This window comes from Moschus berezovskii, chromosome 4 (assembly GCF_049115385.1).
Source record: "Moschus berezovskii isolate FMDL1 chromosome 4, NW_MosBer_1.0, whole genome shotgun sequence".
Lineage (NCBI taxonomy): Eukaryota > Metazoa > Chordata > Mammalia > Artiodactyla > Moschidae > Moschus > Moschus berezovskii.
The window spans coordinates 111,381,082-111,433,486 of record NC_142463.1 but is presented as its reverse complement, the minus strand read 5'-3'; the positions used below and the strand labels follow the sequence as shown (position 1 = coordinate 111,433,486).

General features: G+C 47.0%; 1 protein-coding gene across 3 annotated transcripts; it reads left to right on the top strand.

Annotated features, from left to right (window-relative positions):
* The first annotated feature begins 36,883 nt into the window (after positions 1-36,883).
* Positions 36,884-52,051, top strand: LOC129540950 (ETS translocation variant 3). Of its 3 annotated transcripts, none has more exons than XM_055402518.2 (5): positions 36,884-37,021; positions 38,950-39,008; positions 39,605-39,842; positions 41,056-41,171; positions 47,423-52,051. In XM_055402518.2, exons 2-5 carry the CDS (start codon positions 38,963-38,965, stop codon positions 48,550-48,552), a joined length of 1,530 nt encoding a protein of 509 aa, XP_055258493.2. In that variant the 5' UTR covers positions 36,884-37,021; positions 38,950-38,962; the 3' UTR covers positions 48,553-52,051. The 3 variants fall into 3 exon arrangements, with proteins under 3 accessions (XP_055258493.2, XP_055258494.2, XP_088692022.1); XM_055402519.2 differs by having other exon boundaries at positions 36,926-37,021; positions 38,953-39,008; XM_088835896.1 differs by lacking the exon at positions 36,884-37,021 and having other exon boundaries at positions 37,069-39,008.
* Positions 52,052-52,405: the final 354 nt, after the last annotated feature.

Genomic DNA, 52,405 nt, shown 5'->3' with positions numbered 1-52,405 from the left:
CCCCATAGACGGCAGCCCACCAGGCTCCGCCATCCCTGGGATTCTCCAGGCAAGAACACTGGAGTGGGTTGCCATTTCCTTCTCCAATGCATGAAAGTGAAAAGTGAAAGTGAAGTTGCTCAGTCATGTCCAACTCACAGTGACCCCATGGACTGCAGCCCACCAGGCTCCTCCATCCATGGGATTTTCCAGGCAAGAGTACTGGAGTGGGGTGCCATTGCCTTCTCCATCTGGTGAGTGAGGGGCCCCCAAAGGTGGGCAATGGGAGGTCCTCTGCTCAAGTCACTGAGACGGGCCCCTGTGCCCATGACCATGAGGTGGGAGCCCAGCCCTGGGCTGAATTCTAAAGGATTAAGGATGGGAGAAGTCTGACCCCTGAATACCCGGGGCACCGTTTCACCTCTTCCTGCTGCATCTACATGACAGACATTTCCCCCAGTATCCAGCCCATCAGGGGCACTCGGGAGCTAAACCACCATCAATGTCCCCCACCACCTGTCTAGTTACTTTCCAGTGCAAAAACACTTTCACCTGTGATAGGCAGATAAGTACTGTTGTGATTACCTTCCCATTTTTCAAATGAGGAAACTGGGGCTCCAGAGAGGTTAACTGGTGAACCCCAAGGTGTGGAAAGTCCATCCATGGCACAGCCTGACCTAAGACCAGGTCGCTGCCCTTTCAGACCGCTGGTCCTTGCAGATCCAGGTCCCTCTCGGTACAGTGACTCTGACACTCCAGACGGGAGATTTCAGACCTTGAGAAGCCACATGACAGGGAGGGAGGCCAGGCCTGTCCCAGGCGAGCCTCTCACCTCCCTCACATCATGTGGCCTCTGCTTCCATGTCAGCATCCTCTGAGTCCCCAGGGCGGCCCTTGTCCAACCACACCCACTTCCCTGTGCATTCAGTGAGTCAAAACAGATCTGCACCCTCAGCCCAGCCTGGACCTGCAAGGGCTGGTGGCCTGAGAAGCCTCAGCTGGTTGGTCTCCTAGCAGAGCCCAGAGACCCTCACTTGTCTGTGAGCTGCAGGCTGAAGGACCTTCCCTCCTTCCTGGGGCAGTGAACCGTCCTCATAGAGAATCTCATGGTCCTGCTTTCATGGGGTCTTGTCCCATCTTAGTCTTAACATCCATCCCATCAGTCGCACAAAGTACATTACCTTTTAACCTGGAGAATCACTCCTGGTGCAGAGGTTGCTCCCACCCCAAGCTTGTGTCCAGCCCCCATGCATGGATCATGTCCAGCCTCAGTTTGTGGTGACTCTCTCCCCAGGCCATTGGTCAGGCCTCTTTCTTCTGGGCTTCCTTTATCACAAGATTTCCCTCCTGATTCTTGGCTGGACAGGTTCTCAGCATCTCTCTTCCATTCAGCGGGAGGAGAACAGACCACAACAGTCAGCACAAGCTCCTACCCACCCCAGGGGCTCGGGACATACCAACCATCCCACAAGGAACAGGGGTGGGGCTCTGAAGATCCCCACTCACAGCCCCTGAGATCATGCTGACAGATCTTTTAGACTCTCCCATTGGGGGCACAAAGGGTAGAGAAAGCCCCAGCAAAAGCAGGTAAATGGGGAAAACCTCATTTTAGGGGTCACTCCCCATCCCTTATGGGCCTAAGAAAGAACCCCATCAGCCTGTAGCCTGCACACCTGCTCTCCCTCCCTGGAGTAAGACCCTTCCCTCCTACCCGGTGCCCACTGACACTTCCAGATGCAGCTCAGATGGCACCCTGGGAGCCTTCCCCAACCTGCCCCAGATGGAATTAGGATCTCTCTGCGCTGGGCTCCCACAGCACTTCAGCAAGTTGTCAGTCATTTGTGATGTGACCAGGTCACTGGCTCTTGCCCTCCCCCTTCTGATGCAGACCCCCAGCCCCGGGCATAGGGTGGGCAAGGAGACCCCACTCTTTGGCTGGGGCAAGTCAAGGCTGGCACCTGAGAGTGGGTCCTGTTGGCTCACCCTTATCCCATCCCTCCTGTGAGCACGCTGGGGTGTCACACATATTCTTAAATAAGACAAGCAGCTTTCAGCTAAGCAGCACATGGCAGCCGTGATGGGTTTCCACTCAGCAAATGTTTACTGAGCACACTTGTAAGGAGCACGTTGCCAGGGCCCTCCTTTCCTGTCCAGTCTGAGTCCCGAGGTGAGCATCACGCATGCTCGTCCCTCCACAGTTCACCCTACAGCCCCCAGTCCCCTGCAGGCGCCCCACCTCTTTAGGACCCAGGCAATGTCCATCACGGGTTGGGCCCAAAGACACAGTCCGCGTCCATCATCTTGCTTCCAGTGGAGACACAGCTTATGCATGTTTTATACTCAGTTATTTGCTCTCAGCAACAATAAAGAAGAGAGAAGAAAAGAGCAATTTCAATTGTGCAGCAATTCCACTCTAGCAGAATCTACTCTCTTCACAAACTGAAGGCCTGGAATGAGCCTGAGATGGAAGCTGCAAACCCATGGGTTCCCTGGGCTCCTTGGTCCATCTCTCTGCTCCCACCCGCCTTTCTTGAGGGTAGGGCTGTGCCGGGAACTGTTTAACAGCTGGCTTTTCAGGAGGAGAAGCCCCTGGTCTCTAGCAGTTGCCAATCCCTGCGGTGCGGGTGCTTCCCTGGTGGCTCAGATGGTAAAGAATCTGCCTGCATGCAGGAGACCCAGGTTCAATCCCAGGGTGGGCAAGACCCCTGGAGAAGGGAATGGCAACCCACCCCAGTATTCCTGCCCGGAAAATCCCATGGACAGAGGAGCCTGGCGGGCTACAGTCCATGGGGTCACAAAGAGTCAGACACGACGGCGTGACTAACACTTTGGGCTTCCTGAGTGCCCTGCGACTCAGCACGCACGCACATGGTGTGGACATCCCCTCTGTGGCTCATTTCAAACCACTAGCATGCTGACACTGAGCGCGGACTTGGGAAAAAGACGAGGAAAACCAGCTCTCTCTCCCAAGCCAGCTCCAGGTGTTTTTAACACATCACTGTCTGAGGAGAATCTAACATTTCAGTTTACAGACACATTTTCATGTAGCGTTGCCCAGAAACACAGACAACTGTTTATCAGGAGGAAAAGGCTGCCTCTCCCAAGACAGAAAGACAACTTCCCAAGAGTGGTACATGGATCTGCACCGCAGCAGCATCCTAGGGGTCCACAGAAGTGGTCTTCGTTGTATTTTGTGTGTGCTCAGTAGCCTCCGACTCTGTGGCCCCATGGACTGTAACCCGCCAAGCTCCTCTGTCCATGAGATTCTCCAGGCAGGAATACTGGAGTGGGTTGCCATTTCTTACTCCAGGGGATCTTCTAAACCCAGGGATCCAACCCACATCTCTTGCGTCTCCTGCGTGGGCAGGCAGGAGTCTTTACCACTAGAGCCACCTGTGAAGCCCAACTTTAAAACCTAATTCTCCCTTTCAATAACCAAAGTGAAGGCTTGTCACCCTTCACCACTCTCCTTCTTCACTAGGCACCCCTGGCGAAGGCTCAGTGGGTCCCCCACCTACCTGCACACCAGGCTGTGTATCCTGAGAGCGCAGAACGACTTTCTCTTTGGAAGCCTCCCCTTTCCCCACCGCTCATCCTCGCCCCTCTTTCCAAACCACTCCTCGCCCGCACCGCCCACCCCACTCCGGTGCTGGGAGGCAGGACTTGGCAGACAAACACACAGACTCAGACTGATTGCATTCCTGCTGGGTAATCATGGGCAGATCCTCTACATCCTCCTCCCCTGGCTTGCTGGGAGAACTAAGTAAATATGGTGCAAGAAGCAGTCAGTACAGGGCAGCCCCAACAGGCTTCCAGCCTCCCATCCTCCCAGGGAGGCAGCCTGAGCCACAGTCGGACAATGTCGCCACCCAGTGGCTGATCTCAGAATTGCCCAAAGGGCCCGCAGCTGTTCTATATTTGAGGGAACCCGCTTTAAAGAACGGAGGAGGCAATGGCAAGCCACTCCAGTACTCTTGCCTAGAAAATCCCATGGATGGAGGAGCCTGGTAGGCTGCAGTCCGTGGGGTCGCTAAGGGTCGGACACGCCTGAGCGACTTCACTTTCACTTTTCACCTTCACACATTGGAGAAGGAAATGGCAACCCACTCCAGTGTTCTTGCCTGGAGAATCCCAGGGACGGGGGAGCCTGGTGGGCTTCCGTCTATGGGGTCACACAGAGTCGGACACGACTGAAGTGACTTAGCAGCAGCAGCAACAGCTTTAAAGAAGGGAAGGGCTGGTGAGTGTCTGGTGGGAATCAAGAGCCAGTTTCTGAGAGGCTGCCTGGTATCATGGAATGACCCGGGGCACTGGCATCAGGTGCAGGTAACAGTTATGCCGGATACTAGCTGTCTGACCTTCAGCAGTTATTTAACTTCCTGAGCCTCAGTATCCTCATCTTTAAAATGGGTATAATGAAAAATAAAACAAAATGGGTATAATGATTTCTGTGCCATTAAATAAACACTCAATAAGTGTCTGTTGCCATTCTCCTTTTGAGCCCTCTTCCCAGCCCTGTTTCCCAGAACCTAATAAATATCACCTTCCTGCCTCTACAGGTCCCATGAGTAGTTCCTCTTTGGCCTCATCTTCTCAACTCTGTTTTCAGGGTTCCCTTTACTCCAAGAGGAAGGATCTCAGAGTCCCCAGTCAACCCCAGTACTTCATGTCCCAAAGCTCTAAATCTTCACAATATTTCAATAAAAGGGATCTTTTTGGTGACACACTCATGCAACAAAATTATGTCAAAGATGTTATATAAAGTAAAATATCACGTTATTTATTTGCAAAAGAAGACTCTCCAGTCTGGGGACAGGTATCAAGCCACAGACTCTAGACAGCCCCTTGCCATTAACAAGTTCTCTCCCCAACAAGGGGGCTTGCTGGGCACAGACCCTGGATGATCAGAGTGGGACTGCTTCTCCCACACTCAGGAACTTTCTGAAACTTCCTGACCCAACCAGAAGCACATTGCTAGCAGGCAGATTGCTCTGACCCTGAATTCCAAGGACACACAGTGACCCGCATTGTCAGTGCTGGCCGGTGTCCTTGAGGTTATAAATCCTCCCTGATGGGCCAGTGCCACATCTTATTTACTTATTAGGTCTGAATCCCATCTTGTTTTGAGTGCTCTGGACAAATATCTGAACTTATCTGAGCCTGCGAGCTGTCACAGCACTGGGGATGTGTTCCTACTTCAGGACTCTGGGTTTAATAAGTGGGGCCCTGTGCATGGCCCAGTGAGGCCACAAATCCTTCATAAAAACACCTGTTTTCCAGAACCCATTCTCGAGGAGATGCTGCTTTTATAAATGGTTGGCTCTAATACTAGACAAGGTTTCCAGGAGCGCCCCCTCGTGGCACCACATTTTCCTAATTTTCTTTTTAAAAGACAGGAGAGAAAACTGAAGATAGATTCTCACTAATTCCTTCACCAACTCATTTCTGGATTTTAAGTTTCAGTTACTGAAGCTTGTTTGCAATAAAAGAAAAACGTAAATGTGTATCAATAGTGTACTTGTCCAGATGAAAATAAAAAAAATTTTTAGTTATTTTAAAAATAGTGAATTTCCCTGGTGGCATAGTGGATAAGAATCCACCTGCCAACGAAAGGGACACAGATTTGATTCCTGGTCCAGGAAGATTCCACATGCCACCGAGCAACTAAGGCCGTGAGTCACAACCTCTGAGCCCATGCTCTAGAGCCCACAGCCACAACTACTGAGCCTGCGTGCCACAATTACTGACGCCTTCTTGCCTAGAACTTATGCTCCACAACAAGAGAAGCCACCTCAATGGGAAGCCTATGCATGGCAACAAAGAATAGCCCATGCTCACCATAACTAGAGAAAACCCACACAAAAGCAGCGAAGACCTAGCACAGCCAAAAAATTTAAAAATAAAAACTTTTTTTAAAAAAAAGCAGTGAATCTGTCCACACAAATGCTGTAGTCTTCACTCACCAGAAGGAAACACCAGTAAACCTGAGCAAATGGATAAACTTGTAAGTTTTATTATGCAGCCAGAGGACAGGAACAAACAGATCACAAAACAGGAAATGCAACTGTTTCACACAACCAGTGGAAAAAATATGGGGCCTATTGGACAGCTCGGGATCCCACTACAAATTACCATAAACTGAGTGCCTTTAACAACAGACATTTGTTTTCTCACTTAAGTTCAAGATAAAGATGCCATCAGGGTTGTTTTGGGATAAGACTTCTCTTCCTACTTTGTAGATGGAGTAATCAAGTAACTGTTTGCCCTTAGGGTTTTCTTTAAGCCCAAAAGAAAGTATCAACACCCATTTATGATAAAATCTGTGGAGACAGTAAGATGATCATCGTTTGCCAGGGGTTAGTGGGGACTGAGGTCTGAGGAGGTGGAGCACAGAGGATTTTTAGGACAGTGGACTTATTTAGTATGACATACAAGACATCGCACACTTGTCTAAACCCATAGACGGACAACACGAGGAGAACCCAATGTAAACTATGGAATTTACATAGTTTGAATTGATTATAGTTTAAATCTGATTAAACTATGTGATTATGTTGATTATGATGTGATTATGATGTGTCCGTGCAGGTTCATTCGTTGTAACAAATGTCCAGTCTGGTGGGGGACGTTGAAATGGGGGAGACTGTGCACCGAGGAGCACAGAGGGTGGATGGGAGATCACCATACCGTCCACTTAGTTTTGCCGTGAACCCAAACTACTCTTGAAAAAATAACGATAAAGTATTGTGTTTACCAAAACGTGACAGAGCACTATAAAAGACTCTAACAACATAAAAGTGTGCGTTGCAGAAAGCGAATCAGCCAACCCTGATCAATTCCTCATCTGTGAGTGAGTAGTACAGTTAACCTGGGGATGGTATAGATTGTTCCTGTACACGCCTCTATATACACGTATGTATCTATTTATATGTTTTTGCAAAAAATGAGACCATAGAATGCATAATTTTGACATTTTTTCCGTTGACAAGCATATCTTGGACATCTTCACTTGGCGATACATCCGGGTTTATTCACTTGTCCTAACAGTGACATTCTTTCCTTCTTTAAACAATTCCCTATTGGTGGCCATTTAGATTGTTTCTTATTACTGAAAAGTGCTGCACTGAATTTATCTGTGTATTTATCACTGTGAGCTTTGTTTTTCTAAAGGGTAAATTGATGGAGCAAAAGCTATACACATTATATATTTTAATAAATATTGTCACCTTTTTCTCAATTTTGAATCAAATTAAACCTCAACAGCATGTGAGTGTCAGTTCCCCTAAACCCTCATCAACCTTCAGTGTGGTTAAACTTTTTTAACTTTACCAATCTCTGCAAAAATAGCTCATGGTTTTAATGTTCATGCCTTAAATTTTCATGCAAGTTTTAAAATTCGAGTATTCATTAAATGGCCAGTTGTATTTATTCTTTTGACTCTCCATAATCTCCCCACACTTTTCTATCTATTGTTAGTCTGAAAAAGTGAAAGTGAAGTCGCTCAGTCGAGTCCAACTCTTTGCGAGCCCATGGACTGTAGCCTGCCAGGCTCCTCCGTCCATGGGATTTTCCAGGCAAGAATACCAGAGTGGGCTGCCATTTCCTTCTCCAGGAGAGCTTCCCAACCCAGGGATTGAACCCAGGTCTCCCGTGTTGTAGGCAGACACTTTACCATCTGAGCCACCAGGGAATTCCTATTTCCTATTTATTTGTAGGAGTTTCTGTGGAAATGAGTTATCTATCTACTTTATATACAGGGAATATATTTATCCAACGTGTCCTTTTTCTTTGTTTATTCCCTCTCCCGTCCGGCCATCACGGACTTGAATGGCTAGAAGCCATCTGTGATTTAGGGCAGGGATAAGGTTTTGAGGAAAGACATTGATCAAGTAGAAGAGTGTCACAATCTTAAGCACCCCCAGCTCCTCAGACACTAGGGGAGCCTCAGTGTCTGTGAGGCTCAGCTGTATGGAAAACACTGGGAAAGAAACCCAGAGTGGGATGAAATGCAACACTCTGCAGTAAGTAGGGTGAGGAAGTCTATGGGGGTGAGTCAGTGGGACTGGTGGCCAGTAGGAAGAGGGACATGCCATGGCTTCAAGAAGTGTTTCCATTGAGGTAACCGGGCCGGGAATACACAGTGCTGACCACACAAGCTGCTGGAAGCCTCCGATTACTGTGCCGCTCAGGCCTTAGCAAGTTCTCCCTAAATGCAGACCACCCACCAACGGCAGTCCCAGACCTTCCAAACTGCAGCCTTAAGGGCTGTGGATGGTCTGCATAGAAAGAAGTTCTAGCAGAAAGAAGCCAGAACTGGGAGCTTGTCCCAGTGGCTGGTACAGATTCACTGAGAGTCATGAAGGAAACCATGGTCCCAAGACCACACAATCAAAAGTAACTGTGGCAAGTCCTCCTGGGATCGCAAGGTCATCATAAAGGACCAGACCACACCACGGTGGCAAGAGTCCTATTTGGCATTTTTTACTTCAAAGAAAAAATGAAAAGTAGGCCTATTGTACCTGTTCTCCAGGGAACACCTTCTTCAGTTCAACTCCTGCAATGACAGATCCACCTTTACATTCTGAAGATCTCCCGGAGGCGGGCGGGGGCGTGGGCAGTTCCAACTGTGGCTCTGGTCTTTTTAATTTCTGGAAGGCAGTTCTTCCACGGGATCTTTAGGGAATTTGAAAAGTTGCTGCCAAGGGAGTTTCAATGATGCTAATCAATTTCCTGGCTATCTCCTTCAGGCCACTGTCTGGTGGCATCATGCCTAAGAAAGGAGCCTCAGCTTTAATGACTTGGAAAATATCAGTAGCCTGTGGGAATTGGTGGTTAATGTGAAATCTGTGTGACACTAGAGGCCTCCATCAAGCCGACCACAGAGCACCCTAAATCCAAACCAGTCGGCTGTGTGTGACAGGTTAGATGCACTCCATGGCCGTGTGTACAGTATATAATCATGCCTTCCAGGAGATTTCTTTCAAATGTAACTTCCCAAAGATACAGAGAGGATGCTGGCCAGTACCCACAGCTATGCACACCTGCAATATTTCAACCATTCCAGAAGAACAAATCAAGAAACCTCGAAATGAAAACAGTCTATGAAGGCCATTTTCAGGAGCCACTTTAAAGATCCTGACAACAGTTTCATGAGATCTGTACTGTTAACATCATCATTGGGATCATGAGAAATCAGAGGTGCAGAGGGTTTTGGTGACCCACCCAGGGACTCACAGCGGGAGAGAGAAAAGCCAGACTTTCAACCCCAGCAGGCAGGTGCCCAGCTGTGAGTGATGAAGATAAGCACCAGCTCGGAAGTGCCCTACAGGTTCCAAAGCACTGCCCATTGTTCATCTCAGTCTGTCTCCAAACTGACCTGAGCGTCAGGGAGCCCCGCTCTACGGAAGAAAAAACCAGCTCAGAGAGGTGAAGAAGTGAGGATGGAAAAGGTGCCTGATACATACTTGTGGCAGCTGCATTTGCTGTTGACATCTGGTCTTCTCTCCGTCCTTCAAAGCAGTCTTACATCCACGAATCGAAATATTCTCTCCAGAGCAGGGCATTTCTCCCTGGATGAACCCCAGTCTCAGAAAAGCCCCTGTCCGGGAAAGCTGCCTTCACCTCTCAGATCCGTCTCAAGGGGTAGGGCAGAAGTTTCCCCACTTTGATGTTGTTTCACCTCAGAAATTTCTCATGTGTATCAAGAGCTCAGATCTGAAACACAGGCTCTTCAATGGTCCCCCATTCCCAATGGCTACCTGCCCCACTCTTAGCCCAAAATAATCCTCACCCAGCCCAATCTGAGGTGTCCACCTCCAGGTTCCCCTACCCTAACCCCTAGCCCAGGCTTCTTCCACATCCAGACCTCGCCCCTGATTTCTCACCCAGATCATGGATCTCTCACTCAAAATGAGCTCATTTTGCCCAGGACTTAGTTTTTTACACTTGTGCTGCTGCCCCAGCCATCAACTCACCACGTCTCCCACTCTCTCTGTTCTAAGCCCCCGTGCTCGATCTGAGAGTGAAAGGGAAAGACTCCAGGTTTCCACCGCACTACCTGCAACCAACAGGGAACCAAAGCCCGACTCACAGCATCCTTACGCCCCGCCTACTGGCCGCGCCTGGGCACTAGTGCCACCTGGCGGCTCAAGATCAAACTGCCGCTTGTGATTTCCTGAAGGGAGGCCTTCCAACATGTCAACATTGTGTTATACAAAAAACACTGTTGTTGTTCAGTCGCTTCGTTGTGGCTGACTCTTTGCAACCCACGGTCTGCAGCACACTCGGTTTCCCTGCCCTTCACTATCTCCTGGAGTTTGCTCAAACTCATGTCCGTTAAGTCAGTGATGCCATCCAACCATCTCATCTTCTGTTGTCCCCTTCTCCTCCTGCCCTCAACCTTAGCATCAGGGTCCTTTCCAATGAGTCTGCTGTTCTCATCAGGTGGCCAAAGTATTGTAGCTTCAACTTCAGCATCAGTCCTTCCAATGAATATTCAGGATTGATTTCCTTTGAAAGTGAAAATGAAAGTACTCGGTTGTGTCTGACTCTGCGACCTCATGGACTCTAGCCCACCAGGCTCCTCTGTTCATGGAATTCTCCAAGCAAGAACACTGGAGTGGGTTGCCATTTCCTTCTCCAGGGATCTTCCCTGGAGATTGAACCCAGGTCTCCCACATTGCAGGCAGACTCTTTACCGCCTGAGCCACCAGGGAAGCCACTGATTTCCTTTAGGATTGACTGGTTTGATCTTCTTGACGTCCAAAGGACTCTCAAGAGTCTTCTCCAGCACCACAGTTTGAAAGCATCAATTCTTTGGGGTTCAGCTTTCTTTATGGTCCAACTTTCACATCCATACATGGAAAAACCGTCTAGCTTTGACTAGACGGACCTTTGTGGGCAGCACCCTGAACACAAAGACAGAAAGTCATCGTCCCAGAGGAGTCCACAGTCTAGCAGGGAGATGGAAGCAGAAGTCATTTTAGCGCAGGTTGTGTGTGCTGCAATATATTTTCCTTCATCTAGGAGAGGAAAGCAGAACATGTGAAAACTAAAATAAAGCAGGAAGCCCTCTTGGAGGTGTGCAGGATGACCTGCAGGGGGCAGGTGAAGCGCATGCCACCACCCGGAGAGGGAGGGGAAGAAATGCAGGAATGGGAAGAAATGTAGCTCCCAGGTCTGTGGCCAGAGTCTCTGTGCCTGAAAGAGGTCAAGGCAGGTGTAACCTGGAGAAGACTGGAAGGGACTGGTCCAACGTGCTGTGGAATGCAGGTTCCTGAGTCTGCATGGGAGTGTGCTGGGGATTAGAAATGGCCAAAGCAGTGGCCTTAAGATTAATTTTAAAAGAAAAAAATAATGAGCTTCTCAAGCATAAACATTTACCAGGAGCATGACAGCATAAGGGGAAAGACAAAGGGGAATAAGTGAGCCTGCTGTCCGTCCAGGGTTTCCCCGATCAAACGGAGCCCTGAGAACAGGACAGTCTTTTCCACTTGTGACCTCAGGTTTCCCACAGCCCTTCAGGGAGTGGGCGCTGAATAAATGTTTGCTGGCTATGAGGATGACTCAGCTTCCACGCGAAACAAACAAGAGAATTCCTGTAACAGGTATCACTGAAGATAAAGGCCTTGGCCTCTGAGCTAATCTTGCCCCAGAAGGAATTCCTGACTCCAGTCAGCGCTCAGAGGCGCCTGCCTGCTTTGAACTCTGCTCCTCGGCCTGCCAACCACCCAGTTCACAGAGGTTCTTACAGCCAAGGCTCCCTCCTCCCGCCACCCCTGACCTAATCCCGTGAGCGCCCGCTTTACGCCTGCCCCAGCAAGGCCGAGACCCAGGACCTGTGCGGCCTCAGGACAGGGCGCAGTGCCTGCCAGCTAAGAGTCTGGTTTTCTCCCACGCCAGAGCACAGGACCTCATCCACGGACTCAGTCAGCATTGGTGGATTGTCACCCAGGCCTCTCAGTCAGGAACCGAACTGAACATTCTAAAGCTCATTCCGGTTTTCCTAGACACCACACCAAGTGATATCGGGGCTCCTCTTCCTCCTCCTGGGAGAGTTTCCACCCACACTCAATGTTCCATGAGACCATTAGCTCTATCTCTGGGGCAGAGGGCTTACAAATGTCCCATGTCTCCCAAGTCGCTGGTGCTGGGCTGCCTGCACTCCCAGAAACCTCTTATAAATTACTGGCACCTCACCCAGGCTCTCATGGCCTGTGCCCTCACTGTTGAGGCTGCTGTCTTCCCTTGCCCTGTAAAGAGAGAGCAGAGTCCTTCCTCTGGAGCACAGCCCCACTCCATCTGAGCAGCAAGTCACTGAGGCCCCACCACTCCTTCCCACGGGATGATGAGAGAGCCAACGTCACTGCCTCTTCTCTTCTGCCAACTTCTCTTGGTAAATATGCCTGACAAGACCCACCCCTTAACCCAGATGAATTTTCAGGAATTCTTCCTGAGATCTAGTATATATTGCTGGTAATCACAAAAGACTCACCTTGCAAAATGGCACAAGACACTGAGCAGTGGGCACATAAAAGTGATTTTTAAAGGACAGAGAATGAAAGAAAGAGGGGATTAAAGCACCAAGGCTCCTTCCACAGACACCCGCCCTGCCCACCACTGCGCTTCTCTGTCGGGCAGCTTCCCTGCCTCCCCTCCTCCCCAGCCTCCCACCCCTGCACACTCCTCTGGATGTCACTTTCCAGATTTCATTCTTTTGCCTTAAGTTCTTTGAGAAACTGTCCAAGAGTCTGACTAGTAGTCATCCTCCTCTGAAATATAAATTAAACCTTTCCCTATCCTTGTGTGAAGATCTGCCTTCTGAAATGTCTGGGCAACCCTGGGCAGTGAAGGGTCTTATTCTAGAATGAAGGGTGGGAGACGGAAAGATGAGCTCTGCCTGCCTTATTCCAGAAGAAAATCCTAAGAACACTCACAGGAGTGAGGAGCCATTTAAACAGAATAAAATACTGAGAATACTCTGTCCCCGATGACCAGGCGGATAGAATCTGGATTCCAGGTGGTGGGAGAAGGACAGGAAGTAGATCAGCCTTGCGACTGGAAGTGTGGAGAATCCTTAGAAATGGAGCAGGGCCCATGCCACAGAGGGAGGGTAAGAATGAAACTGTATTAAGTGCCTACTGTGTGCAGGGCACCATGCCAGGATCTTACATACGTTCTCCCTCATAATCCCTATGATTCGGTGATTCTGCTCCTAAATACCTGCATGCATCTGGCTCCAGGGAACACGAGAAAAAACTCCTGGACCCTAGGGAATATCATACTCAGTGAAGTAAGTCAGACAGAGAAAGACGAATATTATGTAATACCGCGTCTATGTGGAATCTAAAATACTGTACCAATGAATCCACATGCAAGACAGAATCAGACTTGCAGACATAGAAAGCACACTTATGGTCACCAAAGGGGAAAGGGATGCAAACAACTACACATAAAATAGATAGGCAACAAGGATTTACTGTGCAGCACAGAGAACTATGTTCAGTATCTTGTAATAACCTACATTGGAATATAATCTGGAAAAAAAAACAGAATCCTTTGCTGTACATCTGAAGCAACACAGTATTGTCAATCAAGTAGACTTCATTTAAACAAAAAAAAGGAACAAAAACTAGGAAAAGAGTAAATAGGAAAAAAGGGGGGGCTCCTGTGAGGCTGGGTGGAAGAAGTCAGAGAGGACACAAAGTAGGTGCCTTCTCTGGTGTGAGCTCCCCCAAACAGCAAAGTAACCACCATGCTTGCGGACACCCACTGAGGAGGCCAAACTCCGGAGAAAAGCAAGGAAATCCTTATCTCTGGAGATGGGGACTTTGTGATTTTTAAGGGACACACAGAGATTCCTGGAGTACAAGGGTGTTCCATCTTGTTACCCTAGGGGCTTACATTGAGTACTTCTTTATAATAATTCACTATGTTGTATGTTCATTATTGTATACTTTCTGTGTACTATTTTCTACAATCAAGAAAGGTCTTTAACAAAAGAATATTGTAGATAACTGTTGGGCATTAAATGTTTCCAATATTTGGGGAGGGCTGTTTGGATCCATCACAGATGTGGGTAATGAGGCAGATGGGGTGAATATTTCACAGTTCTTGATGCACAGACCCTATGTGATCTCACTGCTTAATCTGCATTTCTAGGACTACTAGTAAGTTACAGCATGTTTTTAAACGTTTCTTGTTGCTGTTCAGTCGCTCAGTTGTGTCCAGCTCTTTGCGACCCCATAGACTGCAGCACACTAGGCTTCCCTGTCCTTCCATCTCCCGGAGCTTGCTCAAACTCGTGTCCATTGAGTCAGTGATGCCATCCAACCATTTCATCCTCTGTCGTCCCCTTCTCCTCCTGCCTTCAGTCTTTCCCAGGGTCAGGGTCTCTTCTAATGAGTTGGCTCTTTGCATCAGGTGGCCAAAGTACTGAAGTTTCAGTTTCAACAGCAGTCCCTCTAACAAATATTCAGGGTGATTTCCTTTAGGATTGACTGGTTTGATCTCCTTGTGGTCCAAGAAGAGTCTTCTTCTCAAGAGTCTTCTCCAACACCACAGTGCGAAAGCATCAAATGTTTTTTTGCTGGCTGTATTTTTTATTTTGTGAATTATCTGTGCATATCTTCGCATACTGCCCTTTGGGGAAATCCAGTCACATTTGGGATACTCAATCTTCAGCATTTTGAGAGCAGAAATGTCCATGGAGAGGAAGATACCTAAAGGGGTGGGGGAAGGGTGGGGAACGGGGATAACCAGAGAGAACAGCTGGTGTCCCTTCCCCAGGCTGCAGGCGCAGAGCTGTGAGAATCCTTTCTGTTTGACTCCACCCATCCTGTGTCCACTGAAGCAGCTCAAGGGACAGGCCCTGGGGATGCAGAGTGAGCCAACTTCATACCCCGGGAGGAGTAAGCCCAGAGGGGCTCAGGCAACATAAAACAAAACAACTGAGACATAGGGCTGAATAGAACACACACAGTGAAGGAGGGAAGACAATACACACAGGCAGGGTGGGGAAGTGAGCAATTGAACTGGTCCAGGAAGGGGTTTGGACAGGGGCAGTGGGAGAAACTAAATGAGCTGTGAGCAAATAGAAAACTGTATGGAATGGATGAAATATCAGGCATGTTTGAAACTAGTCTGGAGAGACTACAAAGGCCCTAAATGCCATGCTCAGAGTTAAGCTTTATCTTGTCAGTCGGTATCTCCAAAGTATGTGATGTCAGAATACCAATTTAGCAGGAGAACAGTTAAGGCTCTTGCTTGATAAGACAGAAGAAATGTCAATCCCATGGTCACACATGTTATGAAATACCAGACTGAAGAATTTAAAGTTCCCACTGGAGTAGGAACCACAAATACCTCAGAAGGGGTCAGTCTCTCCATTTCCCAAATTTCTCTGATCTCTGCCTTTCTTGAGGAGCATTTCTCAGAACTGCTGTTCCAAGGAGCACACTGAGAATTTCTGATGTAGGTAAACTGAGCGACGGTGAGTGCAGGAGCCAAGCAGTGTTGCACTCTCTCCACAGGCCCCTGCCTTCTTCTCACCCTATCCATCACCTATAAAAGCTCATCAACAACGTAATCCTTTTGATGAAACTCTATTTCAGTTTACTCACTAAATAGCTCTTAGGGCAAAGCTTTGTCTCAGTCTGCTTAGGCTGCCATAACAAAATGCCAGAGGGAATTCCCTGACAGTCCAGCGGTTAGGATTCGTACTCACCCTGCTAAGGGTCCAGGTTCAACCTCTGGTCAGGGAACTAAAATCCCACAAGCCACTCATGGGGGAGGGGGAGAATGCCAGAGACTGGGTGGCTTAAATAACGAAATTCTCATAGATCTGGAGGCTAGAATGTCCGAGATCAGTGTGCCAGCTGATTCACTTCCTGGTGAGAGCTCTCTTCTTGGCTTTTGATGGCCATCTTTGTGCTCTGTCCTCACACGGCCAAGTCAGAGACAACTCTTTGGTTCCTCCTCTTTTGAGGACACTAATCCCATCATGAAAACCCCACCCTTATGACCTCATCTAACTCGATTACCTCCCAAATGACCCATCTCCAAATACCATCAAATTAGGGTTGAGGCTCTAACATATGAATTTGGGGGACACAGTTCAATCCAAACCTATCTGGCCTCAGCCCCCCTCAATGGTATATTCAACAAGCAGTTAAGGAGCTCATACTGCGTGCCAGTCACTGCTCTAGATACTCAGGATACATCCACGAATGAGTCCAACAAACCCTCTACCCTCATCATTCCAATAGAAGGAGAAGGACACTACACAGTAGTCATGAACAGGAGGTCAGAACAGGCTTCATCAAAGAGAAGACCTCTGAGAAAAGACTGGGAGAAGGTGACGGAGTGGACATCTTAAGGAACAGTTTTCCTGGCAGAGGTGACAACTCTTGTAATGGCCCTTGGGGGGACTGTGCCTGGTGTGCTCCAGGAACAGGAGGCCAGTGTGGCTGAGGCAAGAGCGGTAAGAGAGTCTGAGATCAGAGCAGAAACAGGAGCCAGATCAGGTCCATCTAGACCTGGAGTCTCGACATGCCCATGCCAGAAGGGGCCTGGAAGGTTTGCATGATGATCCACCGCTTGCTGGTCAGACGAGAAAATGAGATGGACAGGGTTGACGGGCACTGGAATAGACCCTGCTTCCTGTGCAGTTTCTCAAACCCAGCTCTTGCTAGTGAGGACCCTGCCTTGGTCCTGTGCAGGCCTGTGCCCTCCACTCTGTCCAAACGTCCAGGAAAGACCACTCAGGTGGCCACAGCGGAGGGTCAGACTGGGTGGCTGCCCTTGCAGCACTGCCCACCAGGGGGCGCCGGCCCCGCGCGCGGCCTCTCCCTTAGTCCCTGGAAACTCCCGGCTCCCGGCTCCTCAGGACCGCCCCCACCTGGCTCTGACCCAGCTCCGGCCCACGCGGTGGTTCCTTCCCACCCAGGCTCTCCCGCTTTGTCTCAGCTAACCCCCGGATCACTCCTTCCCTCTCTTCGCCTTCCCCTGCCTGAAGAAGAGCTCAGAAAAGGGGACCCCCGCCCGGGCTTTGCGCCGCGGAGGGCGGGAGGTGCGGAGGGGCGGCTGGGGCGGGGTGGGGTGGGCACGGTCACCCGTGTCGCCTCCCCTGCTCCCCCGGGGCCGGCTCTTGCTCTTTCCCTGTTGTGTTTGCTGCTGAGGGGTCCCCGGGGGCTCATTTGGAGCCAGGGAACGGGGCAACCTGGGAGTTAGGGCTGAAGAGACATTCAGAGAGCAGAGCGGGGCCTCTGCCCGCCGGAGCCCCTGGGAAAGGAGGCTGCCTCTCCCCCTAACCTCACTCGCGGGGTTTATCCCCTTCCATCAGCCACAGCCCCGGGAGGGGAGGCACCAGAGAAAGGCTTCCAGGCACCTCCTTTCCTGCCTCTGGTTCCTGGAAGTGTCAGGCCCAGGACAAGCAGGGGGTGGACTCTGCCCGCACACCGCTCTGCTCCGGGCCACCCAGGAGCCCACAGGGCTGGGGCGGCGGTGCTGCTGCCCCTTATCAAGGCTCTGTGCCCAGGCCACACCCGCCTGCACACACAACCAGCCCGGAGAGGAGAGACGGCCAGAGAGGCCCCTCGCCACTGCCCCACAGGCTGAGGGGACTGAATCCAGGTTGGGGTGATGCGGGTCTCCCCCCACCGCCATCCAGTGCCTCCGACCGGTCCCCACCCTGACCTGGGGTTGCTCTCTGGGCCTCTGAGGCCTGAACCCCGAACCTGAAGAGTAGAGATCAGCGGGAGTCCCCAGGCGCCTCCCCTGAACTTTGGTCTGGCTGAATAGCTGGCCTGAGGCCAGGAGCAAGGTTCCCCTCTCCAAGGGCAGACTTCCTGCTGGCCAGAGGCCGGGGAAATCCCAGAAGCCGAGACTCTCCTGCCCCAGAGGGGCTCCCAGCGGCCAGGCCAGGGCAGGGAGCTGCTGGGCCCTCCCACAGCAGAGGGAGTGCCAGGCAGGGGGAGAGCTGAGGGCACTCACGGAGGGTGGGGGGCAGTGCTGGGGCTGGGGCCTGCCAAGTACGGAGGACGGGCAAGAGAAGAGCTGGGGAGACCGAGGAGCAGGGCCAGAAAACCAAGAGGGAGGGAGAGGGGACCTCCTTCACCCTTCACTTCTGGGTATCAGGCTGTATCACTGTCTTCCCGCTCAGGGGAGAGGGTGAGGGCTGGGGGCACAGTGGAGGGGGGCAGCCAGGAGACATGGAGAGGTGGGTGCCTGGTTTTCCTGTCAGGCTGAGGAGGAGGGGATCTGATCGTGATGGGCTGAGGTGCGGAGGAGACAGCTGGCAAGGCCCCCTGTCCCCCACTGGTGGTCCTGTGGGAAGATGGGGAAGGGAGGAAGGAGGTTGTAAGAGTGAGGGGTTTCCACATGGCAGAAAGCAAAGCCCCCACAGAAGAGAACGCAGCACGAAGAGGGTGGTACTGGGCATTACAGTGGTTATTCTCGTCCTGTTTCCCTAGAGATCTCATTCAGGCACCCTCACAACAGCTGTGGTATGTTCCTCCTCCAGCTCCCCCGCTGGGACCAGGCCAGAATCTTCCCTGCAGTGAGCACCCCACCCCACATTCTGTCTCCCTACTTTGCAACTAACTGCCCCTCCTGACCAAACCTGAGCCCCCTCCTCCTCCTTCAGGAAGCTCTCCTAGACTGACCTCCCCCATCCCTGCATTCCAGGGCTCCTCATCCCCACCACAATGGCCAGAAACCCTTTTCTGGGCTCTGATAGGTGGCTTCATAAGTGTTCTAAACACTGTGGTTTCCTGGGTGTGCCTCAGGTCTCCCATTAGTAACAAGTCTAGGGCAGGGACCTTGACATCAGGTCACAAGCCAGTCCATGTGGATAGGGGGGTGGGGGAGCCACCAGTGGATTTTCATAGCTCCAAATCCTAATTAAAGTGTCTCTCTCTCCATCACAACCTGCCCAAACCTGACGTTATATCTTCCCTTTCACCTACTTTCTTCTCAAACCCAAACCAGCAGCTTCTCCCAACTTCCAGTTCTCGGCCAACTGGTCTACCCTTCTCCTACTCACTGAGGCTGGAAACCTGGTGTTATATCCTGACTCCGTCCTCCAACAGCCCAGATACAGGCTCACATCCAGTTCTGCCTTTTTTCCAGGACTCCAACCCAGGTCACTTCACCCCATCTCAAGTCAGCAAGCATTCTTGATCGCCTGCCAGGGCCTGACTGATGTCAGGTGCTGGTCCACAAAGGATGAGTCAGGCAGCAGCCTTGCCCTCACGGGCGTCACCGTGGGTTAATCTCACTGCACTCAGTTCTGTACTGGAAGCCCTGAGAGCTTTGGCGTCGGAGAGCTGCGTTTCCACTGGGGACATGAGGAAGGCAGCCTGGACTGCTTCTGTGCTTCCTTCATGGAGAGGACGAAGTTCTGCTCACCAGTGACTGGCTGGGGGACGTTGAACTGGACAAGTTGCTTCACCTCTGAGCCTTTGTTTCCACAGCAACAATATGGGGATGGTAAACCCTTGCTGGATTTGGGCGGACTAGCTGTAATGATAGCTAACATTTATTAGTGCTTGTTAGGTACCAAGCCCACTCCTAAGTGTTCTGTAGGTAACAGGTCATCTTATCCTTACAGCCCCCTGTAAGACAGAGAACACAGTCATCCCTATTTTCAGATGAAGGAGCTAAGGCTCAGGGATGTTAAGTATATTGCCCAAGTGACCCCAACTAAAAAGGACTGATACCAGAATTTGATGCAAGACACTGTTTCATACTTTGGTCATACTCACCTGTGCAAGTTTATCTTCAAAATAATTGTAATAACTATTTTGTTAATAATAATTAATTGTACTATAACTTTTTCTGAGAGCTCTACTCTGTGCCAGGCTCTATGATGATGACTTGCATTTAATCCTTAGAACAACCCTGAATGGCAGATATTATCATTATTGTGAGACAATCAAGGCTCAGAAAAGTTAAGTAATGTCCCAGTCTTACAGCCAGTTCCCTGGATAGTCAGGCTTTAACCCAGATCTGTCCAACACCAGGGTTTTCTCTTCTGCCCAGCACCCTCCCGTGGCTCAGCCTGTCTGCTCACCTCCCAAGCTCACAGTCACCACACTTGTTCACCATGTTTGTTAATGCCCACTCCCCACCAACTCTCCACATCACCTCTGATTCACCCCCTCCACTTTTCAGATTCCCACCTGCCATCACAGGCTCAGCGTCTCCGTAAGCCATCCACACTGAGTCATTGAAGCCCACCCTGGCTTCTCCCAGCATGTTTGTGACATATATTTTGACACTTGACCATATTTAATTGGGGCTTCCCAGGTGGTGCTAATGGTAAAGAATCTGCCTGCCAGTGCTGGAGACATAAGAGACACAGGTTCAATCCCTGGGTTGGGAAGATCCCCTGGAGGAGGGTATGGCAACCCACTTCAATACTCTTGTCTGGAGAATTCAGTGGACAGAGGAGCCTGGTGGGTGACAGTCCATAGGGCTGCGAAGAGTCAGACACAAATGAAGCAACTTAGCACACATGCACACATTTAATTGAGAGTGTAATTATATATTATTTGGCATTGTCTTATAATTATCTAATATTTAGAAATCATACATCCCCAACCACTGCAAAACTTCCTTGAGGGCAAGAAACTTAACTTTCCCTTCACTTATTCTGTCTCCTCCCCTCATCACTTCAGCAGACTGCTAGACACACAGCAAGTGCTCCTTAAATAAATCGAGATGTGAAAGGCATTGAAGAGGTAGGAATTCCTAGATTATTAATCATCTTTGTATCTTACTGTATGGATGCGTATCTATACGATACGTAACCCTGGGGAGACAAGCATAAACCTCAGCTGAAGGCAGATTCTTCCTCAGGTTCTGGGAGCTGGGATCCTTGGAGGACAGATCGGCCAAGGCACAGCTTTACTCTTCCCTCCCCACTGGCAGTGCCAGTTCCTTGTCCTTTCACCCCTCCCTCTTCTCCCTGGATGAGGGCACTAAGAGATTTACCTGAGGGTAGGAGAGGAGTCGTGGAGGAGCAGGGAGGGCATACAGGGTCCTTGTCAGCTCTTAAGCCTGATGTGCAACTCTCTTGTGTCTCCGCAGTGACCCACATAATCACCGGGTTTCGTGAGTAGGTGACCCGCACAGTGGCACAGCGTCCAACCCTCAGAAGGTCCCCGCAGATGAAGGTGAAAACACAGCCTCGGCGCCTTCCTGGCTCTGTCGCTTACGGGAGAGAAGGCATTTAGGAGGAAATTTGTCAGCCTCTCTCAACAGGCTCTTAGCTCTACTTGTAGTTTCACCGTTTCCTCGTGTATGAAGTGCAAATTCCCCTTAGTGTTTCCAGCGGGGATCACAGGAGATGCACACAATGCAGTGCCTGGCACATTGTAAGCCCTCAACACCTGGCAGCCATTGTGGGTGCTAATGTGATGACTGCTGAGGCAGGAGATACCGATGGGAGTTGGGAATGTAGATGGAGCTGGAAAAGCTGGAGGTTTGGCCTTGGGACCAGACGACTCATACCCATGGTCCAGAGATCAGGGACAGAGCTCCCATGGGTCCAGGCCTCCCGCCATTATTAATTACCCTTTCTCTCCTTCCACTTTTGTAATCATACCTCTCCTGCCTCCTCAGCAAGGGCCGTGCTCTATCTCTAGCAGTTTTCTTATCACGTCTTGAACATAAGCATTGCTTGTGTCTGCTTCCGAAACTTTGCACAAAACATTTGCTGCTAGATAGTCTCCCGCGCTCCGCCTTCCCACATGCGTGCCTATCACCTCCTCCAGGAGCCCTTCTTCACTAGGCCTCTCTACTCCTCTCCTTGATTCCAGGGGTACCCTTACCTTGCAATTGCTCAGACCTCACTTAGTCGTGCCTCCCCCACTCACTGAAGGAAGCAGGTGCCATATCTTCATCTTGAATATAAATGCCTGAGGACAGACACCTGGCCCCTTTGAAATTCTCTCCGCCTGATTAGAATGCCTTTCTGAGCTCTGAGCTCTGTGTAAGCCCACTTTTCTGTGCTCCATTTTCAAAGATAGTGTAACACAGCTGCTGCTTCTCACCTTCTCAGAGGGATTGACCATAACTCAGAAAAGAAGGCTGACTGGGAACCAGGGTTCCAGAAAACCACAAGATAATCATGATTTAAATGTGCTTCTGTCCTCAGCAGCAAGGATGAAGGAACATCATGGTGCAGTAGAAAACTCCATCTGGAAAAGAGCCCAAGAGAGTCAGATCTACTCCTGACATGTTGGGTGATCTGAGCAAAGGACTTCTCCATGACTTACTTTTCCTGATTTGGGGCTCTGAATGTTGAGGCTGGTGCCTATCCATCCCAGACTGTGCATATGATTGGCCCTTTCAAGATTCCTTGGGCTTGGTTAAGCTTTTATTTGTTTTAAGCAGGAAAACAGAGCTGGCCCTAAGTGACACTGTCAAGATCTGGGATATGTTTTACGGTCCTCCTTCCTGTCCTTTCAGCCCAGACCCCTTCCACCCGCTTGTGGTAGTCAGTGGGTAGAGAGAGGAGGACTTCGTTTCTCCCATATATTTCCCTCATTTATTTCCACCTAAACATGAAATGATTTGAGTAATAGAGTCTTACAGAAGTGAGGTGAGTTTCAGTCAACTGCCTTTCACAGGTCAGCTGAACTTCAGGCCTTTAATCACTAACAGTACGTGATTGACTGTATTCAATATTCTAATAATGATCTCCAAGAATATTTAGATGGCAAGATCCTAGGGATCCCTTTATCCCTGAAATTCCTTGCAAAATATTGCAAATAAACTATACTAACATTTTGTCTGTATTTGATTTTGTTATCTATCGTTATATAATAAACCATCCCAGGAGGAGGGCATGGCAACCCACTCCATTCTTGCCTAGAGAATCCCCATGGACAGAGGAGGCTGGTGGGCTACAGGCCATAGGGTTGCAAGGAGTCAGACACGACTGAAGCAACTTAGCACACAAACCCCCTCCCCAAATTTAGCTGTCTAAAACAAGAGCCATTTTATTATATCTCACAATTTTATGGATCAGGAGCTTGGACAGGGCTCAGCTGAGTGATTCTTCTGCTCCACAAAGCATTGAATGGAGTTACCCAGTGGTATTCAGCTGGGGGCTCAGCTCAGCTCAATGGTCCAAAATGATTTTCTCATATGTGTGGTATCTTGCCTGAGATGCTGGAAAGACTGATCTTAGTTGGGAGCCTTTCCATTTCCATGTAGTTTCAGGGTCTTTGCACAGGTTTCCTCTAGCAGAGGGACTGGACTTCCTAAATGGTAGCTCAGAAGCCCAAGAGAAAAAGGTAGAAGCTGCAAATCTTCTCAAAGGCTAGGCCCAGAACTCTCACAGTATCACTTCTGATACACTCTGATGGTCAAAGCAGTTAGAGGCCAGCTAGCAGTCAGGAGAAGGAGAAATAGATTCCATCTCTCCAGGGAGGGGTATCCAAGAATTTGTGGTCATCTTTAATCCACCACACAGAATAACCAGATGGGGACTCAGAAGGAAAGATGTGTGGGAGAGGAAATGAAGGACCTGGGATGAAAAAGGCTATGGAGAGTTTCTTGATGTAAAAGTTGAAGTTTCAGACGTGACTGGGGTCCCTGGCAAAGGTAATAAATACCTCAGTCTCCCAGATATGTCCTCTCTCTACACCCCAAACCTAGCCTAGCCTGAGTTAATTGGTTAATTTGAAATCCAGTGGGTCAAAACTCACTCTACCCTAACCCTCTTCTAAGATCCTTTATTCCCCATCTTCTGTCACCTCCTGTTTTCTCCTTTTCTCCTAAGGAATTCAGACCCTGCACTTAATATCTCCCAGGACTAGTTTCTCTAATCAGTAATCACCACCTTGCATTTAATGAGCACTTCCTTGGTACCAGAGTCTACGCTAAGTGCTTCAAATGAATTATTACGTTGACTCCTCACAACAAGGCACATCTCTCATTTTATAGATAAGGAAACTGAAACTCGGAGAGAGTATGCAATACACCTGACCTTGTGTGCTCCAACTCAAAAGTGCAGGTTTTAATTACCACGTTATACATCTACTCCTCCAAAGAGTTAGTTGCTTAGTCATGTCCGACTCTTTGCCCCCTCATGGACTGTGTAGCCCACTGGTCTCCTGTCCATGGAATTCTCCAGGCAAGAATACTGGAGTAGGTAGTCATTCCCTTCTCCAGGCAATTTTCCCAACCCAGGAATCAAATCCAGGTCTCCTGCATTACACGTGGATTCTTTACCATCTGAGCCACCAGGGAAGCCCACAGGGTCACAAAGAGTAGGACACAACTGAGTGACTAACAATCCTCCAGTTGTACACCATTTAAATGACCCATCCATGTCCTTATGAGATGTGAGGGCTAGAAGTCCCCCAACATGCTAAAACAAAGACCCCATTAGATGACAAAGGAGGGGAGGAGGAAACTCAGAGACCCCAAATCTTTAAAAATGGGCATGCCAAGAATATTCTCTGTTGAAAAGTTATAGTCAAGGTTTCTGTCTTAATTTATGTCATATTGTGTGAGCCAGTGGTGAAGATAAATCTGTAAGTGATACCATAGAAAACAAGTTACAGAGAGACAAAGGAGAACTAATGAAGCAAGAAGAGAGAAACTGAACAGTTCATCTGGCGGTATAAAAGCACCAGAGTTACACCTCGCTTAACTGGAAATCAGACTCTGACAGTGCCACTTCTGTGGAACACGGTACCAAATTCAGAAGTGAAAAAGGCCTTTAAGCGCACAGGATAGCTAACACAGAGCTCTTGAACCAAAGTCAGATCCTTAGGGCTACACACGGAGCCTTACTGAGTTACACTGAACAAAGTTCCTGAGAGGCTGACCTCTGGCTTCCCAACCCGTGGTCCCAGGAGGACCAGGTGGGTGTGGGTGAAAGGCCTTCTAAGGAGGGAAGTGCTTTGAGAGCAAAGAGACAGCAAACAGCTTAAGAGCCAAGGACAATAGGACTCAAAAGTAGACACAGCATTGTGCTGTATATCACTTCACTTTAGAGAAAGGATTATAATGCCTCATTGTCTGGTGCCTGATGGTTTATCAAGCCCTTTCACACACATTATCTCATTTCAACTCCACAGCAAGCCTATGAAGTAGATGCCGAGGGCGGGGGGAGCGGAATACACAGACAGGGTTAGTGACTTATCCATGGTCACAGTGATTAGCGAGTGCTAGACCTGGGAATAAACCAGATTTTATGATGTCTAACACAGGCCTTTTCCTCTACACCAGGATGTCTCCTTTTCGATAATGATGACTATGAGTCATCAAGAGGTTAGTTTGCAACTAGCAGACTCTGTTGAAGACAACAGGGAAGTAGGTAATATGCTTATTTTTTTAATTAAAAAATGATACAACTAGACAGAGGTTGGCATTTAGGATAAAGATCAGCTTTCTATTCTCAGGTGCAGCGTGACTCTGACCACTAGACAGTAGTCTGAGCCTAGTTGTTCAGACCCACAGACTGAGCAGCATCACTCTGTCTCCTCAGCTTTCTGGCCTTGTTCCTCCTCTCCGTCTCACTTCTACTGCCTTGGTTCTGTTCTCTCCTCTCTCTCTCCTGAACTTTCATAAAACTCTCAGTTGGGATCCCCACTTCCAGTTATGATCTCTCCAATCTATCCTCCACTCATATCATTCTAGCCCAGCTGACAGGAAGAAAGTCACAGCTCTTAGCAGCAATCAAAGGTCCACTCCATGGGACTTCCCAGGTGGTCCAGTGTTTAAGCATCTGCGCTTCCACTGCAGAGGACGTGGGTTCCATCCCTTGTCAGGGAGCTAAGATCCCATGTGCCACACAGTGCAGCCAAAACAAAGAACAAAACAGACTGACTCCACGATCCAACCCCTGCCAACCCCCACAGGTCAAGTCTTGCCCCTCCTGACCCCATTTTTGGGTTCCGACAGCACCAAAGTTTCCTTGCTACCAAGTTTCTCCCTCACAGTTGGTGGCTTCGGTTCTTTTTATTATCCTCTCTTTCTGAAGTGCCTTCGGCCATTTACTTGATCAATTTCTGCACATCTTTAAAGACAAGCTTAGTTGTCATCTAGACTCCTCTCCTTGTCCCTACAGCACCCTATCTCCACACCACAATGCCTCTATCCATGAATGTATCAACTACAATGCTTGTGGGTTTGTGTAACAGAACTCCCACACCTAAAGCAGCTTAAACAATAGGGGCTTATTGTTTCTTTACAAGATGTCCGGAAGTAGGTGGTTCCTGAGTTGGTTCAGTGATGTCAGGGACTAAGTTAGCATCTCATCAATTCTTTTGGACCTTCTGCAAGATGACTGCAGCAGATCCAAACTCATGACAACATCCAAATTCAGGGAAGATCTATTCGTTTTCTAGGGCTGCCACAGCAGTACCACAGATGGGAGTGCTTGAACAATGGGACTTGATTTTCTCACAGTTCTGGAGGCTACAAGTCCAAGATTAAGGTGTTGGACCTTCTGAGTTCTCCCTTCTGTATTAAATGGCCATCTTTTCCCTGTGTCCTCACAGGGTCTTTCCTCTGTGTGTGTGTTCAGATTTCTTGCTCCTTATGAGAACATCAGTCACCTTAGATGAGGATCCAGGCCAACAGCCTCGTTTTAATGTAATTATGTCTTTTATTTTCTTTTGTTCCTGGCTGCACGGGGCCTTCCTTGCTGCTCGGGCTTTTCTCTAGTTGCAGGGAGCGGAGGCTGCCCTTAAGTTCCGGTGTGCAGGCCTCTCACTGCAGCGTCTTCTCTTGCTCCAGAGCGTGGACTGCAGGGCGAGTGGGCTTCCGGAGTTGCAGCTCCCAGACCCTAGAGCACAGCTTCAGCAGTTGTGGTGCCCGGGCTTAGGTGCTCCGCAGCATGTGGGACCTTCTCGGATCAGGGATCAAACCCGTATCTCCTGTATTGGCAGGCGGATTCTTTACCACTGAGCCACCAGGGAAGCCCATATAACTATCTCTTTAAAGACCCCCATCTCCAAATACAGTCACATTCTGAGACACTGGGTGTTAGGACTCCCACACGTGAATTTGTGGGGTTGGGGGAGGACACAGTTCAGTCCAGAACAGAAGATGAAGGTATTGGAGATCTCCTCTGGGAATATCTCTTTTCAGATAAAGGATCTTTCCAGTACTCCTCCAGTAGACTTTCAGAGTAGGATTTGGTAGCATGCCCTCTTCCTAGTTACAAGGGGAGGGTAGAAAAGTATTTTTGATTTTATAATGGGAAGAGAGTTCTGCCGGCCAGAAAGAAAGAGTTGGGAGTTATTGAGTAGATTACCAAACTGTCTGTTGCAATGTGCCCCTGCACTGTGTCATGGCTGTCTGCTCATGCTTTTACCTCTCCCACTACATTCTCAGCTCTTTGAAGCAGAGACCAGTGTTTCAATCATCCGTGTACCCCCAGTGACTAGCACAGTGCCTGTCTCATAGTTAAGTGCTCAGTCAGTATCTACTGAACAAATTAACACATAGAATTTCATGAATTAAATGAATTAAATGAAACTGTTTATGTTATATTTGATTACATTAAACTCTGTTCACAAATTTGGCTTGCTTCATCTGTGGCTCAAACCTTTAATTATTTGTACAGTGTATGGCTGGGCTTCCCCGGTGGCTCAGCTGCAAAGAATCTGCCTGCAATGCAGGAGACACAGGAGATGTGAGTTCAGTCCCTGGGTCAGGAAGATCCCCTGGCAATCCACTCCAATATTCTTGACAGGAAAATTCCATGGACACAGGAGCCTGGCTAGCTACGGTCCCTGGGGTCACAAAGAGTAGGACACAACTGAGGCAACTGAGCATACACACTTGGAGTGCAGCTAATGGAACAGTTATTTCAGTCAGAGGAGACCACATTCCATGAACTTTGCTTCCCCAAAGTCTAGCATAAGTGTTAGTGTGTTAGTCACTCAGTCATACCTGACTCTTTGCAACCCCATTGACTGCAGTCCACCAGACTCCACTGTCCATGAGATTTTCCAGGCAAGGATACTGGAGTGGGTTGCCATTAGGACATGGTATGTAGTAATTGCTGCACAGATTGTAGAATGAATGATGGATGGATAAAAAAAATTAAAATAGATTTAATGCTTTGAAAAATATGTAAACTTAAGAAGTTATTATGTCTTCTAGAAAAATGTCTTCCAGAAATGGGTATCCCTTCTGCCCTACTGGTACTTGTAAAGGTGGTATATCACCTGGTATTGATGCCTCCTAGAAGGGGGCAACAGAGGACGAGATGGTTGGATGGCATCACTGATCCAATGGACATGAGTTTGAGCAAACTCCAGGAGACAGTGAAGGGTAGGGAAGCCTGGCGTGCGGCAGTCCATGGGGTCACAAAGAGTCTGTCATGGCTTAGCGACTGAACAGCAACAATAATGTCTATCCTATTCTAACAAAGAATGATCCTCATGAGCTTGGCCAGGGAGCCTATAATGCTTAGACCAATTTCATCTAAGAAGGAAAGATTGACTAACAACTGTAAGGCTGAGCTCTTTATGTGACACTTGATTTTGGTTCTGTGGAGTTGTAGGAAGGATGTCACAGATCCACAGAAAGCACGTTGCATGTTACATTTGGTCCACAAAAACCCCATGATCTGATCATCCATGTTCTACAGAATAAGGAAGACTCAGGCACGCTAGCCAATGAATGGCATTAGTTGTGGGGATAAATGACTTATTTGGTGGCAGTTCCCCAATGCTAGAAAGGCTCTCATGATTTCCATCTAATTCCAACTTCCCTCTCTGCATCGAGGGACTTCCCTGGCGATCCAGTGGTTAAGACTCTGCACTTCCAAAGCAGGGGGCGTGGGTTCAATCCCTGGTCAAGGAACTAAGATCCTACATGCCACACAGTGTGGCCAAAAAAAAAAAATTTAACTTGAAAAAAAAAAGGAAGGCAGTTAAGGGTGGAATTACATGGAGTCAAGGAGGAACAGGGGAGGAGAAAACTCAAAGTTGCCACAAGTAACTGGGTTCCCAGAGGCAGTGGATTTTGGCACCAGGAGACTCACTTGCACAACCTTGAGTTCAGTCCCCTCGCTATTTCAGACCCAAGGGACCCACATCTCCCTCATGCAGTTCAAGTAACGAGGCTCAATTAAAACATTCAGGTTCAATTAGAGTTTCAGGGATTCAGGGGCAGTTTTAGTACCAAATATTTTCCACGAGGAGTGTAAGAGAAACTAGCACTGTTCTGGGCCACACTGACATGTAGGGGCAGGAGAGGACTTGGTCTGCAAACAGCATCTGCATCATGCAGACAGCGGACAAGATGGCACTTGTGTGTGTGTTTGTGGCTCTGCTGTTCTCTGTGCCCCAAGTGCTTTCCTAACAGCCAGAGGAAGGTGTGTGCTAGGGTGTTTTCCTTCCAAGTCGTGATTTTTTTCTTCTTTCCTTAAAGTATTAGCAGCCCAGATTTTTGCTGCAAAATCAAGACCTGTAATTATAATGATGGTGATTTTTTTAATTGTGCCAATGAACCTGGTCTTAATGCATTATTGCAGGCACATTAGCCAAGCCCATTACAATAGTCTATTGTTGAGAGAAAAATATCCTGGCAGTACATGTATCTAGAAATCCACCTTCTGAATTGATGCCAAAATATGATAGATTCCCAGTTCCTTATGATGTCCAGCTACTGTACATGAACTCCCAGCACCCCCCCCACACACTGCCAACATAATGACTAGCTTCACTTTGATGTTCTCTGCTTTCACAGTGGCTTTAACTCTCTGCCAGAGTCTCACGCACTAAGCACTCTGCTATTTGAAATCCCATTACCTGCAACTCTGCTGACTGGCATCTCACAGATCAAAGGTATAATAATTGAGGAGACACTGCAGTGACTTCTGAACCATTTAGAAAATACTTGATTATGTTTAGAATAGTTTAACATTGGCCTTTCAGCATATTTTGCATTTTTTCAGATGCAAATACAGTTGCCCCAAATACAGTTTATCAATAAATGACACCATAATATACTCTAATAAATCAAGATGATATAGACAAGCTGGAATGAATAACAGATCAAAACCAACCAAATAAAAATTGACAAGAATTAATGTAACTTAAGAGTCGGACATGACTGAGCAACTGAACTGAACTGAACTGAAAGTCTGATATTTAGATTTTAAAACTACTTAACAAAAGAGTCCTGGTAACAGTTCCCAAATGAAAGCCATGAATATTCTGACTATCCTATTCAGCAGTGTGGCTTCCCAGGTGGCTTAGTGGTAAAGAATCCACCTGCCAATGCAGTAGACGCGGGGTCAATCCCTGGGTCAGGAAGATCCCTTGGAGGAGGAAATGGCAACCCACTCCAGTATTCTTGCCTAGATAATCCCATGGATAGAGGAGCCTGATGGGCTACAGTCCATAGGATCGCAAAGGGTTGGACACAACTGAGTGAGCACACACACACACCCTCAGCTGTGTACTGTGGCCTCTGAAAAAAGGAGGGTGGAGAGCATCTGAATAAAGGGGGCAGAATAGTTTTACTCTCCACTTTGCTCAGACCAGGTCTGTGAAGGACAGTGTCTAGTTGAAGCCGCATTTGCAGAGAAAAGGAACTAAGGAGGGTTTTTTTCCAGCAGTAGCTAATGGAGGCATAATACCTGTCTTCAAATAACTGATGAACTGTCACACAGAAGAAACATTAAATTTAATCTTCATAGCCCCAGTGCCCAGAACTAGGAGTCATGGCTAGTCATGTCAGTGGAACACATTTCAGCTCCATATAAGGAAGAACTTTCTATAGTGAGGGTGATCTAAACATTGAATTTGGATGAATCAGGAGGTACAAAAGAGGACTTCTAGAGTATGGTAATTTCTGTTCTCTGCCTGGGTGATAGGTACTTAAGGACTTTGTTTTATTATTGTTCTGCATCTGATACACGTATACTTTTATATGCTCTTTTGTAGATGTAATATGTTTTTTAAAATACTGAAAAAATACAGGTGTCTAGCAAAGCAGTGACCTCCTTATCATCATGAGGGTCCAAGAAGAGGCTGGGAGCACTGAGAGACAGGATGTGATAGGCAACCTCTGACACTTATTCCACCTCTAAGATTCTACACACAATTATTAAAGGAACACTTTAAATAATATTCTTAAAGTGAATGCCTGTTAATTAACTAGGTCTGAGGCCTCACTCCATTTTCACTACAACTATTATTGGTGTTTGTTAGACTGTGATCTCCAAGTCTATTACAGTGATTAGCATTTCATTGGCTGTTGTATAATGAGAATTAGATAGATACAGTCTTTGCCCACTTAAGACGACAAATGATGTGGACAGTCATAAAGAGAATATAGTGAGAGCCAGGTATGAACAGTGAATAAATACAAAAGATAGCAAAAGGTTTATATGGCAAACAGGTCAAGAGTCAGCTTGGGGAACAAATATCCTAGTGTCTTAGAAGAAAACATCCTACATAAGTTAAGACCAGGAAATCTAGCCCTCTGCTCCAGTTAACTTCAGCAGGCTTTCTGAAAGAAGTGAACCTTCAGAAATAGATGGATTCTAGGAATTCCCTGGTGGCCCAGTGGTTAGGACTCCCCACTCTTCTTGCTGGAGGGCATGGGTTCAATCCCTCGTCCCGGAACTAGGATCCCACAAGCCACGCGGCATGATTCTGGCAATCAAACATTTGCTTAGGGCAACCTTTCTCCCAGGCTGTCAGGGGGCAAGAGAGTCAGAATAACTTAAGTGGCCACTTCCCCGTGCTAATCTTGTTCTGATCTGTTCCTTCTTGATCTCTCACTACCTTCTGCACAGTGCTGATCTGACATGAAGGAACCAAGAGCTAGAAAAGGGAAATGAGAGGAAGGGGTATTTGTGGATCGTGATGGACGTGGAATCGGGGAGAGTCCTTGAGTCCCTAAGTCACTGCTAAATAAACAGTCAGGCTCTCTACTCCTTCTGGCTGAGCTGTGACTTTGGGCAAAGTTACTTCTGCTTTGGAGTCATTTAACCTTTAATCTGGGGATCCCCACTCATATTACTGACATTAACTCCTCTAGCCTCACAACAACCTTGAGTTGATGGGAAAACTAAACCAAAACACAAAATCCTATGAGATGCTTGAGTCCAATGTGGCAAAATGCAAATAATATTTAGTCAAATTTTATTATCTTATAATAATTTCACTTTACTGAAGAGGAAACTGAGTCACAATGAATAAGTTAATTTCATATATACCCTTCAGTCTTTGACCTCATCAGTGTAAATAGTCTAAAGTGTTAGCCATGTCAGACTTTTTGGGACCCCATGGACTGTAGCCCACCAGGATCCTCTGTCCATGGTATTTTCCTGGCAATAATTCTGGAGTGGTTTGCCATTCCCTTCTCCAGGGGATCTTCCTGAACCAGGGATCAAATCCAGGTCTCCTGCACTGCAGGCAGATTCTTTACCATGTGAGCCACCAGGGAAGACTGTAAATAGTCTAGTGTTACAGTATTTTTCTTTCTGGAATTTCCTGTCATGGTCACTTTACAAATGGGGAAACCGAGGCACAGAGAGATTGAAATGTACTGTCTCAATGTACTGTCTTCATAAGATAGTGCCTAGATGAGAAACTCAAGAACACTAATTCTCAAGGCAAAATTCTTTTTCCATTAGATTCCTACCCAAGTTTGAAACATTAAATCCACTCAAAGTTTGCGAAATTAGGTGATAAGTGCTGTAAAGTTTGAGTTCTTGATATCAAGAACAGAGTAGGGTCTGGGGTGGCAACAAAAGTAATCAGGATCCTTGACTCTTTTTATAAAGAGTTTCATGGTTGACAAGCACTCCACAGACACTGTTGCACTCTGTCCTCATCAAGGACATCAGTAGCATGCCCGTTTTACAGATGAGGAGGCTGAAACTCAGAGGCTAACCAGAACACAGTTCATTAGGAAGGGGCAGAAATGAGATGAAAACTCGGGTCTACTGAATCCAAGTTTACTGAAGACACACTTTGGGGAAAAGAGGCTACCTGGTTTTTACTGGGAGTCTTGGTGGACTCTGAGGGAGGTAGGAAGAAGCTAGTCTCAGCAGCACATTCACGGAAAAGGAAATCATCATCATTAGGCATTTCAAATGATGACACAGAATGATGCTCTGGGCACCGTGGGGACCTATCAACTGCAACCCTAACCTCTGAGGGCCTGCAATCTAAGACAAACACACTAAGAACAAACATGTGCATGACATACAGATGGTATCTAAGAGTAGAGCTACTACAGTGATCTACGACAAGAATAGAGAGGAAAGCCTGCGAGTGCGTAAATACAAAGGGGAGCAATAAAGAAAAGTGAGCCAGGGAAGAAAGAAACACACACACCAATTCAGAAAGGGTTTTTTTTGGAAGGAAAAAAATTTTGAGTTCTTTTTTCCCTCTCTTTTAAGTTAAGAAGAAGTGGATTAGCTGTGTTGCGGCCAGAGTAGAGTTGAGAGTGAGATTTAAAACAGAAATTTATCCTTAGGCCTATGGAACAATCATAAAGATGGGTGGGAAGACAGGTGCAAGGCACTGAGTGGACAAAGGGCCTTTGAGCAAGGGGAGGTTCAACAGACATTTACCTGTCTTGACTCCCAGACTGTATCTAAGTGTTTCCACCCCCCATGCTTTCAGAAAACTCAAGCTCTCCACACTTCAGGAACAAGAAATTCCAAGTTGTGAAACCTGTTTGCAGTGGATGAAGAAGGCAGCAGTGCCATGGTGGAGGAGATAGGAACCTTGGATACATGAAGGCAAGAAGTCCCTGCTGCTGCTTCTGCTGCTGCTAAGTCGCTTCAGTCATGTCCAACTCTGTGCGACCCCATAGACGGCAGCCAACCAGGCTCCAACGTCCCTGGGATTCTCCAGGCAAGAACACTGGAGTGGGTTGCCATTTCCTTTTCCAACGCATGAAAGTAAAAAGTGAAAGTGAAGTCACTCAGTCGTGTCCAGCGCTTCTTGACCACATGGACCGCAGCCCACCAGGCTCCTCCATCCATGGGATTTTCCAGGCAAGGGTACTGGGTGGGTTGCCATTGCGTTCTCCGCAAGAAGTTCCTATCTTGCCCACAATCTCCATTTCCCCAGATTCCAACACCACAGGAGAGGTTCCCAGGGCAAAATTCACTTATCTGAATCCAAGGATTGTTAGAGAGTTTCCAGTTTGCTTTAAACAAACCCAAATTCACCTGTTGAGTTTCAGGCCAGTGATTAGATTCTTAATGTAAAAACTCTGTTGAGCTCTGCTGGCATATGAACATTTCTCAATATATCAAATCAGACTCCAGCCAGGTAGAGATATCTGTTTGTCTCTGTTAATTTTTGTTTACTCAAGTCATCCTTTGGAGCCTTAATTAGCAAGAGAAGCTGCAGTAGGGGACCTGTAGGAGACTGGGCCATTTGCTTGTGCTCAGTCGTGTCTGACTTTTTGGGACCTCATGGACTGCAGCCCACCAGGCACCTCTGAATCCTTCAGGCAAGAATAGTAGAGTGGGTAGCCATTCCCTTCTCGTGGGATCTTCCTGACCCCAGGGTCGAACCTGGGTCTCCTGCACTGCAGACAGATTCTTTACCATCTGAGCCACCAGAGAAGCCCGGGGGAGTGGGCTAAGAATGTGCAAGGAGTCCTATACTCTGATGCTGGCTCCTTAGTGCTGGCTTATCCACAACAATTTGAGACATGAGTCAAAGGTTAGCAATTTCATACTTTCAGAGGAGGCTGCTCATCCTACTTCCTGAGTTGACACACATACTAAGATTTGTATGGGTGGTATGAGAATTTGAGGATTTTTATGATGGTTCTTATTTTCACCAACATTTGTTTCTCTGCTATATTTGTAATGTGCCATTTTGTTCTCTAACCACTCTACATGTATTAACACATTTAATACAACCACGTGAGTAGATACTATAGGTATTATGTTCATAAAGAAGTTGAGTAACTTAACCAGGGTCACACAGCTAGTCAGTGAAGGCACTAGGGCCTGACTACGATTTACATCATTTAGCTAAATCCCTTTTTTCTCCCCCATACTGCTCAGCTTGCAGGACCTCAGTTCCCTGACCAGGGAGAGAACCTGCGCCCTGGCAGTGAAAGCCTGAATCCTAACCACCAGGCAACCAGGGAACTCCCCAAATTCCAATACTTCTAAAAGAATGTTGAACCAAATCTACATATAAAGCATTGTTCTAGGTACTATGCAGAAGATACAAAGGGTATATAGACAGTTCCTGAACTTAAGGGACTCACTGTATAGCTGAAAATACTGGTAAAATGTTACCAAGTTCATAGTGCTTACAGCATGATGGCAATATATCAAAAAGTGAGCTGTTGGGGCAAGGAAGAGCAAATTTTATTCAGAAAGCCAGCAGACAAAGATGGTGGACTAGTGTCCCAAAGAACCTTCCCTGAGTTAGAATTCAAGCTTCTTTTATATTAAACAGGGATGGGGGTAAAGTCCTGATTCCAGGATGTGTTAACTTCTTCCTTCCTGCAGCCATTTCCAAGAGGGCCTAGTCAGGTTTTCTATGTGCTAAAGAAAGATGCTTCAGGTTAACACTCATTATATGGGAGGCACAGTTCCCAGAGGTGGTCCACTACGAACAATTTAAGATTACAGGCAGCATTTCTTGAGTGATTAACTTGAAGAAAAGCAATAGAATACAAAGGTTAAAGCAATCTATTCTTCCCTATTACAGTAATCTATATATGGCATTTAAATTTTTCTAATTTTATTCACCTACATAGGATTTTCTCACTAGAAAAGACCTTGTATCACCAACGCCATTCTCTTTTCTTTTTAAACAGAAAAGGCAACTGAAGGTCCAGAAGGGACCAACTTACTAGCTAATTTACAGTAACTAGAGAACAGCTAGTGGCAAACCCAAAACTGGAAGCCAACTTTTCTAACTAATGGTGATGTTTCATGTTCTTGGCATTCAGGACATAAACGTATAGTTAGAACAGCAGTACAAAACAAAGTTTACTCCTTTGTCCAAATAGTCATTCAATTCCGTTTCTCTTCTTCACTTCTGGCACATTCTTACTGAGCATTTCAATTCAACTTTACTGATCCCCATTCCTCCCTCTTTTCCCTTTTGAAGTAAAACTAGGCCTTCACATCACTCAAACATATGGGGCTGGGATGGAGCTAATGCTGAACCTTAAAGGAAGAACAAAAAGTGCTTTGGACAAGATGTTTGTCATTGCTTGAGCAGGAACAAAGGAAAAAAGAAAGGGAAGATGTATTTGAATGACTTAGGGAGACGTGCAAGTTGTTCAGAAGAGGACAAATTAAGACGAAATGCAGAGGGACAGCGATCAGCGAAGAAACATCACAATCCCCTTATGGGTGGCGGAGCGGGTAAAAGTGCCGAAGCAAGGCGATTCACAGAAAGCCTCACGGAGTCTTTTCAAAGTATCTGAAAAGGCTCTTTCTTAAGAGGGTAATGAACGCCCTCTGAGGTCCGCGGGTGTCTCTTCGCACTGTGCAGGCTCTCCTCTCCGGGAGGTCGCAGGCCCCTTTTAAGGAGAAACGGAGGACCCTCAGTGGTCTGGGGGAAGCTTTCTGTCGGAGCCGAGCCCCTTACAGTGAGAACTGCGAGGTGCCCGGCGACAGGCGAGGCCCGCGGGGCGCAGCCTCGTCGACACCCGACCGGCGGGAAAGCCCGCCGCATCCCCCTGCGCCTCAGCGGACCACAGGCCCGCCGCCCGGCCGCCGGCCGCGAGCGTGCGTAACGTGCCGCCGCAGCGTGACGCACGGGCCGCGCCGGGGAAGCTGCGCGGGCAGCGCGGCGGGAGGAGCGCGGCGGGGGCGGGGCGCGGGCGGAAGCCAGCGTCTGCGGAAAGCCGGGAGGAGAGGGAGACGCGGCTGGGTGCGGCGGGGCGCGGCTGGGAGGCCGGGGAGGGCGCCGCCTCCTCCCCCGCCCTCTCCGCTGAGGATGGAAGTGACGAAAGCAGCCGCGGAGGTCACTTCCTGCTGGGGTGGATGAGGAGGAGCCGGAGACGCCGCGGAGGAGACCGGACCGAAGACCGACCGTGCCGGGGAGAGGTGAGCCCCGGCCCCGCCGCCGACCCGTCCGGGCCGGCCCCAAGCTTCGGCGGTGACGGCGTCCCCGCGGCCGGGGCGGCGGGGAGAGCCGCGTACTAACGCTGCTGGGCCTCCCGCTGCGCGGGGGCGGCGGCGGGAGGGGGCCCCCGTGGCTTAGGGGCGACGGGGACCCGGGCAGTGTTCTCGCGGTGGCTCCGCGGAGAGCAAGACCCGGGCGGGAGGCCGGTAGATAGGGGGCTCCGGAGGCTGTGGAAGCCGGGACGCGCGCGGTACCAGGCTCTGCAAGCCTCACTCTGTGGGGAATGGTCGCAATCCGAGGGAGGGCAAGGGCCCTGCCGGGCGGTGCAGAGTTGAGATGAGTGACCCTACTTCGACAGTGTGTCCTCGGAGTGAATTTGCGAAAGGCATGAAGAGGCGCCTCCGGACTCCTGGGAGGAAGGCCTTTATAGGTGAAATCGGAGAGTTGGGATGTCAGGAGAGAGCTTCCTGGGCACGTCATTGTTGCGGCGGGATTTGAACCCCAGGGTCGTCGTGAGTGAAGGCATTCCCGTGTCAGGATAAAGACCCCGCGACCCGACAGAGCTACCTAGTTGTTAACGTTCAAGGCAGCTTCCTGGAGTCATGGGGAAATTAGTGTTTTTCCTCCCTCATTGTCACGGAGATGGAAGCAGCCAGGAGAGGAAACTCCTGCCTCAGCTCTGGGGCCTTGTTATTGTGTATCTTGTGTATGTAACTGTGTATTTCTGTTTGTTTGTTTTCTCCTTCTTTGGGGCATTTATCCATCCTCATTCCGTGGTAATTTCTTAGACCGAAACTTGCTGATCTTCTAAATGTGTATGGTGAGGGGAAAAAAAAAATTTCAAAGGATCTAGAGGAATCCTAGGTTAGATGAAATTTCAAGATTAGGAATTTGTATCCACCCCTCCCTAGGGTCACCAAGGCACCTACATTCCCTCTAGACTCCTGCTAATGTTGGTGCTGAGGGCCTGTCATTCACCCTGGGGAACTGCCTGAGTAAGGGTAAATCCGCCTTCTCCTGCTTGCATATCTCTCTGGCCGTTTTACTCTTCCCTGCTTTTTGCTAAAGGAGTAACTGATACAGTCTGCTTGCTGCTAGGAGCAGGAAATTTATTAAGGAACTGTAAATCTCGATGGAATGAATGCAAATCACAGCCAGACTCCCTCCACTTGTTGAACAGAAGGTTCCCAAAAATGCTTGCTTCTTTTTTCCTTTCTGTTAAAGGGAGAAAATGTAAATTTTTTTCTCAGAGAAAAATGGGAGGAGTGTGAGTTTTCGTGTATAGAGTAACTGTACATATGGTGTGTTTACTTCCTGTATCCCAGGGTGTTTTTCAAGGAGGAAGGGGCAGTTTCTGACTGGGAGGAGTTTTCCTTTTCCCATCTCACATAATTCAGTAAAGTAAATCAAAATCAGATGTTCATTCTTGAGTGGCAATCAGATGGATTTGGGTTTTGGTGGGGTGTTTTGTTTTTTTTTTTTTACTCTTTAAACTGGTACATCTGGGTGAACTCAGGCTTGTGTATCTTGGCATCTAGGCCTGTCTAGTAATAGAAGACAAACTGTTTGACTTGTTCTGGCTGCCTTTTTGGACTCATTTCACCATACCCTTCCTTTTTTACATTTGAAAGATTGGTCAGGAGGGAGAAAGCAAATATTAAAAGCTGTTTACTATTTGTGGTTTAAAGTCAGGTGAGAGATAAATTATGGTCTTTGAAGTTGATGACCTGAGGATCATCATTTCACGACTTGAGGATTAGCACTCTGGAAGTGACATGTTTGAAAGAGGGTTACATAAGAAGGGAAAGATGAGGAAATGGAAGTTTGGGAAAAGGCTGTGGCAGAAAACCTTCGGAGGATAATAAACACAGAACACCTTAAAGTAATTAATGTGGCTTGTATCTCTCAGCAGGAGGGTGAAAATGAAAGCGGGCTGTAGCATCGTGGAAAAGCCAGAAGGAGGTGGAGGTGAGCAGAAGTTAATCAGTCATTTTCTGATGCACCTGGAATGTCCCTCAGTGGTTCCTGTTCTCTTCACTTGGGCTTGGTTCACAAATGCAAGACTGTGACTGACCACCTCTTGACAGGGTAGATACTGCTAGGACAGTTGTATGCTTTTTCCTATGGATGAATATTAATAAATGTTGTCACCACACCCTTATTTCCAAGCATTCGAGTCTCTTTCCTCTTAGAGAAACAATTCCAACCTTGGGGAAAAGGTGCTGTTTTCTAAAACGTTGTCTTTCCTGTGTGTTCCCTTTGAAACTTCCATGTCCTCACAGGAAGTAGGCATGAGATTTAGTAAAGTCTGAAAGGGGAAAAGATTAGGACACCTGGCTGCTGCTACCCAACTCTTATCAGATTTAATGATTGCCACAAGGAGAGCTAACTTCTGTCTGCCTTCCTCTGCACTGTTGTGATTAGCCCCAGTTGACTGAAAGGGTGTTCATGGCATGTTTGCACAGCACTCTAGAGTTTCTGAGCGTTGGAATGTGAAGCTGGGGATACTGGTATGTGTGTTCCTAGCTCCTGACTACCTTGATCTTGCCCTTTTCATATTAAAGGGTATCAGTTTCCTGATTGGGCCTATAAAACAGAGTCGTCCCCGGGCTCCCGGCAGATCCAGCTGTGGCACTTCATCCTGGAGCTGCTGCAGAAGGAGGAGTTCCGCCATGTCATTGCCTGGCAGCAGGGAGAGTACGGGGAATTCGTCATCAAGGATCCAGACGAGGTGGCCCGCCTCTGGGGCCGCAGGAAGTGCAAACCACAGATGAATTACGACAAGCTGAGCCGGGCTCTGAGGTAGGGGAAAGAATTCCCAAATCCATTGTGTTAACAGATTGGAAAGAGGCTTAAGTAGTTTGGTACACGTTAGCTAAAAAGGTATCAGATGATGAGAGACTATACTAGTGAATAACGTGTAGCTTTACAGTGGCAGTAGAAGAGCTGTTAAATCTGGGTGGCACAGGAGGAGAAAAGGCATATCTTTGGTTGTATGTAGGAGGGAATTCCTACGTGGCTGGCACTGGATCCTGACAGCTGATTCTGCTCTGTAGTGGGCGAGAATGTGTGGTGAAACCTGGATTGGAGCTAATTTGTAATCCAGAAGATTACTTTAGACTTCCCTGTTGGAAATCTATTAGAATGTCTCTTCTTTAGGCTCTCCTGAAAGAAACTAGAAAAAGAGTGAAGCAGGCACACAAGAGGAGTGCTCAGTCCGTGGTGGTGCCCTCACCGTTGAGGAACCAGTGAGCTCAGGGGGTTGTTGGCTCGTAGGTTGCTCCAGCTTGTCTAAAGATTGGTCACTCTAAGTTTTCTCAGGTTCTCTTTTCCCCTTGTCAGTCTTTATATTTCATAACCCTTTACCCCTCCAGGGGTGTTTATAATCTATGCCACTGAATATATTCAAGGTTCTAGGTACATTGAAATTCCCCTGCCTGCCTTCATTGTGTGACCCCGAATGTAAAATCTGAGAAGCAACATTGCTGGAGCCTCTCACTTCTTTTGAAAGTGAAGTAGGCCAAGCTGACTGCTGTTTTCCAGCTCAGAATGTACCATTATTTGACCTGCCACCATAAAACGGTTCTACATTCCTTTGTCTAAGCCTTGAGCTTAGGCCTCCAGACTGACCACATCAGGTCTCCCAAGAGAGTTGTCTGTCCCGACCTGGGGAAGGCAGAAGAGAGAAACGAAGCAGTGACGTATAGTGGAACAGGAAGGAAATGGACTAAAGAATTGAAACCGTAGAGAGAGAGAAGAAAAGTGTCGAGGCTCGAATAGGTGTGCAGGATCTCAGAGACTGTCTTTGTGAAGGACTAGAATCTTGTTGAAAATTGAATCGGAAAAGTAAGCTCTTAGGTCTCCCAGCTCTAACCTGAGAGCAGAGCTGCAAAAGAATGATAGTGATGTTCGCAGGTGATACTCAGCAAGAGCTGTTGACTGTCGTGGTTACCTAAGGGTATCAAAAACGGGCAGCAGCTAGAAGACGATTTGACATGCCTTCTTGTTTTTACAGATACTATTACAACAAGAGGATCCTTCATAAAACAAAAGGGAAAAGGTTTACTTATAAATTTAACTTCAGCAAGCTGGTGATGCCCAACTACCCATTCATCAACATTCGGTCAAGTGGTAAGATGCAAACTGTCTTGGTGGGGAGTAAATTTTGAGTTCAAAAAGAATTTTAAAAACCCAAGTCTTAAGATTTGTCATGTTTCAGGGGTATTTAGAAACACCAAAGTAATATGATCCCCTGGATTCCCTCTGCCAAGTATTCTCATTTTTCTCACAGGAAGTGATAGACTCTACAGCACAGAGAGAGATTTGGTTTATTTGGGTCTGTTTTCTGCATATCATCTGTTTTCTTGTGGATATTATTACATTGTCCTCTTTAGGAATATTATTCCATAGGTTTGTGTTGATCCTTAAGTTCAGCATTCAGAATTTCAACACCCAGCCCAGTGGCTCTTTCACAGACAAGAACTAGTTTCTAAAACACTTCCGATTTTCTATGAAACAACCAAGCTCACCCTTATCAAGTGAATCTCATCAAAACCACAGCATCCTTGATCACAGGAGGGGAGGTTCATATGTTTGCAGTGAAAAGCAGTGCCTTTGATCTGCACCAACAACTCCTCGGAGAACAGGACTCTGGGGTTACTTGACCTTCTCTCCTCTGAAGTGTTGCAAGGCTTCCCCTCTAGGCTCTCCACAGGATAGCTTTCCATTTACAGCTTTTCATGGAGGTTTTGGGTCTGCCTCTCAGCGAAGGAGAAGGCAGTCTCTGATAAGGATGTTTGTTTGTTTTAAGATGCAAATCAGGCCCCTGCCTAAGAAAATAGATTGTATTTTACTAATTTCTGAGGAGTCCATCAGTGCTCTGTCTTTGTGGAATTGTATAAGGCAAAGAAATCTGCTTATGACTCTGTAGTGTTACAACTTCTCAGAGAAAAGTTGGAAGAAACCTGAAAATTTAGAGCAGGGGTGTGGCGGAGAGAATATGCTGAGATCCGTGGCAGATATGTAATTACTACACACAACAAGTTAGGGCAGTTTTAGCTTGATGCTGCTATCATTACAGTCCATCTCCCCTGTAACCACTCCCTCCTGTCCCTGGGGCATGCATTTAAAAAAAAAAAAAACTATTGGAATGCATCTCTCTAATTACAACCTGTTTTCTTTCCTTGTGCCTGAGGGAGAGGTGTTAGGAAATCAAACCTGTTCTAACCACTGGCATCTTGTTTCCTCTATTTTTCACTCTTGCCCCCTCCCTGTGTACCTAGAGGAATTTTGACTCTAGGAGTCAGCTCTTCGCATCAGGTGGCCAGAGTATTGAAGTTTCAGCTTCAGTCCTTCCAATGAATATTCAGGACTGATTTCCTTCAGGATTGACTAGTTGGATCTCCTTACGGTCCAAGAGACTCTCAAGAGTCTTCTCCAACACCACAGTTCTAAAGCATCAGTTCTTAGGGGCTCAGCATTCTTTATAGTTCAGCTCTCATGTCCACACATAACTACTGGAAAAACCATAGCTTTGACTAGATGGACCTTTGTTGGCAAAGTAATGTCTCTGCTTTTTAACATGCTGTCTAGGTTGGTCATAACTTTTCTTCCAAGGAGCAAACGTCTTTTAATTTCATGGCTGCACTCACCATCTGCAGTGATTTTGGAGCCCAGGAAAATAAAGTCTCTCACTGTTTCCATTGTTTCCCCATCTGTTTGCCTTCATGAAGTGATGGGACTGGATGCCTTGATCTTAGTTTTCTGAATGTTGAGTTTAAGCCAACTTTTTCACTCTTCTATTTTACTTTCATCAAGAGGCTCTTTAGTTCTTCGCTTTCTGCCATAAGGGTGGTGACATCTGCATATCTGAGGTTATTGATATTTCTCCCAGCAATCTTGATTCCAGCTTATGCTTCTTCCTGCCCGGCATTTTGCATGATGTACTCTGCATATGAGTTAAATAAGCAGGGTGACAGTATACAGCCTTGATGTCTTCCTTTCCCAATTTGGAACCAGTCTGTTGTTCCATGTCCAATTCTAACTGTTGCTTTACCTGCATATAGGTTTCTCAAGAGGCAGGTCAGGTGGTCTGGTATTCCCATCTCTTTCAGAATTTTCACTGTTTGTTGTGATCCACACAATCAAAGGCTTTGGCATAGTCAATAAAGTAGAAGTAGATGTTTTCCTGGAACTCTCTTGCTTTTCTGATGATCAGCAGATGTTGGCAATTTGATGTCTGGTTCCTCTGGCTTTTCTAAATCCAGCTTGACTGTCTGGAAGTTCACTGTTCACGTACTGTTGAAGCCTAGCTTGGAGAATTTTGAGCATTACTTTGCTAGCATGTGAGAGCAGTGCAATTGTGTGGTAGTTTGAACATTCCTTGGCATTGCCTTTCTTTGGGATTGGAATGAAAAGTGACATTGTCCAGTCCAGTGGCCACTGCTGAGTTTTCCAAATTTGCTGGCATATTGAGTGCAGCACTTTCACAGCATCATCTTTCAGGATTTGAAATAGCTCAACTGGAATTCCATCACCTCCACTACCTTTGTTCATAGTGATGCTTCCTAAGGCCCACTTGACTTCATATTTGCATTTTTTCTATTGAAAACCCACCAATCCAGCCACTTGGATAACCTGAATGGGGACCAATATGCTTTTCCAGGAAAAGGAAGTCTAGACCATCACTCCGTGAAGACTCTGGCCTAGCAACCACACAGTAGTGGCCTAGAACCGCCTGTTGGGCCAGAAGGCAGTTGAATCAGCATTGATTCTTAACCAGGCTTAAGATCCTGATGGTTAACTTCTAATGATGACAAAGAAACATAACATTTATTGAACATCTACTTAACAGAGGACTTTTGCCCAGTGTTTTTGTGAGTTAACTCATGCCACTCTCACAGCTTAGTAAAGTATATGTCTTCAGTTCAGTTCAGTTCAGTCGCTCAGTCGTGTCCGACTCTCCGCGACCCCATGAATCACAGCACGCCAGGCCTCCCTGTCCATCACCAACTCCCGGAGTACACTCAAACTCATGTCCACAGAGTCGGTGATGCCATCCAGCCATCTCATTCTCCGTCGTCCCCTTCTCCTCCCGCCCCCAACCTTTCCCAGCATCAGAGTCTTTTCCAGTGAGTCAACTCGTCTCATGAGGTGGCCAAAGTATTGGAGTTTCAGCTTTAGCATCAGTCCCTCCAATGAACATCCAGGATTGATCTCCTTTAGAATGGACTGGTTGGATCTCCTTGCAGTATAAGGGACTCTCAAGAGTCTTCTCCAACACCACAGTTTTAGTATCCCCATTTTACAAATGATAACATTGAGGATGACAGCAGAGTCAAAGATTGATCAGGGTGGCCTGAATACAGTTACCTGTTGGACAATTTCTCAGGAAACAATTCTTGAGCCATTGAGCTATTGAAATCTAGCTCATATTTAATAGCTCCTGCCCTGGATTTTGGATTCATTCATTTGTTCAACAGATAATGTGTTAAGACTTAAAAACAAAGGAAAAGATCATGGGGGAGTTATTTCCCTCAAGGAACTTAAAATTTAGCAAGAGAGATAAGATACCAATGTGGAATGTGATAAATGCTCTAAGAAGCAGAGCTGTGTGGATTTAGATCCTGGAGGCTAGAGTGATCTTGTCTAGATGGTGGGTTGATACAGTTGGGCTATTTTGAACGGTGTGTTTTTCAACATAGAAGCAATATGTTTTTTAATGTATTTTTAAGTTTTTTGATATTTACATTAAAATGTATTTTTAATGGACTTATAAGAGACATTGGAAAGATACAGAAGATATGTAGTAAAAATGCTTACTTGTCAGGGTTTGGGGGCAGGGCAAACCAGTTCAAGGATGAACTTGAGACCTCTCTACCCCACCCCAGTTTTTTTTTTTATATTTATCCTTATTTTAGAAAACTTTCAAGCTACCAAAAAAATTGAGGGGGAGAAAATAAAACTGCGAACACCCATATATCCTCTACTTACAATCACTAATGGATAACATTTGCTTTATCTATATTTATAACTTTTAAATCTTTCAAGATTAAGTTCCAGATGTGACACTGTATCCCTGTGTGCTTCAGTATGTATCTCCCATACACAAGGACATTCTCCTCCTAATCACAGTAACAATACCATACTCAGGAAATGTTAACATTGTTCTCATATTTTTATTTAATATGTGGTCCATATACCTTTTAAAAGTTTTAGCTTTTTAAACCATAATTATTTTCTAATAAAAAATCATGTATTTTAACAAATACATGGAATTTGCTATATGCTGGTACTAGTTTAAGGACTTCACAAATATTAACTGTTGTAGTTTTCATAGCATGAGGATTAGTCCTGTTATTATCTGTTTTACAGGTAAGGAAACTGAGACTTGGAAAGGTAAGTAAGTTACCTAGAATAACATAGCTATTAAGTAGTAGGGCCAGGGTTTGAACCTAGGCAAGGGCCTTATTCCCATTTTGCCAAAGGGGTTCAAAAACGCATTGGTTACTTGTACCAGGCTACAGAGTAGAAGGTGCTAGAACTAAGAATTAAACCCACATTTTCCAGCCCTTCTAAAGTAGGACTGCTGCAGCTAGTTAAAGGGATCCAAAATGCTGCCTCCAGATTGCCTGCCTTCACTCCCTCTAAACCCACTTGGAAAATGCTCTGTGTTCTATCTCCATTTTTGCAAATTGACAATGTATCTTTAGCACATGTAGAGACTGAGATATCTGTCTTCCAGTTTGGAAAAACCAAACCGAATAACTGAATTGTTCAGGAGACAGGCCCCGTTTATCACCTCCGTTCCTCTCCATGCTACACCTATGCAGTCCACCAGCACAGAAGAGTGTTGGGGGGGGGAGGGGAGGTTTGCTTTTGCTTTTGAATAGATGTGCTATTAATACAAGATCAAGATCCAAGAGAATCAAAAAAAGAACCATAGCCACTGTAATAGGCTGGTAGCAGAAATATGTTTGAGACCCCCCTGAGTCTGTTCAAATTATATACAGGTCCATCCATCTGTTTTTCCTGATCACACAATTAAAATCAGTGGTTTTAGAAAAAAAACCTGCAGAACAGTTTTCTGCAGAACATCAGTTTGGGAAATGCTGCTCTGGCACAGTGTTCTTCAGACACGTGTGCCGAGAAAGCTACACAGTCTTGCACTTACCAACTGACTCCAGGGTCCTATCTGAAGATGACTCAGTTGTAACGAGAGCAGAAGAACACAGCTGATTGCTGGCAGTTCCTACCCACATCCTATCTCGTGCACCTTTTTGTTTCTTCTCCTGTGTCACCACACTTTCACTTATTTGGGTTTTCTTACTTTTTCTTCTCCTTTATCCTTTCCTCAAGGTAAAAATGGCCCTCCTGACATCATCAGTGATAGAAGACACTGATGCCTCCCAGGAGTCCGTAGGGCCCCTGAGGCCGCATACCTCTTAATCTCTGATTATCAGAAGGACTTTTGATGGCAGTAGAGAACTTGTGAGCCTCTGAAGTTGACTTGTGTAGCGCAGTGTTGGTTTCTGCTTAGAGCTGCAGGTCTCAGTCCACAAATTTGGGAGACTGGTGGTAGGTACTGGACTTTCTTCCAGCCGCCTCAGTGGTTGAAAGGCATTGAAAGCAGGATGGGAATGGAGATTGTTATACAGAATTTGTATAATAGAACATAGATTTGGGGAGATTGAAAAATATTAGTCTCTCTATAAAAAAGTGGTTGTATGTCAGAAATGATAAAAAAAATACACCGTGAAAACCTGCCGTAACAAACATGGCCCTTTCTTGTGTTCTGTTTTTGTTCTTAAAATGTGTTCTTGCTCATGTTCATATTTGTGAGGTACAGGGTCTTCAGGCTTTTAATTAATTGTTTACATACATATCATCCCCAGTTTTGTCTGTTGGTTTTGGTTTGTTTGCTTACTTTATAGACGTGGCCCAAATAACAAAAATAAGAAAAGACCATTTGCAAACCTGAGAATTGAAGCAGGTGATATATACTATATATACACACTGTTACACTCATTCATTCAACTGATAGTTATAAGAGCCTACTAATTATTCAGCCCTGAACTGCTGGAAATCTACTTGCAAATCAGAAATCCCTGCCTTCATGGGATTTAGAAAACAGATAAACAAGTAAATGACATTTTAGATAGTAATGAGTACTAGGAAAACCAAGTGAGTAGGAGGCTAGAGAAAGGCGCCAACTAAATTGAATGGAGGAAGCGGAAGAGACAAGCAGGTGAGAGGTTCAGTCCAGCTGGAACGTTTGTCTCCTGTTGCTCTTCAACACTTTGTACTTACTTAGCGTCAGTAAAACTGCAGATCGTGCATGACTAGACCTCTAACGTGGCCTTCTGTCTTTCCCACCCTCACAGGTGTGGTTCCCCAGAGCGCGCCACCAGTGCCAACAGGCTCTTCCCGCTTCCATTTCCCGCCTCTGGACACCCATTCTCCAACTGGCGATGTGCAGCCAGGGCGGTTCTCTGCTAGCTCCCTAACTGCTTCTGGCCAGGAGTCAAGTAATGGCACTGATAGAAAGGTGGAGCTCTCAGAGCTGGAGGATGGCCCAGCCACTGACTGGCGCCGGGGCGGGGACCTCATGTCCTCCCGAAGTGCCGTGGGTGGAGGGGTTGGCCATCAGAAGCGCAAGCCTGACATCATGCTTCCCTTGTTCTCCAGGCCAGGGATGTACCCTGACCCCCACAGTCCCTTCGCCGTCTCTCCGATCCCAGGCCGTGGAGGCGTCCTTAACGTCCCCATTTCACCAGCCCTCTCCCTGACTCCCACCATCTTCTCCTATAGCCCCTCACCAGGCCTGAGCCCCTTCACCAGCAGCAGTTGCTTCTCCTTCAACCCTGAAGAAATGAAACACTACCTTCATTCTCAAGCCTGTTCTGTGTTCAACTACCATCTGAGTCCACGGACATTTCCTCGTTACCCAGGGCTCATGGTTCCACCACTGCAGTGCCAGATGCACCCTGAGGAGTCAACCCAGTTTTCTATCAAGCTGCAGCCCCCACCCGTCGGGCGGAAGAACCGAGAGAGGGTGGAGAGCAGCGAGGAGGCAGCACCTATCCCTGTTCCCACACTGACTGCTGTGCCGCCGAGAATTAAGGTGGAACCAGCCTTGGAAAAGGATCCTGAGAGCCTTGGGCAGTTGGCACAGGAGAAGGAGGAGCGCTGTCAAGAAGAGGGCACTGTGCCAAGCAGGACCACGGAAGAGGGAACGAGCACCGTCTTTGCCCGCCCGGCTGCACCGCCCGCATGGCCGTCGGCACCCGTCAGCACCCCAAGTGAGGAGCCCCTGGAGGTGTCTGAAGACAGTGAGGACAGGCCCGGCAAAGAGCCCGGGGCACCTGAGAAGAAAGAAGATGCCCTGATGCCCCCCAAGCTTCGGTTGAAGCGGCGCTGGAATGATGACCCTGAAGCCCTGAGTAAGAATGGCAAGTTTCTCTGGAATGGGTCCGGACCCCGGGGCTTGGCAACAGCCGCTGCTGATGCTTAGAACTGGAAGAGGATTGGGAGCTGTTTATACTATAATCAAACACACACATGTATTTATGTAGCAAGATTTCGGGGGGGGGGAGGGAATTAGACTGGTTTGATCATTCTAGGGATGTAGACTTGTATTTTTGTTTTGGGGGTAGGATGGGGTGTCTTCTGTTGTAAATTAGGCGGGATGTGAACACACTTTCCTGGTGAGTAGGACACGGGAAGGATATTGAACTGAAAAGAGAAAGCCTCTGTTTCCTATTGAGGCTTATACTTTGACAAACTCCCAGAGGGCCAAGAAACTGTTTGGTCCCATAACAGTTCAGGTTCCAGACTTCCTTCTTTTCTATTGTATTTATATATGGAAAGCCATTAATGAATTTATTTTGCTCTGAGAGAGATACATAAAAGGGAAAGGGGCATGGTTGGGAGGTTGAGCAGCGAGAGACCATTCATGCTAAGTATATTGCCTGAAATGTTTCTTTGTAATTATTTCAGGGGAAGAATAAGGTAATCTGTCTTACTGGGGCAGGGGGATGTTCACGTGTTGCTGTTTTTCTTTTTCCCTTTGTTGTTGTTTGGCTTTTTTTTTTAATATAGAATGTTTTCAGGAAACATGAAATGTACTGCCAGTTAGAGCGGGGCTGGGAAGGCACAGGCACCAAGCCTCAGCTACGTGGTTGAGACAGGAAGCCCTGCTGTGAATTTCTTGGACATTTCACCTGCTTCATCTATTAAGAAGCCATGAGGAGTTGTAAGCTCTTGTTCAGGGAAGAAAGAAGAGGACAGAAGGAAGTAGCCTGATGCCTTTAAAAACAAAAACACAAAAATTATCTTTTTTTTTCCACCGTGGGTTTGGGGAGCCAAACCATTGTGTGACTGTGAGCGAGTTGACTGAGAGACACGAGCTGAAGATGTCTCTGTTGTGTCTGCTGCTCTTAACCGTTTTCTTAAGTCAAAGCCTTAACAATGAACATACTTCAACATGATACGGGTCTGTTAGCGTAAACCTGTAAAAGGGCATGGACAACTTTTCAGATAATCCAGACGTGTTGGAAAATGGTTAAACTTTAAGCTGGTATTTAATCATCCCCACTTGATGTTATAGGGATGGGTAGCAGAAAGGCAGGATTGTGGGCTTAAGGGCAAATTATACTTGGAAATGCAGAAGGTAGCTGGGGGTACAAGCGGATGTGTATGAGGCTGAAAGAAGAGGTGGACAGGAAACACAGAAGGCAGACAGGTGCCGGGAGGGCTGGTGGAAGTGAGCGGTGGGTGTCTGTCCTGATGTGGTGTTGCCATTCTTGCCATAGCCATTCCCCTAGATCGGCTAATTCTTAGGATCAATTGACTGTCCATGAAACTCCGGGGATTGTTTCTTCATGGGAAGTCCTGATCCATCAACTTCAAAGGAATGGGAAGTTATTGATCATATATGAAGCAAAGGGAACCTGGACTAACGGCAGACAGAATCCACAGCCAGCTGTGTGTATGTGTGTGCGCATGTAAGTACATAGTGTACAGAAATACCTAACATGGCTCAGATCCACGAGCAGCAGAGAGAGAAAGAACTGCATATCGGGTAGGGGCAGGAAGTGGGCACAGGGATGCTTTCGAGAAATTCCTGACTCCATCTTAGCCTAGGTGAACTCTGTGTACTAAGAAGCACTTGAGGGTTGTCTTTTTATGGTGGGGGTGGGGGGTCTTTTTTAAACTGGAGTGCATGCTTGAAAGAGGAGCCCAGGAAAGGTTAGAGCAGGTGAGTTATTAGATGGCTTAAGATGACCTGAGTCCATCATGCCTTTGTTTGGCAGTTGTCCTCCCCTTTGTTTGATTCAGATTCCATGAGTGATTTGTCTTTCCCTGGAAAAAGGATTAGGAGAGTGGTCCCTAACAACTCAGGCTGCCTTTGGTTGGTTGTGTTTTTGTCGGTTCCTTTATCTGTACCTCGACTTACCTCGAATCAGAAAAGCAAGCCCAGGCAGGTGGAAGAGGCATCTCTGCTTGGCATTGCCCAATCTAACCAGGGAGGCTGGCTGCCCACCACCTCTGTCCACTAGAGTGGAGGCGCCGGCAGGTATCAGTATGAACTCAGGAATAGACATGAGGCCTTTAACAAAAGAGGGAGAAAAATCCATGATGCGTACCTGTAACCCCTTAGAACCCAAGTGCCAGACTTAATTCCTAGATGATGCTGCTGTTTGAATAAAAAAAGTCACTGTTTTTACACTTGAAAAACACTCAAAAAATGTTCAACTCCATGAAAACTGTTTTTGGCTTTAAGAAACTGTTTGATGTTTAACTGTTTCCTTTGATTGCCATTCCACCAGTAAATTGTTGGTTGGTTTGCACTGCACACTGGGGTTGGGGGAGGGTACTCAGAGCTGAACTTGGGATTGCCTGGGAAGTGGACCAGGGGATGCGGAGGTCATTGGTATTTCCTGGGGCAAAGGGGTGGGAGATAGTGTTTCTCCCCTAAGTCCACTCCTGGCAGCACCTGTCACAAGCCTGGCGCAAAGCCAGATCATTCTCCTGTGAACATCTAATCACTGACAGCATGTGGAAAGGAGGGGACAACACCAGGGCTATTTTCCCTCCCCATTTTTTCCAGCTTTTGCTGTGCCAAATGTTTGAAAGGTTGCAAATACAAATTTTGAAGTTGTATTAATCAAGAACCTGTTCTTGCAAATCGTTTGCTTTTCTGGATATAGAGAATAAAACAGTATAGAGGTCTCTTCAGGGCATCCAGCCTTGCTGAGCATTTTTGTTTTTTAAGAACCACTAGGAGTGAAAAATGAACAATAAGTCCCGCCAACCCCAGTTTTCAAGCTGCACTGCATTAAATCCAGCTCGCTAACAGGGAATCACTGCACCCTAGTCCTCAGTGGGCCAAGAAACTTTCAGAAGCATTAAAAGAAAAAAATAGTTGAAGTATATCACTTCTTAGCAAGCGGGTAGAGTCAGTTGGCTGTTTGTCCCTTGTTTTTTATTTATTCCATAAATATGTATATGTTCTCTGTTTTATAGACAGTAATGGAATATACTTTTTAATTTGGGGGAAAAAAAACTGATCCATTCTTTCAAGAACTGTTCGATTTTTTTGTTCTTGGTGGGGGTGGGGTGGGGGGGTGTTACCAGTTAATTTGTTTTGAAATGTTTAGGCATTCTTTGAGTTACAAAATTGTGATGCAGGGATTTTTGGAAATTCACATGTGAAAGGTGACTTCACTAGTTACCCGCTTAAGCAGAATAGTGTGTATATGTACATAACGTGTAAGTAATCTTAACTCCATTGTGCAGTGCCTTTTAGATGTTCTGCTTTCTATAAAGTCTTCAAATTTTTGCATATATATATTATATATATATGATGTAATGTTATAGAAATATATGTATAATATACATATTTTTTCCAGGGGTATCTGATAGCTCTGTATTTTGTTATGGAAGTTGAAAGAAAAAAAAGTATTTTACCTCAGAAGTTAAAGTTAAATAAAAAAAATACTTTTAAGTAACGTTTGCAGAGTGTTGTTTTTGTTGTTGACACACCTAGCCAGGGTGGTTGTGCCGGAGAATTTGCTGCGTGCGTGCTAGTCCACCCACCCCCACACTTTATTCCCGTTGCGCAGGGGACCAGCATGGTGTAGGTCCCTGAACAGTTTGCAGACGTCAGTTTCCTTGTGTCAGTGGCTGCTGCTAGATAGAATACCACTGAAGCCAGAAACAAGTCGATTGGGAAATTTCACCCTCAAAATTGATTTGAGAATTCATTCAGAGTACCTGGCAAAGCCAGAAACAGTAGGCCACACTTTGTATGAATCTATTCATATGAAGTATTCAGAATAGGCATAGAGAAAACATAGGTTAAT

Excerpts from the sequence above, each read along its gene's own strand:
- LOC129540950 (XM_088835896.1), top strand. The coding sequence starts at position 38,930 with ATGTGGCTTGTATCTCTCAGCAGGAGGGTGAAAATGAAAGCGGGCTGT. Across the intron at positions 39,009-39,604 it reads AAAGCCAGAAGGAGGTGGAG|GGTATCAGTTTCCTGATTGG; the intron begins GTGAGCAGAAGT and ends TTCATATTAAAG. Across the intron at positions 39,843-41,055 it reads AAGCTGAGCCGGGCTCTGAG|ATACTATTACAACAAGAGGA; the intron begins GTAGGGGAAAGA and ends TTGTTTTTACAG.